The 60,269-nt window shown below is 40.7% G+C and overlaps 1 protein-coding gene across 2 annotated transcripts; it reads right to left on the bottom strand.

Moving 5' to 3' along the window:
• Positions 1–28,307: 28,307 nt before the first annotated feature.
• On the bottom strand, positions 28,308–59,051 carry RAB33B (RAB33B, member RAS oncogene family). 2 transcript variants are annotated; one of them, XM_004471952.5, is made up of 3 exons: positions 58,492–59,051; positions 57,989–58,256; positions 28,308–31,078 (listed from the first exon to the last, which is right to left on the bottom strand). In XM_004471952.5, the coding sequence occupies exons 2-3, from the start codon at positions 58,235–58,237 to the stop codon at positions 30,638–30,640; spliced, it is 690 nt and encodes a 229-aa protein (XP_004472009.2). In that variant the 5' UTR covers positions 58,238–58,256; positions 58,492–59,051; the 3' UTR covers positions 28,308–30,637. The 2 variants fall into 2 exon arrangements, with proteins under 2 accessions (XP_004472009.2, XP_012385896.2); XM_012530442.4 differs by lacking the exon at positions 58,492–59,051 and having other exon boundaries at positions 57,989–58,428.
• Between the last annotated feature and the right edge of the window lie 1,218 nt (positions 59,052–60,269).

Consider the following 60,269-nt stretch of genomic DNA (forward strand, 5'->3'; position numbering starts at 1 on the left):
CATCACTCTTTATGCTCTTACCCTGATTATTATTGTCTTCAAAGCACATGCTAACATGTTGCCACATTTATTCTCTCAGTATGTGTGCATGTATGTATATGTACATTTGTGTATGTTATGATTATTTTGCAGAAACTTTTTAAAGCAGTTTTCAGACATGCTAAATGATTTTCAAATGCTGAACCCTCTGAGGAAGAAGATGATTAGGTGGGAAACGAATGACATTCAAATATGAGATACTGACAACGAAGATGTGGAGATTGTTATGTGTAATCAAGGCTATTGTCAGCAGAATTAATGAGACTATTTGCTCCTCCTCTCTCCACGACATAGCTTTTATCATTTTGCAGAACATTTTGAAAGCAGGTGGTTGACATGACGATTCCACCCTTAGATACTTCCACATACATCTCCTAAGAATAAGGACATTCACCCATGTGACCCCAATAACCTTATCACACAAACAAAATGAACAAACATTTCCTAAAACTACCTAACACACAGTCTGTTCAAATTTCCAAGCACTCTTTATTTTAGAGGCCCCACTCCACATCATACATTAAAATGCATCCACAATACTGTAAAGTTATTTTTAAATGCTTTTTATAATTTTGCCTCTAAAATTATTTAGCTAAAGTAAGCCGTTTAATTTATAATCAGTGACAGTTTCTCAGCAAGCCTGATGCATGCTTGGGAATTCTTTTGAAGTGAAATGATCTAATCTGCTAATTGTATTCAAACATAATTGCTTTTTTATGAATTAGTGTTCTTAACCATTTTAACAATTAATGATGTCAACATAATTTTTAGCTTGTAGACATGTAATTAAATGCTTCTTAATTTTGATTTACCTGTTTTATTTTCATATATGGGGATCGATTCTTTTTTCCCCCCCAGGACTCAGAATTTTTCATAGATCCTGGGAGAGCTCATTGGTCCTCAGCAGAGTACAAAAGCTGCCTCGAGCAGAGAGAGACCTTGCAGGGGGCAGGAGGTAGGAGAGGGTGACTCAGTGCATAGCCTCCAAAATGGAAATGGCCTTCAGTCCAGAACCTCCTTCCGAGGCAGGTGCCATTGCCCAAGTTCAGACATTGGGCTGAAGTGAGAAGTCCCTGAGAAGTTATGAATCTGGGAAGGGGAAAAAGGGAGAGGTTACAGTTGCTCCCAGGAGACATCACTGTCCTGTCTGCCTGGTGTTAATTAATGGGTCGCCATTGAGGACAGCAGCCTCTGAGGAGGTGACAGCAGGTGATCTGAGCAAGCCTCTCTCCAGAATGAGGCACAGGATTTGGAAGAGTCTGGTCATTTTGGATTGTTTTGTTTTGTTTCTGCTAAGGAGTATATCTGAAATTGAGAGTATCTAATGTGAATTCATTTCATAAGGCCAAAAATGATTCCGGCTGTAGTAAGTCAGGGAATGATGGAAGACGCAACACAAAATATAATAGAAAGCAGAGAAGTTTCTATGAGAAACTACTTTGTCAACTGTAGAGGAATGAATTCCTGTTTATGTTCCTAAGAGGATTTAATTAACATTAATATGTCAATCTAATAATCCCTAAAATTTAAGGGGGTAGGTATTATTATTGTCCCCATTTTGCAGATGGGAAAACTGAGACTCAGGGAGTTGTGAAATGGCTTGTAAGGGTGTAGCCAAGATTCAGCAGACGAACCTTGCTTGTCATCGTGCTATGAGAGAAAAAGATGAGGGAATTCAGTATTGTAAATTCATTCTCTTCATAAAATGGAGAAATGTTTGTTTTGTTAAGCTTAGCAAAGAAATTCAAAGCAGAATAACTTCATTTTTGCTTTTAAGTAACAAAACTCCCAGAAGACTCATGTTCTCAGCAAAATTTTAATGCATTTTATTGCTATGACATCGTGTTGCACCTAAGTTGCCCATTTTCACAAAGCATGACTTAACCAGCTCGTCAGGATTTTTTTCCTCTTGTAAAGCCCTTGGAGCCAAATTGTTAATGAGTCAAGAGGAATCACTTGAGTATCTGAGTGATTTTCAAATGGTGAACACTTAGAGGAAGATGATTGTGGAGGAAGCAAATGACATTCAAATACAAGATACTGACCATGAAGATGCGGAGACTGTTATACATAGTCAAGGCTGCTGTCAGGAGAATTCATCAGACTTGATCTTCCTCCTTCCCATCATCATATCTTAGGGAGAAATGGAGCAAGGGGTCAATGCCAAGCCTTGGTTCCTACCTCTGCCTCTTCCCACATAGCGAGGAGGCATGTAGCCACAAAGCCACGAAGCTGAATAAGACGCACCTGTCATCTGCTAAGGCAGCACACAGTGCACTGACAAAATCGTTTACGTCAGTGGTTCAGACTCTTAGATCATACACCTTTATCAGTAAAAACTGTTGAGTAGGCACTCCCAATGAATGTTCATTGATTCATCTAAAATTATAATCACAAACTGTATTAAAAACATTAAGTAAATAAAAACATTCATTAGAAATTTAAAAGAATAAGATGAAACACTATTTTTAAACAATTATTTTTTCTTACTTTTCCTTTATCAGTCCTAAAAAACTATTTTATTCATACACACACATGCCTTGTTTGCTGATAATATTTTTCATTGAGAGTCATGGGATTAAAATAGGCTTCATTATTTTGAAAATCTCAGTTTAACATTACATGATAAAGCAAGGTAAAAGTATGTTTCTAACTCAGTTTATGCTGATACTTGTGTTTAGTGACTATTAAAGCTGAAAAGGCAAATGACCTCACAGAGATCCTTGGATCCGAACAGGAGAAATGTATCACTGACTGGGATTATTAAACTCCGATCCTGAGTTTTCAGTCCCACCAACCAGATATGCAAAGGTTTTCTTTAACTGCAATTCAATTACTAGACTTCCATTTATCCAAATGGTTCTTGCAACCTAATCAGGTGTTACATTTATTTTTTAAAAACAAATGGATCTGGTAGAATCAGCAAGATGGTAGTGGAGTAAGGAGCTCCTAGAGTCAGCTCCTGCTCAAGGGCAGTTAGCAAACAAGAGCTCTCTGGAGCTAGCTGAAGCACCTGTATGGGGGCTCCAGGAGACCAGAAGAGCATCCTGCAATGTCTCTGAAGGAGTGGAAGGAGGAGACTGCCCATCTGCAGAGAAGACTCGTAAGTAGAGGGCTCCAGGCTGAAGAGGCCAGTGCCCATCCTCCACTGGAGGCACAAGCCACCTCCGGAGCTGTTCTGTGACTGGAATTGAAAGCTCCACTTCCCCAAAATGCGGGAGGAAGAGGCAATTAGGGACCAATTTCAGCCACTGACGAGTAAATTCAGTGGGCTACAGTATAATCCTAGAACAGCTAAAGTTTGACCCTGTTCAAGTCAGAAAGAGTCTGGGAGCTGCCATCTTAACTCCGTGCCTGGCAGGAGGGGAAGCGGGGTGGACTGAGGATCCCAGTGCTGGTGGGGACCAGCTTCGTCCCATCCACATCATATTGCAGCTCCAGCCTAGGCCCCAGTGCCACCTCCAGCAGGGAGGAAGCAGCAGGACCCACGCCAGCCTCTCCAGGAAATTACCGGCCAAGTCATGGAGGCCGGTGATTATCCTACTCTGATGGCATGAGCCACCCCAGGAGCTATTCTGTGGCTGGAATTGGAAGCTCCATTTCCCAGAAACAGGGGAGGAGAAGACAGTTGGCTGCTAATTTCGACTACTGATTGGTAGACTGGGCTGGCTAAGAGATAACCCTGGGAACAGCGGCGTGTGAACCAGCCCAAGTCAAAAAGAGGCAGGTGGCCTCCACCTTGTCTCCACCCCCAGCCTGAGGGGAACTGAAACTCTGTGTCGGCAGGAACCAGTTTCTTTCACACGGACCAGCCTGCAGCCCTAACCTAGGCTTCAGCCCTGCTTCTGGCAGGGAGGAGGCTGAAGAGCCCTGCACCAGCCTATACAGGTAACTGCAGGGAACTTTGGCTGGCATAGACTGAAAATCAGAAGTCTACCAGGGCAACTGCGGTCATCTTGGACCCACACTGCATAGATTGCTCTCCATACCTGCAGCTCCATCCCTGCCCCAGGCAGGGGAGAAAGGGGCATGAAGCTTCATCAGTCTCAAAATGGATCAAAAACTAAAAATGAAAGCAAGAACCATAAAACTTCTAGAAGAAATTATTGGAAAATATCCTCAAAACCTGTGGTAGGTGGTGGATTCTTAAAGGAGAGAAGAGAAGGACTGAGTGGACTACTGATGTTTAATGTATGTAGAAGTTTTAATTATCTTTACTGTAAAACTGTGGAAATGTATAGAGTAGATGGTAACACACAGTGAGTAATAGATTATAAATGGGGACATGACTGAAAATGGTAGTCTAGTTATGTAAATGCCAATGGACAGAATGCTTAAGAATAATCTAGGAACTGGATAGCACAGTAAACCAAGAGGTGGATAAGAATTGTGGTTGATGGTACAGAGGCAAGAGTGTCCTTTGTGAGCTAGAACAAATGTATATCACTACTGCAGGGTGATGGGAATGTGGAGAAGCATGAGAAAAATACAGCTGGAGTGACCTATGGACTGTGGTTAGTAGTAATAATATAATATTCTTGCATCTATGCAAAAGATGTACTGTGTTGATACTGAGGCAGTATGGAAAATGTGAGCCAAATGTACACTATGGACATGGTAACAATCAGATGATATTATTTTATCTGTAGCAAATGACACACCACATTGTGGTGTGTGGATGGAGCGGTGTTGTTTGGGAATTCTGCACATGTGCATGACTGTTTTATAAGTTTACAACTTCTGTCATAAAAAAATATTTTAAAAATAATAATAGGGTGTGTTGGGGGAAAAACACACCAAATGTAACATAAGGACTATGATTAGTAGTAAGATTTTGACAATATTCTTTCATAATTTGTAACAAACGTCTCATGACAATGCAAAGTGTTGGTGGAGGTTGATGTATGGGACCCCTGTATGCTGTTATGCATGTTTGCTTTGTAAGTTCACAACTTTTACTATATAGTTAATTGTTTATGTATATGTTAATTGTTTATGTATATAAATGATATAAAGATAATAATAATAGGATTTGGTTGGGAGAAAAATACCTTGTTTAGTAGTAATATTTTTACAATCATCTTTTTTTTTTTTTTTTAAAGATTTATTTATTTATTTAATTTCCCCCCCTCCCCTGGTTGTCTGTTCTTGGTGTCCATTCACTGCGTCTTGTTTCTTTGTCCGCTTCTGTTGTCGTCAGCGGGATGGGAAGTGTGGGCGGCGCCATTCCTGGGCAGGCTGTTCTTTCTTTTCACGCTGGGCGGCTTTCCTCATGGGCGCACTCCTTGCGTGTGGGGCTCCCCCACGCGGGGGACACCCTTGTGTGGCACGGCACTCCTTGCGCGCATCAGCACTGCGCATGGCCAGCTCCACATGGGTCAAGGAGGCCCGGGGTTTGAACCGCGGACCTCCCATATGGTAGACGGACGCCCTAACCACTGGGCCAAAGTCCGTTTCCCTACAATCATCTTTAATCATTAGTTAAAATGGTTTAACAACCATGCAAGTTATTGGTGGTAGGGTGAGTTATGAGAGTCCTGTATGATGTTTATATGTTTTTGTAAGTTCACAACTATTATTATACTTACTTTTTAATATATGTTTATGTATTAGTGATACACTTTAATAAATGTTTTAAAAATTAAAAAAGCAAAACAAAACAAATGGATGCAGGGGAGCAGGTGTAGCTCAGAGGCTGAGTGACTGCTTCTCATGTCTGAGGTCCTGGCTTCAATCCCTGGTACCAGTTCACCTTAAAAAAGGAAAAAAGGAAAAAAATGAAAGGTGGATGCAAATCCCAGTGTAAATCTTAGTTTGGGAGATATTTTTTTTAAGTTTTGGGGGCTTTTTTTTAGATTTTTTTCCCCCTCCCCTCCCCCCCCATTGTCCGCTCTCTGTGTCCATGTGCTGTGTGTTCTTCTTTTTCCACTTCCATTCTTGTCAGCAGCACCAGGAATCTGTGTCTCTTTTTGTTGCATTATTTTGCTGCGTCAGGTCTCCATGTGTGCGGCACCAACTCCTGGGCAGGCTGCGCTTTTTTGTGTGTGGGGGGAGCAGCTCTCCTTGCGTGTGGGGCTCCCCTACACAGTGGACACCCCTGCGTGGCACGGCACTCCTTGCTTGCATCAGCACTGCACGTGGGCCAGCTCACCTCATGGGTCAGAAGGCCCTGGATTTGAACCCTGGACCTCCTATGTGGTAGGCAGATGCTCTATCCATTCAGCCAAATCTGCTTCCCTTTTAGTTTGGGAGATTTTTAAACAGGATGGAAATTTTTTAAAATGCCCAGATAGGAGACTTTCCATAGGTGACATAGACTTTAGAAACAAAAGCACATGAGATGGAAACATTTCCAAACATCTGCTAAGAAGATAGATGGTTTTCAAAAAGTAACTACTATGGTAGCATATTCCTGACAGACATGTATCATTATAGATACAGTCAACAATTTGAATGACATCTCTTTGTGAAAGAAAAATGTGTAGCACCTCTTTAAGTCTGATAAGTCTTTTAGAATGCCAAGATATTACCAGTGAACCATCCCAGTGTTACAAAACGTTTTCATGTTTATTCTTCGTAGTGGTTTTAAAATATGTGTTTTGACAGGCTTCCCATCCACAGGAGAGGCCTAGGTCTCTTCCTCTTAAACTCAGGCAGACCTTTGTAACTGCTGCTCTAGATGAAAAGAGGGCAACTTCTGAGCTGAATTAGAAGACACCCTAGGGCTTCTGCAGGTTTATCTTGGGCCACTTGCTGTGGAGTCTTTAGTCACCATATAAATGAAGTCTGGCTACCTTGAGGCTACCATATGGAGATGCCATAGAGAGGGAGGGAGAGAAAGGCACGATTCCAGCCCAGTTGCTTGAGTCTTCCCTGCCCAGACTTTAGTTGCCTACAGCCTTATGCAAGACCCCAAACCATGAGTGCCTAGCCAAACTGCTCCCAGATTCCCGGCCCATTAGAACAGAGAGAAATAATACATGATTGTTGTTTTAGCTACTAAGTTTTAGGGTAATTTGCTCTGCAACAATATATCAGTAATCCACATATATTAGTTTATTTAACCCTCACAGTAACCCTCTGAGTTACTGTGAGCGCCTCTTAAACATGAGGAAATCAAAGCATTGAGAGGCTATGTAGTTCAAATATCTGGGATTCAGCCCGGGTGGTCTAACTAAAGAACTTGTGTACCAGTACCCACCTGACTACTTACGTTGTTTCTCAAAAAGAAGAGGACAAATGCGAGGATCAAAGGCAGTAAAAGTGATAGATTCGGGTGGGAGACCAGACGTAGGAATTGAGGTGAAGGGAGGCTCCTAATATCTGGAGGTTTTGAGGAAACACAGGAAGCAAAATAAACGTAGGGAGGAAGATTATAAGTTCAGATTTGACATGGTTATTTGGGTGTTCCACTGGTACCTCAAAAGAAAGATGACCCACATACAGCTAAAATTGTAGGAATTCAGAGCAGATGTGGCTCAGGTGGTTGAGCTCCTGCCTCCCCCATGGAAGGTCCCAGATTTGATTCCAGGTGCCTCCTGAAAAAACAAAAACAAACAACAAGGGAAGCGGATTTGGCCCAGTGGTTAGGGCGGCCGTCTACCCTATGGGAGGTCCGCGGTTCAAACCCCGGGCCTCCTTGACCCGTGTGGAGCTGGCCCATGCGCAGTACTGATGCGCGCAAGGAGTGCTGTGCCGCGCAGGGGTGTCCCCCGCGTAGAGGAGCCCCACATGCAAGGAGTGCACCCCGTAAGGAGAGCCGCCCAGCACGAAAGAAAGTACAGCCTGCCAGGAATGGTGCCACACACACGGAGAGCAGACACAAGATGACACAACTAAAAGAAACACAGATTCCCTTGCCGCTGACAACAACAGAAGCGGACAAAGAAGAAGACACAGCAAATAGAAACAGAGAACAGACAACCGGGGTGGGGGGGGTGGGGAGGGAAGGGGAAATAAATAAATAAATCTTTAAAAACAAACAAACAAACAACAAGCAAAACAAATGATAAAACCAACTCAGGAAGCCAATGGGGCTAAGTGGTTGAGCGCTGGCTTCCCACATACCAGGGTGCAGCTACCATCCTGACACGTACCTGAAGAAGGAAAAAAAGAGGAGGAATTCAGGAGAAAAGTCAAAGTTCTACAAATGGGTTTGGGTATCAAGTACCTTCTGAAGATGAGATTATACAGAGTGTATTATTCAGAATCCTCCAGAGGAACAGAACCAACAAGATATCAATAAATATATCTCATATAGAGATCTTATAATTATAAATACACATGTAAATACTAAGTAATTTATTATAGGACTTGGCTCATGCAACTGTGAGGATTGGGAAGTCAGAATTCTGTACACCGCTGATCAGAAACTTCCAGGAAAAGCCGACTGACTGAAGGAAGAGGCAGGAATTCTTCCTTCTGACTTCTGAAATCCTCAGTTCTGGATTTAAAACCTCCAACTGATTGGATGAAGAGACTCCTCCCATTGTGGAGTGCAATCTTCTTTGTGGATTTAGATGTAATAAGCCAGAGATGCAAACCACTGGCTATAGGCCCAACAATCTATGAAATATACTCACAGTAACAATTAGGCCAGAGCTTGCTTGACCAGAGAGCTGGACATCATAATCTAGCCAAGTTGACAAATGAAGTTAACCATCACACAGAGAAAGGCTGTTCAGCCAGAAGAGAAGAGAATGGAGGAGGGCAACGCTGCAGGGAGTGCCTCGTCATTTATGACAACACATTAATCAAGACAATTAAGTTTTCCAATGTTTCCAGGATTTAAAAACGCATTCTATAAAGTGTTCAAATCTTTGGATGTAATGGAATAATAGACTCCATGAAGGAGGCAACGTTTACTAATTTTAATTTGCAAAAGAAGTTTATGAAAATATAACAAATTACCAAATTAGTAAGGATTTCTGTCCTCCACACTTCAGAAGTGCTTCAAAAATGCCTGAAAACAAGCACTAGGCTGGATTTGCAAGTTAAAAGCTTTCACAGGCTTAAACTCTCTGTGGCAGGTGCAATGATAGGCGCATTCAATGCCTCTCATGCTCTTCCACTATGCTTTCCTATTGCAGAGCCTGGAATGTTAAAAACTGTATTTCCTAGACTTCTTTGCAGCTTGAGTTTGGAATGTGGTTGAGGTTCTGCCCAGCAGGCATGGCATTGGTGAAGGGAAGAAACAAGCAACAAGAGGGAGGAGGGAGAATGGCTCTTCTTGCCAGCGTGATGCTGGAAGCCTTGGTACTTCTGGAACTGCTCGGAAAAACGTGGGTGTCAGGTCCAAGTGCTGAGGAGGGGTAAGAGTGGCAGCAGACATTCTGCTGAGCGTACTTCCTGGCTGCTATGCTTATTTTTGTAGCATCCAAATCTTGTCCCCAGATCCTCCTAGAGATTCTATAGCTCCTAAATCTCTCTCATAAGTCCTTTTCTTCTCATACTAGCTGGAAGAGATCTCTCATCTATCCCTTTTCCATATCAGAATTTAAACAAATACTGTTTTACATTCAGGGGTAATATATACTAACAGTTTTATCAAGGACTGATAAATCAATGAAAAGCTAGCTATACTTTCCTGGGATAATGTAGATGAGTATTAGTTAGACCCCAAATAACTTTGATTTAAACAGTATGCAAATCCTCTACTTCACTCTCAGTAGTGTGGGCATAAGCATTCCAGGGCTAGGATTGTCCAGCATCTGGGACCCAAGTTTGTTCTATTTTGTTGCTCTGCCATTCCTAGGATTTTGCATAGGAATCATATCTGCAAGGCTCACACATTTTTCATTAAATTCTGACCAGGGTATCTTCCCCTGGGACAGGTGTGGAGGATTGTGGAATGGAAAGTTCCTCCCCATCAAGGGTTAGTGCACCAGGTTAGCACACAGATGCCAAGTGGGTCTCTGCCTGCTCAGGCTCAGTCCCTAGACTGGGTTAACACAAACTGTCAAGTCTTAATCCCAGGGAGCGGATGTAGCTCAAGTGGTTGAGCACCTGCTTTAAGCCCAGTACCTCCTAAAAACAAACAAAAAAACAGCTTTTGCTGGGGAGTGGATGTTCAAGCCCCAGAACCTCATAAAAAAAAAAAAAAGTCCTAATCCCAATGTCCACAGATCTCCTTCACTGTTGCTGCCCTCTGTGCACTAGAAAGTTAACTCAGTGACATCAGAATTGTGAGAAGAGAAAAAGTTAATTCAGCAAAGGCTAGCCTCGCAAAGAGAGGAGGGCAGTCCTCAAATCTGTCTCCCAGAGTGGAAAGTACTTAGGGTGTTTATGGGATTGAACATAGGAAGGTGGGGTTGTGCTGTCTGAGGGGAAGATAACAGTGAGGAACATGGTAGATGGGCATCATGCTGACTCATATGGTGCATGACTAGAAAGGGACACTTTGAGATGACGGGATTAGAGATAGTCTAATCTCTGAGTATGCACAGATTGATGACATGCTTAGTCCACTTGATGTTTAAGATTTAGGCTCTTGCGCATGTCAGGCTGGCTGATTCTGATTAGAACTGGTTTGGTCAGTTCTAGGCTGACTCATGTTACTTTATTAATAAACCATGAGGGCTATTTACAGGACTATCAGACTTCAGGGTTGCAAAATAAGATAAGGGGACACAAGGGGGCTAGGATTAAGTAGTTTGTTACTGTCCAGTTACAAGCTAAATTTCATGCAGTTATAAAACATGGCATCAGCATTAAAGAAACAAGGCATCTGGGTTACAGTATAGTGAGTCACAAGTATTGGCTTCTAGCTATTTTTAAAGTTTAACATACATTAAGGTTATATTGCAATGTATCAGAGGGATAGTAAGTGTCTAAAATGCACTTAAGTGGGCTAAAATATATTTGCTAATTTTTAGGTAGTTACATTCACTATTTCACCTAAACTGTTCCAGTTAGGATTGAGTTCAGCTGCATGTAACAGAATCCCCCCACAAATAGGAATTGTTTTTCTCACCAGAAGTCATGAGACAAGCAGCCCAGGGCTGCTGTACCAGCTTTAAGGTGCCATTCTCCAGATTATCTTGTACTGACAAGACACTCCTACAACTCTAGACTCCCTCCCACATGCCAGGCAGGGACAAAAAGGAAGGAAGCAACCAGAAGGAAGGGTCAGTCCTTCAGGAAAGCAACATTTCCTGGAAATCCCCAGCAGACATCTGCTTAGATCTATTAGACTAGAACTGTGACGTATGGCCATACCTAGCTGAAGAGGCTAAGAAATGGTTATTTAGTGGGGTATGTGGTCATGCAAACAAAATTAGGGTTCTGTTAGTAAGAAAAGAGGAAGAGAGGGAAAATGGAAATTTAGTACATGCGTTAGCTGCCATAACAAATTACCATAAACCGGGTCGTTTAAAACAGCCCAGGGCGCAGATGTAGCTCAAGCAGTACAATGCCTGCTTCCCACATGAAAGGAAGCCGGTTCGATTCCCAGTGCCTCCCAAGAAAAACAAAAATCAAAGAACAAGCAAAACAAATGAAAAAACCAACTCAGAGGAACCCATGAGGCCCAGTGATTGAGCGCTGCCTTCCCACTTACAAGGTCCTGGGTTCAATTCCCAGCCTCTGGTACCTCAAAAACAAAAAACAAAACAAACAAACAAACAAAAAACACCAGAAATTTATTCTCCCTCAGTTCAGGAGACTAGAAGTCTGAAATGAGGGTAGACCATACTCCCTCTGAAGGCTCTAGGGAAGGATCCTTCCTCGCCTCTTCCCAGCTTCAGGTGGCATTTCTTGACTTGCAGCTGCACTCTGATCTCTGCCTGTTTCCCAATGCCTTCTCTGTGTGTCTCTCTTCTGTGTCTGTGTGTCCTTTCCTCTCTTATAAAGACACCAGCCACTGGATTTAGGGCCCATCCTGATTCAGTATGAGTTCATCTTAATTACATTTGCAAAGACCCTGTTTCCAAATAAGGTCTCATTCTGAGGTTCTGGGTAGACATGAATTTTGGGGTCACACTGTTCAGCCCACTACAATTGGAACCTGCTCTTTCTGATATGTGGTCTTTACTTCTTGAGGACTTACTGTGAGCAAAACACTGTGGAATGTTTTGCTCCAGAAAACATTTAGATGGCCCCATACCTTCAAGAAGTTCCTGTTCTTTGGAGATATGAGGCAGATAAACAGTATAATAAAAAATGGAAAGATAAAAACAACAACAGCAGCAATAACAAAAATACCCCAGTATAATCAAGCATAGTATAAGGAAGTAGTTGTTAATGACAGAGTATAAAATAAGGCATTTCATCTACTCCCAAGCCTTTAAATATCATCTATAGGTTGATGATTCCCAAATTTATATCTTCAGCCCCAATATCACTCCTGACTTCTTTGTTTATCTAATTTCTACTTGGTCTTGGGCGCCTCTCAAAAGCAAAAAGCCCTGAAAAAACTGAGTTCTCAGGCCCACCTTTCACTTCCTGGGCTTTCTCATTTTAGTAATTTGCACAGCCATTGTCTTAGTTGCTCAGGCCCCAAACCCAAGACCCATCCCTGATTCCCTGCCGTCCATATCCAATCCGTGAGCAAATACATCCATTCATTTATTTCCCACTGCTACCATTATCATGTCACATATGTTCACTGGCTCTCTCCTTCCACTCTTGCTTCTCTACAATTCATTCTCCACACAGAAGCCTGAGGGATGGAACATATCGATCAGTACTGCTTTGATTAAAACCAACACCTGTGAATAAAACCCAAACTCCTTACCAAAGCTGGTGGTACCCTACATGTTCTAACTCCTGCCCCTACCCCCACTCACTTTCTACTTTCCCCTTTGCCCCTCATTTCCTCCAACCATCCTGGTCTTTTTTTATTTCTGTTCTTCAAAGAGACAAGGCTACGCTATGCCCCAGAAACTCTATCTTTGTTGCTCCTTCTCCTGGGACATTCTTCCCAGATCTTTTCAAAGCCAAACCCTTCCATCATTTTGTTTTCTGCTCAAATGTCACTTCCGCCTACCACCCTGTTATGTTTCCTCCAGTAACCTCTAGCACGGGGTTCTGCTTTACTTTCCTTGTGGGATTGTCCATCCCCATCTGGGGTTATATTCTGCCTCTCTCCTCAATCCAATGCTCTGCCTTGTTTACCATTATTAGTAAAGGCCCAATACATAATGGTTGAATGAGTGAATGAATGAAAGAACTAACCAGCTTCAAATTTCCAAAGTGAAATTATGGTTTTATTGGCTTAAGCCTGGCCCCAGATGTGATGTGTTCAGTATTAAAGGAAGTACATCTTGAGTTGGCACATTTTGTGGTGTCCTGGTTCTTTTCTCAGTGGAATAGATGACACTTGAAATTCTGTTTTTATTTTAGATTATGTTTTTCCAGAGGTCAGTTGAAGTCAATTCAACATAAGCATGCTTGGAAGCTGTAGGTCTAGTGAAAATGAAAACATAATAATGCATAAATTAATCTCAATTATTCACACCTCATTATAATCTTAAATGTATGTATTATATACATATACATCATCTGTCAAAAAACAACATACTGGTCAAAGTGTAATCTTTAATAAAGAAAATCAAAGCATATTTGAACTAAGATAGTTTGTAAGAGGTGCAGATTTGTAGCCATGTCCAAAAGTGAGTAACAATACTGTAACAAATACTGTAAGTTTATGCCTGTTAGAGTCAGACAACAATCTGAGACAACCAATTCTTATATTTTTCTCTCCTTTCTGTAATGACTCTGCATAAAATCCATCACTTTAATAATCAGTATTTTAAGTAAGCGTGTGCTCTCATTCTAACAATTCAGCAGCCTTCTAGTTCTAACAGTGTAAGTTTAATTCTTGTTGACCCAAGTGAAACTTTAAGGGCAAGTGATAAAGAACTCGTCCTCACTCCTTTTTCCAGAAACATACTCCCCATTCATTTAGGATCTCCTTTCTCTTGCCCACACTCTTGGGAGGGCACTTATTTAAACTTAAAATTTTATTACAGGCAACAAAACAAGGAGGGCATATTCTTTGCAAGATATTTAAAATTAGGCAGGGATGGAAACAAGTCACATCAAAGTAGCCTCTTATTTCCAAGGTATTGCAATACTTTAGGAGGAGAAAAAAATTCTTAATTTGGGACATCAGATGGAAATTTTTTTTTTTTAGTGCTGCAGTTGTTTTTTTTTCTTTATTTTTTTAATGATACATTCAAACAGATGGAAAATTAGTTGTCAGAATCTTGATGCCAGTTTGGGACTGAATTTGTTTATTTTTTATGAATGCTTAGATATATGTAAAGTTTCCCCTATACTGGAAAACAAAAACAAAAACAAAAAATCATGCTTCTTCCAGCTACTACTCTGTACTTTACATTGCAAAACTTCCTCAACTAGTGATCTATTTCTGTACATATCCTCCCAAAATTCAATTGAATACTTTGCTGACATTTCTTTCTCTAAGGTCACCAATGACCTTTACAAATACAGTGACATTTTTCTGTCCTCTTTGAACTTGATGCAGTATGTTAAAAATCAGCATCTCTTCTTGAAACTTACCACCCTGGTAAGCTCTTTACCGTGCATTTTCTTCAATGACAATGGATAAAAGCAGCACAGGACTTGTGCTCCCAGAGAAGCCAAGGACTTGGAGCTCTTTCCTTTCCACTACTCTGCCTCACAAACCATAGCCCCTGGCTTCCCTGAGCTCCTGTCTCTGTCTCCTCAACTCTGAGACTAACAGGGTTCTGTTTGGCTTCCGCCTCCTTGCACTGCAACCTCCAGGTGATAGGCTTGTGCAATCACAGGGGTCACCCTTCTTTTTATTCCTTTTCTCTGGGAACGCAAGTCCTGAGCTGTCTTTGTCCATTGTCTAAAAACTGACGTTTCATATATTTTGTCCAATTTTCCAATTGTTTAAGGTAGGTTGTCTGATCCAATTTCTCTGTCCATTTAGAATAGTTTTGCGAGGCAGCCTGAAAACATTTAATAATATAAAGAAAATCCTTGCATTTAAAGGGATACACACAAAAAAGATAAAAATATCAATTATAAATCTCATGAGAAATGTAATTTTTTTTTTATCTCTAAAATGTTCCCGTGTTGTAGACTAGCAATATTGACCAGTCTCAGACTCTGAATAAAGTTCCAATTGAGAGCTTTATTAGCCGCGCAGCGACTGCCTTGTCCTACGCAGAGGGGAGAGCAGCCCCGAGTCACGGGGGGTGGGGGGGAGTGTGCTTATATAGGCCTTTAGGTTCAGGGCGGGGTCAATAGCTCAGCAAGCAAGCACGTACAGAAGCAGGTGTTTGCAGGTAATCAAGCGCTGGGAATTCTATCAGGGAGACAAGTGGTCAGGGAGCTCTTATTATTTATAAGGGTCTGGGTCAGGGTGGTCTTTGGTAGGGGCTGACGACACTTTCTACAGGAGGAGGCCTTGAGATAAGGTTTTACAGTCGAGCAAGCTTGTTACAGAAGCGAGATATAGGCGGTTAGGGGGCTGTGGAATTTTCCTCTCAGGAGCGGGTGGTCACAGGCTCCTACTTCTCCACACCTGAGGGAAGCAAAGGAATACTGGAACAAATGGGAAAGCCTAACAGGATCTGGAAGAGAAGTCTCAATAACATAAAGATTCACTCTAAATTTATCTCTAAATTAAACAATAAAAATACAAGCAGGATATTTTGGTACTAGATTTTAGATTCTAAAATCAATGGCAAAGTAACCAAGAACTATGAAAATCTGAGAAAAGAGGAGTAAAAAATGGAAACTAAACCTACCAAATATTTTTTTTTTTTTAAAGATTTATTTATTTAATTTCCCCCCTCCCCTGGTTGTCTGTTCTTGGTGTCTATTTGCTGCGTCTTGTTTCTTTGTCTGCTTTTGTTTCTTTGTCCGCTTCTGTTGTCGTCAGCGGCACGGGAAGTGTGGGTGGCGCCATTCCTGGGCAGGCTGCTCTTTCTTTTCACGCTGGGCGGCTTTCCTCACGGGCGCACTCCTTGCGCATGGGGCTCCCCTACGCAGGGGACACCCTTGCGTGGCACGGCACTCCTTGCGCGCATCAGCACTGCGCATGGCCAGCTCCACACGGGTCAAGGAGGCCCGGGGCTTGAACCGCGGGCCTCCCATATGGTAGACGGACGCCCTAACCACTGGGCCAAAGTCCGTTTCCCCCAAATATTTTTTTTTAAACCCAAAACTATCATTATTAAAACACTGTGGCAAAAAGCTAGGAAGATTCTTGGAACAAGATAAAATCCAGAAATAAACTCAAAATCACAAAGAATTTAGTAAATGATCAAATTGGCATCTCAAATTCAAGGAGAAAAGACAGATTATTCAAAATATGTTAGGCTAAGTAAGTGTCTTTGAAAAGAAAAAAGTTGGATCCATATCCCACATCTTATTTGAAAATAAGTTCTAGATGGATCAAAGATTTACATGTGGGTAAAAAAAGAAAGATAAAAGTACTACTACAAGATAGAACCAGCAAGATGGTGGCAGAGTAAGATCCTAGAGTCAGCTCCTGCTATACGGCATCTAGTAAACACGCAGAGCTCTCTGCAGCTAGCTGAAGCACCTGTTTGGGGCTCCAGGAGGCCAGAAGAACATCCTGCCACATCCTTGAAGGAATGGAAGGAGGAGATTGCCCATCTGCAGAGTAGAGCACTCCGTGCCACGGAGGCCGGTGCCCATCCTCCACCGGAGGAACAAGCAGCCTCAGGAGCTGTTCTGTGGCTGAAACTGAAAGCTCCACTTCCCAAAAACAGGGGAAGAAAAGACAGTTGGACACCAATTTCAGCTATTATGAGTAAATTCAGCAGGCTAAAGTATAATCCTGAGAACAGCTAAAGTTTGAGCCTGTCCAAATGAGAAAGAGGCCGGGAGCCACCATCTTAACTCCACGCCTGGCACGAGTGGAAGCGGGGTGGACTGAGAATCCCAGTGCTGGTGGGGACCGACTTCTTTCCATTCAGATCAGATTGCAGCTCTAGCCTAGGCCCCAGTGCCACCTTCAACAGGGAAGAACCTGTGGGAACCTGTGCCATCCTCTCTGGGAAATTACCGGCCAAGCTGCGGAGACCAGTGACTATCTTACTCTGGCAACACGAGCCACCCCAGGAGCTATTCTGTGACTGGAATAAGAAGCTCCATTTCCAAAAAACAGGGGAGGAGGAGACGGTTGACTGTCAATTTCAGCTACTGATTGGTAGAATAGGCTGGCCAAGCTATAACCCTAGGAATAGCTGGGGTCTGAATTAGCCCACGTCAGAAAGAGGCCAGTGGCCGCCATTTTGACTCCACCCCCAGCCTGAGTTGGAACCAGGCTGACCAAAAATCAGCCTGGTAGGAACCGGTTTCTTTCTCCCAGATTGGCCTGCAGCCCTAGCCTAGGCTTCAGCCCCACCTCTGGCAGGGAAAAGGTTGGCAGGTCCTGCACTAGCTTATCCAGGTAACTTCAGGTAACTTTGCTGGCACAGATTGAAAATTGAAAGTCTACTGGGGCAAATGTAGTCATCTTGGACCCGCACTGCATAGATTGCTGCCCACACATGAAGCTCCATCCCCACCCCAAGCAGGGCAGAAAGGGTCGTGAATCTTCATCAGTCTCTCTGGGCAACTACAGTCTAGGCCTGCATGACTTGGATTATTCCACACAGCTGTGACTCTGTCCCTACACCTGGCAAAGGAGAAAGTTGGTAGAAGCTTCATTGGTCTCTGGCACAATGAGGGCAGCTTGAGCCTCCACAGCTTACAGCAACAACTACATGCTTGGCTCCTACTGCACAACCAGCAAGAGAGAAAGGATAGGAAGCCCTAAACTAAACAGAAAAATTGCACCCAGAATAAATACTCTAGTAAGCCAGATGCCAAGACACCAACAAAAAATTACAACCCACAACAAGAAACAGGAAGCTATGCCCAGTTAAAGGAATAAGATAAGCCTCCAGATGACATAAAGGAGTTGAGAAAACTAATTATAGATGTTCAAACAAATCTCCTTAATAAATTCAATGAGATGGACAGAGATTAAGGATATTAAGAAGACACTGGATGAGCACAAAGAAGAATTTGAAAGAATGTGTAGAAAAATAGCAGATATTATGGAAATGAAAGGTAGAATAAATGAAATTAAAAAAACATTGGAATCATATAATAGCAGATTTGAGGAGGCAGAAAGAAAGGATTGGTGAGCTTGAAGAAATTGGAGGCAGAAGAAAGGATTGGTGAGCTTGTATGGTCACTCTGAAAGTGACCATACAAAAAAAGAGATGAATAAAAGAATGGAAAAAATTGAACAAGTTCTCAGGGAACTAAATGACAGTAAAAGGCATGCAAACATATGTATCATGTGTGTCCCAGAAGGAGAAGAGAAGGGAAAAGGGGCAGAAGAAAGTATGGTAGAAAATTTCCCAACCCTATTGAAGGACATAGATATCCATGTTCAAGAAGCACAACATACTCCCATCTGAAAAAATCCAAATGGACCAACTCTGAGACACATATGTATCAGAATGTCAAATGCCAAAGACAAAGAGAGAATTCTGAGAACAGCAAGAGAAAAGCAATGCATAACATATAAGGGATACCCAATAAGATTAAGTGCTGATTTCTCACCAGAAACCACAGAGTCAAGAGGACAGTGGTGTGATATATTTAAGAAACTACAAGAGTAAAACTTGCAGCCAAGAATCTTATATCCAGCAAGACTGTCTTTCAAAAATGAGGGCGAGATTAGAATATTCACAGATAAACAGAAACTGAGAGAATTCCTAAGCAAGAGACCAGAATTTCAGGAAATACTAAAAGGTGTGCTAGAGCCTGAAGAGAAAAGACAGGAGGGAGCGGCCTGGAAGAGAGTCTAGAAATGAAGATTATATCAATAAAAGTAACTAAAGTGTCAAAAGAGTGGTGAAAATAAAATATGACAGATAAAACTCACATAGTGAGGAATAAACTTAACCAATGATTGAAAGCACTTGTATTCAGAAAACTGCAACTCAGTGTTAAAAGAAATTTAATAAGGCCTAAATAACTGGAAGAACATTTCATGCTCATGGACTGGAAGATTAAATATCATTAAGATGTCAATTATACTCAAATTGATACATAGATTCAATGCAGTCCCAATAAAAATCCCACCAGAATTAAGAAAAAAATTGAAAACATGATCATCAAATTTATTTGGAAGGGTAAGGAGTCCTAAATAGCCAGAAACATCATACAAAGAAAAAGCAAACCCTCATCTCCAGACTTTAAATCATATTACCTAGCTATAGTGGTAAAAACAACATGGTACCAGCATAAAGACAGACACATAGACCAATGGAACCAAACTGATGATTCAGAAACAGACCCTCATATGTATGGTCAAGTGATTTTTGACTAGCCTGTCAAACTCACACAGCTCAGGCAGAACAATCCATTCAACAAATGGTGCTGAAAGAATTGGATATCCATAGCTGAAAGAAAGAGGACCTCTATCTCACACCTTATCCAAAAATTAATTCAAAATGGATCAAAAACCTTAAAATAAATGCAAGAACCATAAAACTTCTAGAAGAAATTGTAGGAAAATATCTTCAAGACCTGGTGGTAGGTAGTGGATTCTTGAAGGAGATGAGAGGAGGACTGAGATGGACTATGGGTGTTTAATGCATGTAGAAGTTTTAATTAGCTTTACTCTAAAATTGTGGAAATGTAGAGTGGATGGTAATGCATAGTAACAGTTAGTTTACAAATGGGGATGTGATTGAAAATGGTAGTCTAGGTATTTAATGCCAATTGACAGAATGCTTGAGAATAATCTAGGAACTGAATAGCACAGTAAACCAAGAGGTGGGTGAGAATTGTAGTTGATGGCACAGATGTTAAGAGTGTCTTTTGTGAGCTAGAACAAATGTACATCACTACTGCAGGGTGGTGGGAATGTGGAGAAGCATGGGAAAAATGCAGCTGGAGTGACCTATGGGCTGTGGTTAGTAGTAATAATATAATATTCTTGCATCTATGTGAAAGATGTACTGTGTTGATAATGAGGCAGTATGGAAAATGTGAGCCAAATGTATACTATGGACAGGGTAACAGTCAGATGATATTATCTTACCTGTAGCAAATGTTCCACCACAGTGTGGTGTGTTGATGGAAGGGTGTTGTTTGACAATTCTGCACATGTGCATGATTGTTTTGTAAGTTTACAACTTCTGTCATAAAAAATATATTTAAAAAATAATAATAGGGTAGGTTGGGGGAAAAACACACCAAATATAAGGTAAGGACTATGATTAGTAGTAAGATTTTGACAATATTCTTTCATAATTTGTAATAAATGTCTCATGACAATGCAAAGTGTTGGTGGAGGGTTGATGTATGGGACCCCTGTATGATGTTATGCATGTTTGCTTTGTAAGTTCACAACTTTTACTACATACTTGTCTATGTATGTTCATATATAAATGACATAAAGATAATAACAATAGGGTTGTTTGGGGGAAAATACTTTGGTTAGTAGTTAATATTTTGACAGTGCTCCTGGTGCAACGGCAAGAACCAGGAAGGAAGGAGGGCCCAACAGTGGGCTCTTGATACTAATGGCTACACTTTTGAGCCTATACACCTGCAATAAGAACAAGGCCTAGAGTAGCATTGTGCCTGGGGGTTTCCTCCTGACAGCCTTCATGTTACTCAAATGTGGCCACTCTCACAGCCAAACTCAGCGTGTAGATGCGATGCATTCCCCCCAGCGTGGGACATGACACCCGGGGATGAGCCTCCCTGGCACCGAGGGATCACTACCACATACCAGCTGAAGAAGCAACTAGAAAATGACCTTGAATTAAAGATTCAATGCGGAACAGCAGAATATACCTGTCTACATATAATAACATGACTTCGGGAAGCGGTTTGACCTAATGTAAGGGGGAAATGGAAAGGAGAAATGAGATTATAAGGCTGTGAGTCTCTAAAAAAGAGTCTGGAGGTTGTCAGAAGGAATACCCCTATGTACAACTGAACAGAGTCTAAGAGACAGATAAGGTAGATACAACCCCAGGTATTGGTTCTTTTGAGGGATAAAGAGACCCACGGGTTCTATGGTCATGGCAGAAGGGGTTCACTGCCATGACAGATGGCCCTTCTTTGGAGCTGGTGTTTCTGCGTGATGGAATTGGACTCAGAGGGGATCTCTTTTCACAAGACTTGCATGCTACTTTATTGGAATTGTAGTTGGTGCTGGGTTTAAGATATATGTAGGGGATTTGAATCTCTGGACTGATAATATGACACCCAGGCCCAGAGCCTCAACAGACTTCAGCTCCTACACTTTGATTTATTGGACTTACTCCACTCAGCTAACATGGAGTTGAAGAAGGTCAACCACCACAACATGGAGCCTAGAGTGTCTACAACTGGAAGCGGGAGGAGTGCATCCAGTACCCATGTGGAATCTAAGCCCTCACTTGACATAGGTGTGCAATGGACACAACCAATCCAATGTCCACAGAGAAAATGTGGAATGGGTGTGGGAAGGGTAGCCATGGTGGCTGCTGGGTGTGGGGAACGGGAGGAAGAGATGAGATGTGGAGGCGTTTTCGGGACGTGGAGTTGTCCTGGATAGTGCTTCACGGACAATTACAGGACATTGTAGATCCCCCCAGGGTCCACTGGATGGAACGTGAGAGAGTCTGGGCTATGATGTGGACCATTGACTATGGGGTGCAATGATGCTCAGAGATGACTTACCAGGTGCAATGGATGTGTCATGATGATGGGAGAGAGTGTTGCTGTGGGGGGAGTGGGGGGTGGGGGCGGTGGGGTTGAATGGGACCTCATATTTTTTTTAATGTAATTTTTAAAAAAATAATAAATAATTAAAAAAAAAAAAAGGGTTTAACAACAATGCAAGTTATTTGTGGTAGGCTGAGTTATGAGTCCAGTATGATGTTATAGATGTTTGTTTTGTAAGTTCACAACATTTATTATAAACTTATTCTTTATGTATTTTTATGTATAACATACTTCAGTAAATTAATTTTTTTAAAAAAGACAGCTATTACCACTCCCTCTCCCCCATTCTTCTTGTCTTGAACATGGATATGGTGCTTGGTGTTGCTGCAGCCATTTTGTAACTACAATGGAAAACTAAGAATGCTGGAGCAGAAAAAAATATAGAAATGAACAATGTTGAACAGCTGGACTAATTACATCAACCATCTACCTCAGGACTTCTTATGTGAGAAAACTCAATCTCATGCGTTTAAGCCACTGTTGTCAGGTTATGTATTACTTACAACTGAAAACAGTCTCAGCTAATCTGCTAGCTATTCTAGAGACACCATCATTGCATGGACATCTTTGGAATTCCTCTTTTAGAAACACCGTGTGTATCCTTGATGGATTGTTGACATCTCTCGAACATCTGTATATTAGCAATCTTTGCCTTTTTTGGCTGGATTGGAAGGAAATGAAGTTTTTTTTTTAAAAAAGATTAATTTTATTTATTTCGTCCGCCCCCTCATTGTTTGCACTTGCTGTGTGCTGTGTCTTTAGAAGGCACATGGACCTGAACCCAGGACCTCCAATGTGGGAAGGAAGTGCTTAATCGTTTGAGCCACCCATCATTCCCTGCTTTGTTGTGTCTCTCATTATCTTTTTCCTCCTGTCTTCTTGTTGCATCATCTTATTTATTGGCTTGCTGCGCCTGCCTGTTGTGCCAGCTTGCAGCCTTCTTTAGGAGGTATCAGGAACCAAACCAGGGACCGCCCACGTGGTAGGCCGGAGCCCAGTTGCTTGAGCCACATCCGCTTCTGGAAACGTTTAGGAAAGAGAAGACTAAGTGAGGACATGAGAGCTATATTCACTATCTACCCAGGCCTTTACAGTATACACAAATATCTCCTATACTACACATAATGTATATTGCCACAGAGTTGGGACAAATCTAAGAACCTTATTATACAGAAAAACTGCCTAATCATTAGATTAGTTCACACAAAGAAACATGTTGCCCCGTGAAACAGAGAATTTGCTTTCCTTGATAGCACTGAGCAGAGAAAGGAAGTAGATTAGGGTCCACTTGACTCTTTAAGATTCAGACCCAAGTTTGGGCAGTAAGGCTGGCTAATTATTTCTTAGCCCAGTTAAGTAGGGTTTTAGAGGAGGAACAAGAGATCAGTAAGATAAATGGGAGTAGCAGAGTGATTACAAGTGGAGGGAACAGCTTGAACACAGGTGTGGTGGGAATGCACAAAATGAGTTTGGAGATTCTCAATGGGCCATTTGGACTGGAGTGGATAATTTGGGCCCTTGGTGATTTGTGATTTGGGGCAAGTCACATTTTACTCTTCTCCATGGTAAAATGAAGGAGCAAACTGAAGCCAGTGGGTCTGAACCTTTTCCTGTGGTAACTTAGATTGCATTCCCAAAAGGCTTTGCAACCACAAGTCCTAAAGGAAATAAAAGTAGCACCCATTATGGGGAAAGGCAGGAAGAGATGAGAGGTGGAGGCGTCTTTGGGACATGGAGCTGCCCTGGATGGTGCTTCAGAGGCAATCACCGGACATTGTAAATCCTCACAGGGCCCACTGGATGGAATGGAGGAGAGTATGGGCCATGATGTGGACCATTGACTATGAGGTGCAGAGGTGCCCAAAGATGTACTTACCAAATCCAATGGATGTGTCATGATGATGGGAATGAGTGTTGCTGGGGGGGGGAGAGGTGGGGTGGGGGGGTGGGGTTGAATGGGACCTCACATATATATTTTTAATGTAATATTATTACAAAGTCAATAAAAAAATTAAAAAAAATAAAAAAAGTAGCACCCATAGTTTTTTTTTAAAGACAATTAGATTATTGTATGATAATTACCACAGTAGAGAAATAGAACTTTAACTTTTTTGTTTTTTACCAATTTACCTTTTTTTGAGGTGAAATTCATATGATATAAAATTAACCATTTTACTGTGTACAAATCAGTAAGAGTCATTTACAATGTGGTGAAACTACCACCTGTCTAGTTCCAAGACATTCATCACTTTAAAATAAAAACCCATACCATATTATTGTATTTATAAAGTTATTTTAAGAGCTCTAAACTACTTGCTATTAAAAGCGTATACAATATAAAAACAAACAAAAACCCATACCATAAACAGTCAGACCCCATTCCTTCCTCCCTCAGCATATACAGCCACCCATTTGCATTCTGTCTCTATGGACTTACCTAGTCTAGATATTTCATATAAATTGAACTATACAATACATATAGCTTCTTTCACTTAGAATGGGTTCATCTACTTTCTCAAGATTTCATCCACTTTGTAGAGTGTATTGGTGCTTTGTTCCTTTTTATGACTGAATAATATTTCATTGTATGGATATACCACATTGTATTTTTTTCATTCATCTGTTGATGAGCATCTGGGTTGTTTCCATACTTTGGCTATTTGTGAACTGTGCTACTATGAACAATTGTGTACAAATATTTGTTTGAGTACTGGTTTCCAGTTATTTTGGGTATAGGAGTAGAATTTCAGGAGCATATGGTAATTCTATGTTTAGCTTTTTGAGGAACCACCAAACTATTTTCCACAGCTGTTGCACATTACATCCCTACAAACAGTGCATGTGGGTTCCAATTCCTCCATATCCTTGCCAACACTTGTTATTTTCCATTTATTTTATTATAGCTATAGACCTTTAACTTCTAGGCATACCTGGAAACCATTCAAACATTCAGAAAAGTACAAATACAAACACCAAGATAAAAGTGATATTTAATATTTTGCTGTATTTACTTCTAATCTTGTTTTTAAAGAAATAAAATGTTACAAACATTTAAAAAAAGTACTACAAGAATCAAGTGAGAATTCTCTATCTCAAGACAAAGAAGGCCTTTCTTGGGAAAAAAAGACTTAAAACTAATACCATAAAAAAAAACTAACTTCCCCAATATATAAAATATTCCTACACGTGAAGAAAAGGCAAGATACAGGCAAAGGATATGAAAAGATAATAAAACTGAAGGAAACAGAACTAACCATTAATTATCAAAATGCTCAACCATATTCATAAAAGAAATGCAAAATAAAACAACACTGAGCCACAATTTTTTCACCTGATCAAAAACTTTAGTAATAGACTGTGTCAGTGAGGATATGAGGAAACAAGAACTCTTTCAATTGCTAGTGGAAATCTTAACAGGGGATTAGAAATCCAAATGGCAAATGCACATCTCTTTTCCTTAGCAATATCACTTCCAAAGTTTTACCCTTCAGATATGTTCACACATTTGAGATATGATTTATATAAAAGTTTATTCATTTCACTATTGCTTTGTAATAACAAAAAATTATAAACAGCCTAATTGTTCATAAACAGGGAGCTGGCTAATAAATTATGGGCACTTAATGGAATTCCCTATTACCTAAAAAGAATAAGGAAGCTCACACAGTTTAATATAAAATTATCTCCAGGATGTAAAGAAACACAAGTTTGTGACACCAGTTCCATGTGGTAAGAAAAACTGGAAAACTGGGGGAAAGAATGGGAAAGTGACTTCCAAATTTTGAACAAGATGAATGCATTTCCTATAAAAAATTCAATTCATTAAAAAAAAAAGAAATCCTATTATTCAAGTCAAATTTTACTGATAATTAGAACTCTCAATTTCTAGCAACAAAGGATTAATAAAGAAAAGCCAAGAAGTAAAGAAATGCCTTTTTTTACTCTATTAATTCTGTGGACTGAATGACCAAAGCCAAAAGTGAATCACTTTAGTAACTTAATGTTACAGGACGCCAAGAAAAATATGCAAAGCCTTTTTTAAAGGAATAGGAAAAAATACTATCTAAAAAGCATTGGGATGTCAAAGTTAAATAATTTTAAATAAGAAATTTCATCTGACAAAAACTTTGTAAAAACAAATGTGGAATCAACAAATAAACTTTTTTTTTTTCAACTCTATAGATTTTATTGTCATATCACAGTTCTCACTTAATCAAACAGTATCATTCAAATCCCACCCAGAAGCAAGGACAAAGGCAAAAGGGCAAAAGGTGGAAACAATTCACATGAGATTATACTTGGATAAACTCTCTGGGTCTAAGATGTGTCTCTTGTAGACAGCATATGGATGGGTCGTATTTCCTTATCCAATGTCCCAGTCTGAATCTTTTGATAGGTGAGTTTAATCAACAAATAAACTTTTGATAAAGTCAAATTAAAGCAATCCAGTAATCTTTAAAAAAAGAATAAAAAACACGCATTTTAAAAACATCTGGCCACATACTTGACGGCAGTATTTGGTCCTAGGAAAGAATGGTGCTGATTGTTGGAATTAAATTCCTGACCTTGGCCTTATTAACCTACATTTAATCATTCCTCAACTTCTAGGGATTTTAACTCTGAAATGTCAATGTCTCAGTTAAAGCTTTCTTTAGGTTATTATATTAAACTCACTAACCACAACTCCTCCCCATATATCCTTCCCACTGCCACTGGAATTTTCAGCATAAAACTGATGGACTCACTCATTACCTGGCTTAAATGATCTCCCTAGTTACCCACTGCACCAATAGTAAAGTCCAAATTTCTTCATGTGGCTGTAGTAGCCATCTCTTTTTTGCCTCCGTTCCCCAAATTCCTTCTCTCCCAAATCTAGAAATTGTCTTATTTTATCTTTTTTGGTCATTGGTCTTGGGCTGGGCACCTGACTCTGAGCAAGCCAGTAACATTCCTTCCTAGAAATTTTAACTTGGAACTGTCAATCAGTTCATTTCTCTTTGGATGACTGCAGCATCTAAAACTTTGAAAGCACTGAAATGGCCACATTTTCTGCCAAGTAAACCAGAAAAGTGGAGGAATGCAGTCGAAAGAGAGAATGAAGATGTGCAGAAAGGCTGAGCCTTTGCTGTGCGTTCACCTGGAATGCCTTCAGCCCTCTCTGCGGCATGGAGAGTGCCTGTACGTCCACCTCAAGACACAGCATAAATATCCCCTCCATTGTGAGCCTTTTTTTTTCAAGGTTTAATTTCCATTTTATTTATTTTCCAGAGACTTTTTTTTTTTCCCCCCAGCTCCTTACGTGGGCTTTGGCAAAGGTCGTGGGGTGGCACCCACAGGTCTAAATTGGGGTGGCGGTGTTTGGTCCTTCTGGGCTTCACGAGAATGGTTTCTGACTACCTTGCTGTGGACTGCTCAACTCACGCGGTAATGCAGATTCACGCACAGCTCAGGAAGCACGCAGGCTTTGAAGACACTTGCTTCAGAAATGTTCCTGATGGCTGCAGTCTCTACCCTGTTTCAAACGACGAACTTCTTAACCTTCTTAACGGCCATATCCTTGGGCACATGGCGGGCTGCAGACTGTGCTGGGAATAGGCCGCACGTGGCCTCCGTCCTTTTTGGAACAACCTTTGTTCCTTCTTTTGTCATTTTGGAAGCAGACACCGGAGAGCCATGAGACCTTTCTGCTATCTACCTCTCCCCTACATCCAAGTAAAAAGATAGCTCCATTCTCTGTGCTGTCCTTTGATATGCCTCAATTATATTTACCACATTACATTGTAGAATTCCTGTCAGTATTTATTGTATTTTGTAAATTCTTCAAGGACAGAGTCTTTTTTCATCTATGTAGCTTCACTGCCTAACACAACTGGAGAACACATGGCAGATACCTGATGAACATTTCCTAAATCAAGGTATTCCAACAAAGGAAATTAACCCTAGCCTCACAGGTTCTAGCATGTTTGCCCTAAAAAAAGACTTGGACAACTTATTGCCTTAATATCCGAATTAGGAAGCATTATTTTATGAATAATATAATTTTATATTTGAACAGAAGTTACTTGTATGTAAAATATACTGAGGAGGGGAAGCAGTATCAATCTCAGAGGACCCAAAAGTCCCAATCCACACTCCTGGACCTGAATCAGTAGTAGCAACATAGAAAATACAGTCTTTAACTAAAGATGTACTCCTTTCCCTTCACTCATTCATTTTATAGTAATTCCCTTTACCTCTAGAGATGTCAACCACTCTTGTAGTATGTACCATCTGCACAAAAGTATTCTTTAAAAAGTTGGATTATTCCAGCACTCGCACAAAAGCTGTCCTAGTAGCTCATACGTAGATTTTGGGGTTTTTGTTTTTCACCTGAAATGTTCTTACACCCAAATGTATAATAGAGAAAACATTTCCAACAGGTTTGATTTTTTAAAATGTATTATATATTACACTTTTAAAAAAGAAATTATTTGTTATATTTTATACTAAACCCAGTAACCAGAGAAAATATAAAACCATTTCTTTGTGGTGAAGCTAGTTTATTGAACATAGGAGGAATGTTACAGTGACATTATCACACAACAGAATTATTTGGCTTTCGTTCAGATTCCATGTGGAACTCCCAATTTCTTTCAATAAAGCACTGCCATTAATAGTTAGCTACATTAGATCCAGGTTAGCTTTCTTTGGTGCTCTCAAATTAAGACTTTTTCTAAACATATCTGATGCTCTCAATTACAGATCCTAGATAAAATAAATTCTCACTGGTATATAAAATGTGTGATTTGTGCTTTAAAAAATTAATAATTAGTTCTTAGGTAGCCACCATTTTGGAATTAATTTCTCAACAGTCAGTGAAGTATTTTATAAATAGTTTGGAAAAATATCTAAAATCTTTATCCCTAATCCAACTAAAAATGTTTCTTTTTTAAATAAAAACATACATACAAAAATTAAAACAAATTACAAATTAGATACAAATCTTTCAAAATTAATAAATATGAAAGTGAAAAAATAAGTCCTTTCATAGAACTGCGAAGTGTACTTACTACTAACTTCTTATAAAAAGAACTAAAGTAAAATTACATTTTTAAAAAACAATAGCAGTTATACTGAAAAACATAAATATGTGCTTGGAAAGTTTGTAAACTTTTTCCTCATTTTAGAAAATGTTTTTGGAAAGGAATAAACAGATTCCCTTCTTTTTAAAACTGTTACGTCCATCACAATTACTACAGTTGTCACTGTTTTACTATAAAAATAGTTACAAATCAATGTTAATTTAGAAAGCCAAACAATTTTTAATTCTACCTTCAGAAAAATGGATTAATCTCCCTAAACACAAAGTCAATTTGTTTTTCCTTAAGCTCAAATATTTAAAACTAATCATTTCCTATAATTATTACATTTGGTTAGTTAATAGAATTGTTTTTATAATCAAATTATCACCATGATAATAAACAAAAATCACAAACTAAATTAAATATTTAATTGGTTTTCCACATTCTAAAAACATTGTAAGTACAATCATCTTTTTACTTAATTTTCTCTAAAGTTATCTAGGATAGCAATTTATTAGAATTAATGAATGTGCACATTTCGATTAAAGTTCGTGGCTTACATTCCATTTATGTAATAGCTGCATATGCAAGCTTGATATTTTCTATGTGCAAAGTCTTAAATTCAAATTAAAAGCATTTAGGGTAAAAAATACTTAAGAAATATTCTTTCAACCACTTGGAAATAGACAAGATACTTAACTAATTTTTCATACTGAGGAATAGCTTGCTGTAACCATACAAAATACAAATAAAGAATTTTTTACTTGATGTACTATAGCATAGTACCATTGCAGAAATACAGAGACTCACAGTAATTGAGTAAGCTATGCCCTCAGAGCTATAATCCAAATGGAAGATGATGGTTTGTTCATTCAGCCTTTGGTTATTAAATTATTTGGGGGAGAAGGAGCAAGGGATAATACAGCAGATACACAGCCTGAAATTACTAAGAGCTAAAAATAGGTCTCATTGCAGTAGCCAGGAATTATGCGTACCCATATTTCCCCAAGTTACATCTGCTCATATGCTTTCAATTAGTTTTTTACTATTTAAATATGCCAAAATAAAATACAAAACACCTAATTACATCATTTGTCTTAAAATTTGACTTGTTTTTACATATTTTCATAGAATTTAGTAAGAACACAATTCAAATTACTTTTAAAAATAATTGGTTTTTATAGAACTGATTGATATTGATTAGAAATATCAAGAATGTAGAATATTGGACAAGTCATTCATTCTTTATGGACTGGAAACGAGAAAACATCCTCTTCTTTCTCCTCCCACTGGTAGTAAAGTCTAGGCTCGAAAATGTGCCAATAATAATGAATAAGAAAATAAATTAATAATACAAATGAGAAGACTCTGTGAGGAGAGACAAATATCAGTTTTTACCCTACTGAGAACACTTCCCATTCAGAGGAGGTACCAGTAGATATGTACTAAACTTTTAACACATTTTTTCAATCCCAGGAACACAGTACTGAACAGTTGCTGATTCTTAAAATTCCACTGCACGCTGTGTAAAGCCTCCTTTATTAGGTTTTCAATGGAAAAACATTCTGATTCTCATACTTTTGCTTCATTTCAGCCTCACCTGAAAACCAACCTGTCACAGTGACAAACTTGATAACGTAGTCGCAAAGTACAAAAGCATGACAATGACAAATAGTAGAGTGTCAGGATGATCTGTTATATTTGAGATTAAATCTTATGACTCATCACTGTCATACTTCAAAAGTATTTCTTTAGTCAAAATTATATAGTATAATGAAGACTGTTATTTAGCACCAGCATGTCATTGCAGGCTTTGGTTCAGACTTCAGGAAAATTCTGTTATCAGGGGGTTGACTTAGCATTAATGGTTTATGGCTCTTGAGCTTATGAGCCAAGGTCATAAATATAGCTTCCACATGGTCATTATCATTGGGGTTTTTAGCAGAGGTTTCAAACAAAGGCATACTGTGAGTGTCAGCAAATTTTTGTGCCAAGTCTGTGGGTACCTGAATGGCACTTCTTAAGTCACATTTATTTCCAACGAGAATCCGTGGTATGTCATTGGCTAGCAAATGTTGTTTGCATTCTTCTATCCAAGATGGCAGGCTATGAAAACTAGCCATGTTGGTCATATCATATACAAAGACAACTGCGTGTACATTTCGGTAATAGTGTTGTACCATGCTCTTTCTGAATCGTTCTTGTCCTGCGGTGTCCCATAACTGGATCTGAAAAAGGGGGGAGGAGAAAAAAGGAGGAAAATAGAAAACATCATTCCAATTACACAGACTTAGAAATAAAATATCTGGGCATGGTCTTTGGCACTTCATTTACAACACACTGATTATTCCTTTCCATCATGCCTTTTCAGTGTTATCTGTGGGATCCAGACTTCAGTATCTTAGTCTAGTTATCTTATAATTAAATCATGATGCAGCTGCCAGCACAAACATTTCAACTGAGCATTTACTAAATTTCAGTAAATGAAATTTGATTAAAACTATACTTCCAAAATCAATTTTAAAATATTAAGAGGAGGACAACCAGCAAGGTGACAGCAGAGTAAGGAGCTCCTAGAGTCAGCTCCTGCTACAGGGCAGTTAGCAAATACCCAGAGCTCTCTGGAGCTAGCTGAAGCACCTGACTGGGGGCTCCAGACCAGAAGAGCATCCTGCAATGTCTTTGAAGGAGTGGAAGGAAAAGACTGCCCATCTGCAGAGAAGACTCGTAAATAGAGTGCTCCAAGCTGCGGTGGATGGTGCCCATCCTCCATTGGAGGCACAAGCCACCTCGGGAACTGTTCCATGGCTGGAATAGAAAGTTCCACTTCCCCAAAATGTGGGAGGAAGAGACGGTTGGGCACCAGTTTCAGCTATTGATGAGGATACTCAGTGGGCTACAGTATAATCCTGAGAACAGCTAAAGCTTGAGCCTCTCCAAGTCAGAAAGAGTCTGGGAGCTGCCATCTTAACTCCGTGCCTGGCATGAGGGGAAGCAGGGTGGACTGAGGATCCCAGTGCTGGTGAGACCAGCTTCTTCCCATCCAGATCAGACTGCAGCTCCAGCCTAGGCCCCAGTGCCACCTCCAGCAGGCAGGGAGCTGTGGGACCTGTGGCAGCCTCTCCGGGAAATTACCGGCCAAGTTGCGGAGGCCAGTGACTATCCTAATCTGGTGGCATGAGCTGCCCCAGGAGCTGTTCTGTGACAGGAATTGGAAGCTCCATTTCCCAGAAACAGGGGAGAAGGAGACAGTTGGCTGCCAGTTTCGGCTACTGATTGGCAGACTTAGCTGGCTAAGAAATAACCTTGGGAACAGGGGCATGTGAACCAGCCCAAGTCAGAAAGAGGCCAGTAGCCGCCATTTTGACTTCGCCCCAGCCTGTGGGGAAGCTGGGCTGACTGAAATGCTCAGTGTTGGCAGGAACCAGTTCCTTTCATGCAGATCAGCCTACAGCCTGCCTAGGCTTCAGCCCAGCCTCTGGCAGGGAGAAGGCTGAGGAGCCCTGCACCAGCCTACGCAGGTAACTGCAGGGAACTTTGGCTGGCACAGACTGAAAATCAGAAGTCTACGAGGGCAACTGTGATATTCTTGGACCCACACTGCACAGATTGCTGCCCACACCTGCAGCTCTATCCACACCCCAGGCACAGGAGAAAGGGATGTGAAACATCATAAGTCTCCCTGGGCAACTACAGTCTAGGCCTGCATGTGGATTATTCCACATAGCTGTGACTCTGTCCCTACCCCTGGCAAAGGAGAAAGTTGGAAGAAGCTTCATTGGTCCCTGGTGCAATGAGGGCAGATTGATCCTTCACAGCTTACAGCAACAACTACATGCTTGGCTCCTACTGCACAACCAGCAAGGGAGAAATGATAGGAAGCCATAAACTAAAGATAAAACTGCACCCAGAAAAAATACTCTAGGAAGCCAGATACAAAGACACCAACAAAAAAATTACAATCCACAACAAGAAACAGGAAGCTGTGGCCCAATTAAAAGAACAAGATAAGGCTCCAGATGACATAAAGGAATTGAGACAACTAATTACAGATATTCAAACAAATCTCCTTAATAAATTCAATGGGATGGCTAAGGAGATTAAGGATATTAGAAAAACATTGGAAGAGCACAAAGAAGAATTTGAAAGCATACATAGAAAAATAGCAGATCTTATGGGAATGAAAGGTGCAATCAATGAAATTTAAAAAAATTAGAATCATATAACAGCAGATTTGAGGAGGCACAGAAAGGATTGGTGAGCTTGAAGAAATGGCCTCTGAAAGAGAACATACAAAAGAACAGATGAAAAATGAAAAAAATTGAACAAGGTCTCAGGGAACTAAATGAGAGCAAAAGATGTGCAAACATATGTGTTATGGGTGTCCCAGGAGGAGAAGAGAAGGGAAAAGAGGCAGAAGGAATATTTAAAGAAATAATGGTAGGAAATTTCCCAACCCTATTGAAGGATATAGATATCCTTGTCCAAGAAGCACAATGTACTCCCATCCGAAAAAACCCAAACAGACCAACTCCAAGACACATTCTCATCAGAATGTCAAAGGCCAAAGACAAAGAGAGAATTCTGAGAACAGCAAGAGAAAAGCAATGCATAACATATAGGGATATCCAATAAGATTAAATGCTGATTTCTCACCAGAAACCATGGAGGCAAGAAGACAGTGGTCTGATATATTTTAGATACTACAAGAGAAAAACTTCCAACCAAGAATCTTATATCCAGCAAGACTGTCTTTCAAAAATGAAGGCGAGATTAGAATAGTCACAGATAAACAGAAACCGAGAGATTTTCTAAGCAAGAGACCAGATTTTCAGGAAATACTGAAGGGTCTGCTAGAGCCTGAAAAGAAAAGACAGGAGAGAGAGGCCTGGAAGAGAGTCTAGAAATGAAGATTATATCAATAAAAGTAAATGTTTCAAAAGAGTGGTGAAAATAAAATATGACAGATAAAACTCACATAGTGAGGAATAAACTTAACCAATGATTGAAAGCACTTGTATTCAGAAAACTGCAACTCAATGTTAAAACAAATCAAAAAAGCCCTAAATAACTGGAAGAACATTTTATGCTCATGGATTGGAAGACTAAATATCATTAAGATGCCAATTCTACTCAAATTGATTTACAGATTTAATGCAATCCTGATAAAAATAACACCAGCATTAAAGAAAAAATTGAAAACACATCATTAAATTTATTTGGAAGTGTAAGGAGTCCTGAATAGCCAGAAACATCTTAAAAAGGAAAAGTGAACCCTCATCTCCAGACTTTAAATCATAATACCTACCTATAGTGGTAAAAACAACATGGTACTGGCCTAAAGACAGACACAATAGACCAATGGAACCAAATTTATGGTTCAGAAACAGACCCTCACAGGTATGGTCAAGTGATTTTTGACTAGCCTGTCAAACTCACATGGCTCAGGCAAAACAATCCAGTTAACAAATGGTGCTGAAAAAATTGGACATTCATAGCTGAAAGAAGGAAAGAGGACCCCTATCTCATACCTTTCCCAAAAATTAACTCAAAATGGATCAAAAACTAAAAATGAAAGCAAGAACCATAAAACTTCTATGAGAAATGATTGGAAAATATCCTCAAGACCTGGTGGTAGGTGGTGGATTCTTAAAGGAGATAAGAGAAGGACTGAGTGGACTACTGATGATTAATGTATGTGGAAGTTTTAATTAGCTTTACTGTAAAATTGAGGAACTGTATGGGGTGGATGGTAACACACAGTGAGTAACAGCTAGTTTATAAAATGGGATGTGACTGAAAATGGTAGTCTAGTTATGTAAATGCCAATTGACAGAATGCTTGAGAATAATCTAGGAACTGGATAGCACAGTAAACCAAAAGGTGGGTGAGAATTGTGGTTGATGCTACAGATGCAAGAGGGTCCTTTGATAGCTAGAACAAATGTTTATCACTACTGCAGGGTGGTGGGAATGTGGAGAAGCATGGAAAAATACAGCTGTAGTGACCTATGAACTGTGGTTAGTACTAATAATATAATATTCTTGCATCTATGTAAAAGATGTACTGTGTTGATACTGAGGCAGTATGGAAAATGTGAACCAAATGTACACTATGGACATGGTAACAACCAGATGATGATATTTTATCTGTAGCAAATGACACACCACATTGCGTGTGTTGATGGAGGGGTGTTGTTTGGTAATTCTGCACATGTTTTATAAGTTTACAACTTCTGTCATAAAAAAATGTATTTAAAAAATAATAATAGGGTGGGTTGGGGGGAAAACACACCAAATGTAAGATAAGGACTATGATTAGTAGTAAGATTTTGACAGTGTTCTTTCATAGTTTGTAACAAACGTCTCATGACAATGCAAGGTATTGGTTAAGGGCTGATGCTTGGGACCCCTGTATGATGTTATGCATGTTTGCTTTGTAAGTTCACAAGTTTTACTATACACTTAACTGTTTATGTATGTCCATACATAAATGATATAAAGATAATAACAATGGATTGGTTAGGGGAAAACTACTTTGTACAGTAGTAATATTTTGACAATGCTCTTTAATCATTAGTTAAAAAAGTTTAAAAACAATGCAAGTTATTGGTGGTAGGGTGAGATGTTATATGTATTTGTTTGATATTTAAGTTTGGTTAATAAGTTCACACTTATTGTTTATGTATGTTTATGTATGAGTGATATATCTCAATAAATTTTAAAAAAAGTTAAGAGGAAAAAAATCCAGATTTTAATCAATCTACTAAGTGCTTAATGCTTAAATTCTGTAAATTTGGTATTAGATGCCCTTCTTTTCCTTTCACTAGCTTAAAATATTAGACCAAGGATGGATGTCAAAAGTCATGAGGATTAATCCCCAAGCCAACATAAACATACATTCCATAAAATCTAGGCTGCTTGAAATTTCTAAAAGGCTAGAAAACAACTTATCTATCTTAAATATCTCCACCAACAAAACTATTTCAATATCTGCTAGTGGAAATATGAGGCACTTGGGGAAAATGATGTTTAAAACTAAATACAGGGCAGCGGACTTGGCCCAGTGGTTAGGGGGTCCGCTTACCACATGGGAGGTCTGCAGGCCAAACCCTGGGCCTCTTTAACCCGTGTGGAGCTGGCCCATGTGCAGTGCTGATGCATGCAAGGAGTGCCCTGCCATGCAGGGGTGTCCCCCATGTAGGGGAGCCCCACGCGCAAGGAGTGCGCCCTGTAAGGAGAGCTGCCCAACCCAAAAGAAAGTTCAGTCTGCCCAGGAATGGCGCCGCATACACGGAGAACTGACGCAGCAAGATGACACAACAAAAAGAAACACAGATTCCCGTGCCGCTGACAAGAACAGAAGCGGACAAAAGAAGAACACACAGCACATGAATATAGAGAGCAGACAACTGGGGGGGGGGGGGAGGGGGGCAAGGGGAGAGAAATAAATAAATAAATCTTTAAAAAAAAAAACTAAATATAACTTATGTATTATGATTCTCTTAAAACATTGAATTATTCTACTTTTGTTTAATTCCTAAAAAACATTTAAATGATGAGAGCATTGGTCACAGTGGAAAGATTTGCTTAGAGAACTTTAAACTGAAAATCTTCTATTATAGATATACAGATAATGAATTAGAAGTTTAAAGTGATTATTTCTCATAAAGCAATATGGAAGTAGATGGAAATTGAAGAGATACTGTCAAATACAAGTAGGATATAGTATAGTATATGAAGCTATCCCAAGTACTCAAAACATAACACTACATAGTAAGTATTCAGATGTGTTTAATGAATAAATTTTTTTAAATGTAATTAAAGATGGAAATATTAAGCATCATTCTCTCCTATGCTGCCTTAATAATTATTAGTTCTAATTTTTCATTTTTCTTTGTTTTAGGGGGGTAGCTCTTTTTCACACAGATTTCTCCATTTTCTTAATATATGCCCTTCCTTTCTAATTAAGACAAGCCTAATTTTGCTCCAAATAGAAATATAAAATAATATAAAATCTTAATTTCTCAGGCTTCCTTGCAACCATGGGAGGCCAAGTGACAATAGTTCTGGCCCTCAAGGAATTCAGACTGGATACAAAGAAGAAATAGACAGCTTAGGGACTAAATCCCAGTGTTAATACTTTAAACTACTGAAATATACATATTGTGCAACAAAAGATTACAAGACAAACAAAGAAACAGGAAATGATGGCACATCCTGGCGAACAATACATAAATCCAAAAACCATCAACAAAGAGGATCTGACTTTGGACATTTAAAGACTTTTAAAAAAAAGATCCACAATATGCTCAAGGAGATAAAGGAAATACACAGAGAAAGAACTAAAGGATATCAGGAAAACAATAAATGAATAATCTGAGAATCTCAAGAGAATTTTTTCTTTTTAAAGAACCATACAGAAGTACTGGAGTTGAAGAACACAATAAATGAACTGAAAAATTCCCTAGAGATTTTCAACAACAGATTGGAGCTGGCAGAAGAATCGGTGAACTCAATGACAAGACAACTGAAATGACTCAGGCTGAAGAGTAGGAAGAAAAAAGAACTTTAAAAAGTGAACACAACCTAAGAGACCTGTGGGACACCATCAAACGGACCACTATCTGCATTATGGGAATCCCAAGAGGAGAAGAAAGAGAAAAGGGAGCAGAAGGAATATTTGAAGAAATGTTGGCAGAAAATTCCCCAAATTTAATGAAAGATATGAATATACATATTCCAGAAGCCAAATGAGTTCCATACAGGATATACTCAAAGAGAATCACACATAGATACACAGCAAACAGTTCTTTGAAAAGATCAATAAATATAACAAACCTTTAGCTAGACAGACAAAAAAAAAAAAAAAAAAAGAGAGAGAGAGAATGCAAATAACTAAAACCAGAAATGAAAGGAGGAGGGCATTATTATCATTTCACTGAAATAAAAAGGATTAGAAGAGGGTACTCTAAAGAAAATGCCAAAAATTGGATGACCTAGATAAAATGGACAAAATCCTAAAAACAGATAAACTATCTACATGGACTCAAGAAGAAATAGACAATCTCAATAGACTAATAACAAGTAAAGGGTTTAGGGACTGATCAGTAATCAAAACCTCCCAATAAAGTAAGTCTAGGACCAAAAGCCTCACTGAAGAATTTTACCAAACATTCCAAAAAGAATCAGTACCATTTTTCAACATCACCTTAAAAAAAGCAAAGGTAGATAAAGACATTATTTTAGAAAAAGAAAATTATAGGCCAGTATCCCTTTTGAACATAGATGCCAAAACCTTCAACAAAATATTAGCAAAACAAATCCAACAAAACTCCAATTTTTCTTTAAAGCTATAACTAACTGTATTAATTAATATGTAAATTTAAAAAGTTAAACAGAGCTACTACATGACTCAGCAATTCCATTCCTAGGTATAAACCCAAGAGGGTTTGAAAACAAATGTTCATATCAGCATTATTCATAATAGCTGAAAAACAGAAACAACCCAAATATCCATCAACAGATGAATGCATAACAGAAATGTGGTATGTCCATACAATGGAACACCACTAAGCCAAATGAAGGAATGAAATACTGATTCATGCTATAATATGGATGAACTTGGAAAACATTAGGCTAAGTGAAAGCAGTCAGGCCAGATGGAGTTAAGAAGGCAGTGTAGGATGCCCTGGTAAATATCCTCCCTTAAAAAGAGCAAAAAGAAAAAGAGAGAGAAAAAAAAGGGAAAAATCAACTTTTTCCAAACTTTGGAAGGTGATAGAGATCAACTCAACTAATGCTGAATCAGAAAATAAAAACAAACAAAAAATTAAAAATTGTAGGAGAGTGACAGAGCAAATTTACCTCCCCGATGCTTGGATCCATACAGCAGCGCAACTCACCATGGTAGCTTGGCGGCCTGTGCACATTCAAGTGCTGCCCCTGGGACTCGATCTACCCACAGTGGCAGCTGGGTGGCCTGTACGCACTCAATTCTGGGTCCCTTCATCCTGTCCCACCCATGTAGTTTTTTAGTAGCTGGTGCACATTTCCAGTGCTGGTCCCTGGGGCCTGATCAGTGCTGCACCTAAATGAAAATATGACGTACAACATCTTCATGCATCGACCCCAACTGGCTCTGTAGAAGACAGATGCAGGGCATGGGTCTGGGTCCCCTAACCTGTAAATTAGCAGGGGTAGAAAAGCAGCATGGAATTGGGAGCAGAGCCCAGAGGCACTAAGCAGGATCAAGTGCTGAAAGCTAGACTGAAAAGGCAGACCAGAGTGTTGGGAGGGAGCTGGGCCATCTGCAAGTGCCAGGGTGGAAAAACTGTAAAAACTCAAAGAGCATAGCTCAGGGGAAGCTGGGCAGATGAACTCATCCTGGAAAGGAAACAGGTACACACACTCAGGGTGATTCTTGAAAGTTCCTACCCCAAGTAAAAAAGTGCATACCCCAAGTAAAATGAGCAAGACACAGGCTCAGAGACCGGAGAAGAACTGAACTGTTGGCCATGGGCTAGTCTGTAGGTTCAGTATATACTGAGCTAAGCACTGAGGAAAAGCCACAACACACGATCTACACTAAGTCCTTAGGTAAGAGGGAGAGACTGACTTCTGGAGTTAGCACATCAAAATAATCAAATGCCCAGACTTCAACAAACAATCGCACAACATAGAAATGGGAAGAGCTGGCCCAGTCAAAGGAACAAATTAAAATAACAGAGGAAGCACAGACATTGGAACGACTAGTAAAGATGTTACATCAGCTCTCCTAAATAAGTTCAATGAGTTAAAGGAAAACAGACACAGAACTAAAGGAAATCGAGATGATGCATGAACAAAAGAAGATACTAGAAAAATTTAAAAAGAACCCTGTGTGAGAGATATACCATGGGGCCTCTCAAGGTTTCCAAGGATAAGAGGGCCCTCCAGTTCATCCAGAAAAGGGCAGGGACACACATCTGTGCCAAGAAGAAGAGAGAGTAGCTAAGCAACACCCAGGCCACCATGAGAAAAGGGGCTGCCAAGAAAGACTGAGTCCCCCTCCCTGTGTATAATAAAATCTATGCAGAAAAAAAGAGTGAGAGATTAACACATGGCCAGATTTTTTCAAAAAGCTGAGGTTTCATCACCATGAGACCTGCCCAACAAGAAATGCTAAATGGATGAGAAACGGACTTTGGCCCAGTGGTTAGGTTGTCCGTCTACCACATGGGAGGCCCGCGGTTCAAGCCCCGGGCCTCCTTGACCCATGTGGAGCTGGCCCATGCGCAGTGCTGATGCGCGCAAGGAGTGCCGTGCCCCACAGGGGTGTCCCCCGCGTGGGGCTCCCCCACGCGCAAGGAGTGCACCCATGAGGAGAGCCGCGCAGCGCGAAGGAGGGAGCAGCCTGCGGAGGAATGGCACCGCCCACACTTCCTGTGCCGCTGACAACAACAGACGTGGACAAAGAAAGACGCAGCAAAAAGACACAGAAAACAGACAACCGGGGGAGGGGAGGGGAATTAAATAAATAAATAATAAATCTTTAAAAAAAAAAAAAAAGAAATGCTAAATGGAATTGTTTTGGTTGAAAATAAAGGACAGTAGACAGTAGCTTGAAACCTGGAATGGTTTGATATTATTAATGAATTCCAAAAAAAATGTTGGATTATGTTTGTAAACTGATCTTTTCCTCTGGGCATATTAGATTATACTGGATTCACAGGTTTCCTTGATTAAGTAATCATGTAAACCTCTTGTGCCAGTAGGGTGTTGAGTCCCCACCCCTTGGTGAGTAGGGACTCACAGATAAACAGACATAGCAAAGGACAGAGTTGGGGGTTCTTAATGTTGGAGTTTTGATGTTGGAGTTTGATGCTGAAGCTGGAGCCCTGGGAAGAGAGGAACCCTGTGCCTGGAAAGAAGCAAGCCCTGGGAAGGGAGGAACCCTAAGCCCAGAGAGAAGATGACCTGGGAAGAGAGGAACCCAGAAAGCCTGAATTCTCACAGACATTGGCAGCCATCTTGCTCCAATATGTGAAAATAGACTTTGGTGAGGGAAGTAACTTATGCTTTATGGCCTGGTATCTGTAAGCTCCTACCCCAAATAAATACCAACTAGGGAAGTGGATTTGGCTCAACTGATAGGGCATCTGCCTACCACATGGGAGGTCCAGGGTTCAAACCCTGGGCCTCCTGACCCGTGTGAGAAGCTGGCCTACGTGCAATGCTGATGCGCACAAGGAGTGCCATGCCACGCAGGGGTGTCCCTTGCGTAGGGGAGCCCCACGTGCAAGGAGTGTGCCCTGTAAGGAGAGCTGCCCCACATGAAAAGAGTGCAGCCTGCCCAGGAGTGGCACCGCACACATGGAGAGCTGATGCAGCAAGATGACGCAACAAAAAGAGACACAGATTCCCAGTGCTGCTGACAAGAATACAAGTGGACACAGAAGAACACACAGCGAATGGACAGAGAGAGCAGACAACTGGGGGAGGGGGTAAGGGAAGAAAAATAAATAAAAAATAAAAATCTGAAAAAAAAACACAATTTCTGGTATTTTCCATCAGGACCCCTTTAGATGACTAATACAGAGCAATACGAAGAAATTAAGATCTCTGGTAAAGATACCACCACAGTTCAGGAATGGGTATGTGTCCCTACACTCCACAGTCACTAAATTCCAAGTTAGGACTGTTGTCAGTACCAGCAGAAAGAGAATTACCCCTAGGTTTTCCAGTTATGTGAAATAAGAAGTTACTATTTTGGTTAAGCTAATTTGATCAAGAGTGTCCTAATACAGACTCCAAAGCAAGAGGTCTTGACAAGTGTATAAAGATTCCAGGGAAGTAAAGAATTCCATCTCTTCTTGCCACCTCTGAGTGCACAGGATGCTGCCATCCTCATAAGAAGTGGCACAAGAATCACCAGCTTCTGAAATCAGGCTGAAGGAGGAGAGATCTGACCTAGGTCCTGGGATCCTTCATTTAGTGGGAGGGCTTGGATCTGTGAGGTCCCAGGACTGAACCACTGCAATTCAGAATCTCTGCCAGTCCCAAATCCCCCCAAAGGTGTCCCAGTTCAGTGGTCACAAGTTAAGATTCTCAAGCATTCTTTTTAAGGCCCCCCAACTGCTAAAACTCTTATTCACTGAAAGCCAATCCAAACAAAAGGGATAAAATTTGTACATCTCTAACCACCACCACCACATTAAGAAAGATAAATTTCAATTTAAGTCTTAATATTGTAGGTTAAGGTATTAGATGACTTCATACAAAAATACTGATTTATAAACATTAATTTACCTATTAAGATCAAGACAGAGCAATGGCTAAGGATAATTCATCTAAAATAATTTACATTTGGCCTTACCATTCATTGGATATCATTTTATCATACTATAAAACATACCACCTCTATTCTTCTCTCTGCATATTAACCACATGAAACATCTGGTCTCATCTGTAATTCCAAACCGCATCTTCATATGGATTATTTCTCGTGCTCCGAACCCATATTCCCCGCTGCCAATCAAACATTTCCATTTGAATATACCACAGTCTCAACAAACCTATGACTAAAACAAAGCCTTTTACAGAAGCCCTGTGAACAGTGCTACCTACCTTCAGTCACCCAGACTCACACCCTCCATCATTTGAGTTCTCCTCATCACCAAAAGCCAGTTACTTAAGCCTTTTGGCTGTATCCCCAAAATGCTTCTTTTATCACTTCTTTCTTTCCATGAGCTTCCCTGATCACCTCAATTTTGGATCTCTAGAGCATCCTACAAACTGATCTCCTTGCCACGGTGCATTCAACACTGATTTCCTAAGAACCTGCAACGTGGGTTTAAGAACTAAATGAGATACCAGGAGAAGTCTATGGAATTATCAGACATGGAAACTGCGCTCAGTAAGAATGAATAAGCCCTCAATAAGGGAGGTAACACATGGACATAATACAATGAGGAAAGAGACAGAGGGGCTTTATAGGCTCAGGTAAGGTGCTAAAAGGACTTCACAGAAGGAAGAAACAGAGTGAAGGAGAGAGGGAGAGAAGCAGAAATTCTAGATAGAGACAAGGCAAAGAGTGAGCAAAATAGGTGTGGAGGGAGCTCCATGGTTGAGCAGCTGCCTCCCACACCCAAAGTCCTGGGTTCAATCTCTGGTACTTTCTAAAAAAAAAAATTTTTAAAGTGAGCAAAACAAAGGGAAAATATATGGAGCAGCAAATAGGTGGAACAAGGGAGCCTGAAGGAAGTTAAAGCAGTTCAGAGCCAAATGAAGGAAGGGCTATGTTAATTTTAAAATTTGGAACTTTATAATATAATGGAGAACGACCACAGGCATCTTAAACCAGGGCAGAATAATCTCCCTGAAATGCAACACTAATCTGGCATCTGGGCAACAATGTACAAGACATTAAACGAGGAGGATGGAGGTCGGAGACCAACCAAGCTGCTTCAATAGTTCTGGAGAGAGGTAAACATACAAACAAACAAACAAACCCCGAACTAGGATTTTGAGGAGAGGCTGAGTGGAAGAAATCACGCACACGGAAATCAGATAGGACTTAGGGAGCAAAGGAGAGTGAGGCGGGCACAAGGATGAGGAGGATGGCATCAGGGCCACCCAGGTGATGCAGAGGAGGCATAGATTTCTCGGGAAGATGAACTCACTTCAGATATTTAAAGCAAAGGAGGGATTATCCTAATAGTCGCATATAGAAGGCAGCAGGAAATGCAGAATGTCACATGAGGGGAGAGGTCTGGCCCAAAGCGACGTTATCTTCATAGACATGATAAATGAAGCAAGAGACTGCCAAAGGAGAGAACACAAGTAGAAAAAAACAGGCCCAGGGGTAGACTGGGTCTCACTCTCAAATCATCCTCAATTCTGTCATATTTATCTTTCATAAAATACTCCATACTTTGTAACATGTTTACGTGTTAGATGTTTTTCAAGCCCTTCACAAATATTGCTACCAGCAAGCCACATTCTATTCACCTGCCACTCTTCCACAGGAATCTTTGACCCTGCTGATGTTCATAAGAAAAGCTCTCTCAGTTCAGCCTTCCTCTGAAACCTCACCCAGCACTCAAAGCGAGAATGGTTTTTCTACCAGCTTCTACACAGTTTGGCACTCATTCACTGCCTCGTTTTGTTGGTCATCTTTTTAGGAGTATAAATCATATTACACCTAGCTAGGAAGGCAAGTTTACCAGGTACTATATCTGGATCAGCAAACTTTTACTGTGAAGGCCCAGAGAGTAAATGTTTTAGGCTTTGTGGGCTATTTAAGTCTGCCATTGTAGCACAAAAGCAGCCGGACAACATGTAAACAAATGAGAGTGGTTGTGTTCCAATATAACTTTATTTATAGACACTGAAATTTGAATTTCATATAATTTTCATATGTCATGAAATTCTTTTCTTCTGATTTTTTTCCAACCACTTAAAAATGTAAAAACAAACAAGAGACTCGCAGGATAATGGCATCGATATATGTAGGCACTGCTCAGCTCTCTCACAAAAAACAGCGAAGAAAGGCCAAAAACCTACACAAGGGAGCTGCTTTGGGGATCTACAGAACAGGAGGCTGCTGAGCATTGTTCAGGAAGGAACGAGACAAAGCAGCCAAGGAAAAAACTGAGGGAGCAGGCTGGCAGTTAAACTGTGTCCCCTAGGCAGGAGGAAGAGCCAACCAATAGGGTAAGAGATTTTCAAGCTCTTGTCCTAATTAATAATCAGCCAATCTGACACCTCCCAGCTAGCATACCCTTTTAACATAAAATGCTAATCTAACTTTGATAATCACTCAATCCTACACCTCCCAGTTAGCATACCCTATTAATGGAAAATGTTAATTTAGCTTCCAAACCCTAGCCAGTGCTCCTGCACAAAACCCAGTGACAAACAAGAGAGGAAAGCAAATGTGGCTCAAGTGACTGAGCTTCCGTCTACCAAATGGGAGGACCCAGGTTCGATCCCTGGGGCATGCTGGTAAAAGGAGGCCCACGTGGCAAGTATCGCAGCAAGATGATGCAACAAAATAAGAGAGACGAAGGGGAGAGCCAAGGCAAGGTGCAACAGAAACCAGGAAATGAGGTGGCGCAAGTGAAAGGGAACCTCTCTCCACATCAGAGGTCCCCATGACCAAGTCCCAGTAATCCCAGAGGAAGAAAACGAGAAGACAAAAAGAGAAAAAGATACAGAAGATCACAAGGAATGGACACAGACAGCAAACAAAGCAGGGGGGAGGGGAGAGAAAAAACAATTAGAGCATTGCAACTTTAGGCTCCATCCCTGGGGTGGTTGCACAGTGAGCCAATATCTAGCGCAGCCCCAAAGCCCCGGGTGCGCCCCCATCTTCGTCCTGGTCACCCAAGCTGTGACAATGAGCTGTGGGGTGCACTTCACCCTTGCCCCAGCCAGGCTAACACTCAAGCTGTAATACTGGGAACTCAAGTTGTAACACTGAGCTGTAATTAAATAATCATCTGATTGCTGCATTGAGGTTGCATTTCTTCATTTTGAAGTCCGTCTGAACCAAGGAATAAAAGCAGTGATAAAATGTGGCAATAACAAAAACCGTGAGTTGCTGGCCCCGGTAGCTTGAAATAGCAGGTGCATAAGCCCCATGCTCAAGGCAAAGAGCCTCCTGTGGAACCCCTGGTTCACAGTAGCCAGCTGAGTGGGGGGAGTGTTCCCTGGGAGGCAGAGGGGTCTGGCGAGGGGTGGTAAATGTGGTTTCTTTTCAGTGGGTTTGGCCACCTGAGCCCCATTTGAATCTCGGGGAGGACCCCAGCCAGCACTGAGGTGGCCCTGGGGGAGGGGAGGGGGAATCTGCTCAGACAGGCTGTCACACCCAGCCACCTGGGGGAGAGGACCTAGGCCAGGGAGGGGGCAGAGGCAGTTGCCTAACTAGCCTGGCCCCTGAAAACTGTTAAAAGTCCAACTCACCTAAGCTTTCAGAAGTCTATTTAACTTATTGGGCAGGTGCTGCTCAATGGAGGAATTCCTGCCTTGCATATAGAAGGTCCCTGGTTTGAGTCCAGAAACCTCCTAAGAAAAGGAATCCAGAAAGTGAACCACCGAGTTATCAGGCACACAGCTAGCACCTTATAATAGACAGCATACACACTGAGATTCTGCTGTTTTATTTTAGGGTTTTTTGGATCTGTTTATCAGTTCTTTTTTTTCTTTTTTTCATTTATTTGCTAAAACTGGGTAGATAACTGTGGAGGGCAGGCTGCAGAGTGGTTAATTGATGAGCACCATGTGCCTGAGAAGGTCCCTAGGAGCCTAAGAGGGAAGGTTGTTTTTCCTGGGTTGTTTTTTGTTGTTGTTTTGTTTCTTGTTTGTTGTCTTTTCCCTTTCTTTGTTTTCTTTTACTTATTTTTTCAACCTACTTTATTTCTTCACTTCATTTTTCTATCTTCTGACTTCTGTTGATTTTCTTTCATTCCACCTCCTCTTGTTTGGTCTTCATTTATTCTTTCTCTCTCTTTTCCTTTTTTTTTTTTTTTTTTTCAATTTATTCTCTTCTCATCAGTACAGCCCTTTACTCTATTTTTTTCTCTGTTTTGTTTCGTTTCATTTTTTTCTATTTCACTTTTTAAAATTCTTATTCCTTTGTAATTTTTGTGATTTTTTTACTTGTGATACTTATTTAGTTTCCTAGCTCTTGTATGGTTTCGCTTCTACATTTTAATTATTATTGTTATTATTATGATGATGATTGTTCTTTTTCTCTTATCTCTTTCCTTTTCTTTGGTCTTAATTTTTTTTTTTTTGGAATTCCAAGGGAACACAGACAATTGCAAGGATACAGAATAAGATGAAACAAGTACCAAAAACTAACTTTACCACACACAAAGAAACAATAAAATAAAACCTTAGAGTAGAAAGAGAAGGTAACCAACCAAATAAGTCCATCAAGATAAGCAGATGCCCAGACACCAACAAAAAATTACAAGCCATACTAAGAAACAGGAAGACATAGTCCAGTTAATGAACAAATTTGAAAACAGGAGGAGAGGCAGAACATGGAACAATTAATCAAGGATGTCCAAACAAATACTAATCAACTTAATGAAATGAAGAAATAGATAAAACATATCAAGAAGACACTGGGAGAGCATACTGAAGAAACTGTAAGCATACTTTAAAAAGATAACGGGGGAAACGGACTTGGCCCAGTGGTTAGGGCATCCGTCTACCACATGGGAGGTCCGTGGTTCAAACCCCGGGCCTCCTTGACCCGTGTGGAGCTGGCCCGTGCGCAGTGCTGATGCGCGCAAGGAGTGCCCTGCCACACAGGGGTGTCCCCTGCGTAGGGGAGCCCTACGCGCAAGGAGTGCACCTGTAAGGAGAGCCACCCAGCACGAAAGAGTGCAGCCTGCCCAGGAATGGCGCCGCCCACATTTTCCACACCGCTGTCGACAACAGAAGCGGACAAAGAAACAAGACGCAGCAAATAGACACAGAGAAGAGACAACCGGGGGAGAGGGGGGAATTAAATAAATAAATAAAAATCTTTTTAAAATAAATAAATTAAAAGATAACGGATCTGATGGTAATGAATTGCACAATGTAAAAAATAAAAATACACTGAAAGCACATAAGAGCAGATTTGAACAGCCAGAGAAAAGAATCAGTGATGTTGAAGACGGTGCATTTGAAATCAGACAGATAGTGGAAAAGATAGATTAAAATATAGAAGACATTCAGCAGGGACTTAGGTATTTGCATGACAACACAAAATGTGAAAACATACACATTATAGGCATCCCAGAAAGAGAAGAGAATGGAAAGGGGGCAGAAGGAGTGTTAAGAGGAAATAAAGGCTGAAAATTTCCCAAATCTTTTGAGGGACATGGACATACATGTCCAAAAAGTGCAAAATACCAACAGTATAAATCCTAACAGGCCTACCCCAAGACATATACTTATCAAATGGTCCAATGCTCAAGAGAAAGAGAGAATACTGACAGCAGCAAGAGAAAAGAGATCCACCACATACAAGGGAAGATAGACAACATTAAGTGCTTATTTCTTATCTGAACACCATGAAGGGAAGAAAGTAGTGGTATAACATAGTTAAGGTGCTAAAAGAAAAAAACTCTCAGCCAAGAATTCTGTATCCAGCAAAGACAGCATTCAGAAATGAGGGAGAGTTCAAAATATTCACAGAAAAACAGAAATTAAGAGCATTTTCAACAAGAAATGCTAAAAGAAGTTCTGCAGGTTGAAGGGAAAAACAGGAGAGGGTCAGAGGAGAGTGTAGGAAGGAAGAATATTCGTAAGAATAACTAAAAAGATAAAAATAGAAATAAAAACAACATATAACATACATAAACCTAAAGAAAATACGGCTCTTGTAAGTAATACCTTGACAGTAATCACATTAAACATTAATGGATTAAATTTGCCAATCAAGAGACACAGATTGGCAGAATGGATAAGGAAATATGACCTATTTATATGCTGCCTACAAGAAACACACCTTAGACCCAGGGATGCAGGAAGGCTGAAAGTGAATGGTTGAAAAACAATTTTACATGTAAACAATAAAGAAAAAAGAATGGGAGTAGCTATACTAATATTGGATAAAACAGACTTTAAAGGCAAAATTATTGTAAGAGACAAAGAAGGACACTAGCAGTTTGATATGGTTATGAATTCCAAAAACAGATACTGGATTATGTTTGTAATCTGGTCAGTACCTGGGCATAATTAAGTTATGATTAGGGCTTTAAGTGGGCCATGTCATTAGGGCTTTGAGTCCCTACCCCTTGGTGGATGAGGACTCACAGATAAAAAGCAAGGCAAAGGACAGAGTTGGGGGTTTTTGATGTTGGAGTTTAATGCTGAAGTGTTAAGCTGGAGCCCCAGGAAGTAAGCACACAGAGGAAGGAGAAGCAAGCCCTAGGAAGAGAGGATCTATGCCAGGAGAAGACACAGAGGAATAGAGACAGCTCCTTAGACAGGCAGAAACCCCAGGGAGAGAGACAGAGTCATTCACCTGATAATCTACAGCTGACCTTGTGGAGAAAGGCAAAGTCTAGAGAGGCTCATAGTCTACAGCTGACCTTGTGAGGAAAACAGAGAAGCTGAGCCCAGAGGAACCCAGGAAGCCTGAACACTCACAGACATCGACAGCTATCTTGCTCCAAAACGTGAAAATATACTTTGGTGAGAGAAGTAACTTATGCTTATGGCCTGGTAACTGTAAGCTCCTACCCCAAATAAATACCCTTTATAAAAACCAACCAGTTTCTGGTATTTTGCATCAGCACCCCTTTGGCTGACTAATACAGATGCCAAATATTAATGGAAGAGATTATCTATCAAGAAGAAAGAACAATCATAAACATTTATGCACCTAACAAGGGTGCCTCAAAATACATGAGGCAAACACTGGAAAAACTGGGTGGAGAAATAGATGCCTCTCCAATTATAATGGGGACTTTAATACACCATTATCACCATTAGACAGAACATCTCAGCAGAGGGTCAATAAAGACACAGAGACCTTGAATAATATGTTAGAGGACCAAGACCTAATAGACATATATAGAACATTACACCCAAAAACTGCAGGATATATATTCTTTGTTAATGCACATGGATCATTCTCTAGGACAGACTACATGCTAGGCCACAGAACAACTATCAATGAATTCAGAAAGATTGAAATTATATGAAGTAATTTCTCTGACCACAATGTAATGAAGCTGGAAATCAGTAAGGGGCAGAGAACCAGATTAGGCACAAAGATATGGAAGCTAAACAACACACTCTTAGACAATCAGTGGGTCAAAGCGGAAATTGCAAAAGAAATAAGTAACTACCTTGAAATGAATGAAAATGACAACACAACCTATCAGAACCTATGGAATACAGTAAAGGCTGTATGGAGAGGGAAATTCATAGCCATAAAGGCCTATATTAAAAAAAGAACTAAAATCAAAGACCTAACTGCACACCTGGGAGCAATTAGAAAAGAACAAAACAAACTAACCCCAAAGCAAGTAGAAAGGAAGAAATAACAAAGTTAGAGCAGAGCTAAATGAATTTGAAAATAAGAAAGCACTAGAAAAAATAAACAAAACCAAAAACTGGTTCTTTGGGAAGATTAATTGACAAACCCTTAGTTAGATTAATAAAGAAAAAAAGAGAGAAGATGCAAATACATAAAATAAGAAACAAGGAAGGGGCTATCACCACTGATCTCACAGAAATAAAGGATATCATATAAGGACACTTTGAAAAATTGTATGCCAATGAGATTGATAACTTAATGAAATGGACAAATTCCTAGAAACACACAATCAGCCTACATTGATGAAAGAAGAAACTGATGAACTCAACAGACCAATCAAAAGCAACAAGATTGAATTAGTCCTCAGAAACCTCCTAACTAAGAAAAGCCCAGGAACAGATGACTTTACAGGTGAATTCTACCAAATATTCTGGAAGAGCTTACAGTTACCAGGCCATAAAGCATAAGTTACTTTCCTCATCAAAGTCTGTTGCTATGTGCTGGAGCAAGATGGCTGCCAACATCTGCCAAAAGTTCAGGCTTCCTGGATTCCTCTCTTCCTGGGGCTTGTTTCTCTCTGGGATCAGCTGCATGTTTACTCCACAAGGCCAACTATAGACTATCAGGCAACTGATTCTGTCTCTCTCCCTGGGGATCGATTCTCTCTATGCTCAGCTGCTCTGCTCCTCTGTGTGCTTACTTCCTGAGCTCCAGCTCAAAACTCCAACCTCCCTTCTCCATGGTGCTGCTTCTCTGTGAGTTCCCATGAGGACAGGAACTCAATGTCCTACTGATGTGGCCCAATCAAAGCCTTAATCATTACTTAATCAAGTAAAAATAAAACCTCTGAATGCAATACACTCTAATATGCCCAGAGGAAAAGATCAATTTACAAACCTAATCCAATATTTCTCTTTGGAATTCATCAATAATATCAAACTGCTACACTGACCAATGGAACTGAATCGAGAGTTCTGATATAGATCCTCACATATACAATCAACGGATATTTGACAGGGCCACCAAGCCAACTCAACTGTGAGAGAATAGCCTCTTCAACAAATGGTGCTTGGAGAACTGGATATCCATATCCAAAAGAATGAGAGAGGAACACACCATCTTACGCTCTATACAAAAATTAACTCAAGATGGATCAAAGATCTAAATATAAGAGCCAAGTCCATAAAGCTCCTAGAAGATAATGTAGGGAAGCACATATGAGATCTTGTAGTAGGAATGGTTTCAAAAACTTTATATCAAAAGCACAAACAATGAAAGAAAAAAATAGGTAAATTAAAAACTTCTGTGCTTCAAAGGAGTTTGTCAAGAAAGTGAAAATGCAGCCTACTCAATGGGAGAACATATTTGGTAACCAACTCTGATAGGGGCCTAATATCTAGCATATATAAAGAAATCCTACATCTCAAAAACAAAAAGACAAACAACCCATTTAAAAAATGGGTAAGAGATTTGAATAGACATTCTCCAAAGAAATACAAATGCCTAAAAAGCACATGAAAAGATGCTCAATATCACTAGCTTTTAGGGAAATGCAAATCAAACTACAATGAGATATCATCTTACACCCATTAGACTGGCAGTTATTAAAAAAACAAAGCACTACAAGTGTTGGAGAGGATGTGGAGGAAAGGGAACACCTATCCACCTTATGGGAATGTTGAATGGTGCATCCATTGTGGAGGACAGTTTGATGGTGCCTCAGGAAGCTAACTATAGGACTATCATATAATCCAGCAATCCCACTTCTGGGTATATACCCAGAAGAATTGAAAGTAGGGACACGAACAGATATACGCACACCAAAAGTCATGACTATTTGGTGGCATTATTCACTATTGCCAAAAGTTGAAAGCAACCCAAATGACCATCAACAGATGAATGTATAAGCAAACTGTGATATATACATACAAGGAAATATTACCCAGCTGCAAGATGGTATACAGTATTAACACACAGGATAACACGGATGAATCTTGAAGACCTAATGTTGAGTGAAGTAAGTCAGGCACTGAAGGACAAATATTACATGACCTCACTGATATGAATTAAGCAAACTGAGCAGACCTGCAGAACAAGTCCAGAAGATAGGTTTATAGTAGACAGAAAGGGAGTTGAGGGTAGTGAGCCAATGCCCATAAGGGCAAAACCTATGATTAGGTGGAAGGGTATGGTTGGGCAATTGATGGGTGTGACAGTGGTGCAGTGACATGATTGGATTTGGCAGGACTGGTCTGTAATGGGGGAGTAGGCTGGAGGAGTTAGGTTGGACTATCCATGGGACTGGGTGGAGGGTCAGGGGAAGGAGCAGATAAATTCTGGGATTTGCAGGTCTGTGGTTAAACCTATAATAGTGGAAATGTTCTTCTGGCAAATATGGCAGGGGAGGGTAACTGGTGTAGGGTGTCAGGTGTGTGGGGTATATGGGATAGGGAACACCTGGGGCAGACTTCTATGGAATATCTAAGAGTTCGTTTTGTCATAGTGTGTTATATCAGTTAGTGGAGACCCACACAATAAAAAAGAAAATATTAAACTTCCATCCTGGGAGGTTCTGCTATGTTCTCAATTAGAGGGACAAGAATCCCTCAAGAACACAGGCAATACATAATAAAAGAAAACAGACCAATATGTCAAGCCCTCCATGTTACTACAAGTAACTATGAACCTTATTCTTCAAAAAATGAAACTAAGTGGTTACCACATGTTCTGAGGGGAGGTGGAGGGAAGAATAGAACAGATGGAATGTAGGGTGTTTTTAGGGCATTAGAAATGTTTAGCATGATCTTGTAATAATGGATACAAGCCACTTCAACTTTGTCAAAAGCTATAAAAGTGTACAATCCAAAATGTAAACCATAATGTAAACCATTAACCATGGTTAGTAGTAATCCTTCAATATTTGTACATCAATTGTAACAAATGTACCATTTGCATATAAAATGTTATTAATAAGGGAGAGAAGAAAAGGGGAAGGGCATTGAGTATATGGAAATCACCTGTATTCTCTATGTGACTTTTCTATATCCTAAAGCTTCTTTGAAGATAAAATGAAAAAAATAAGACCCTGGAGGGAATATATGGAAGAAAATATCATTGTACATAGAAGACAACAGGTCTTACAGTGACATAAGACACAATGTCTAAAATTTTTTTATTTTTTCAAATTGCTTAAAATTTCTTTATTTTATTGGTTATTTTTTAAATTATTTCATTTTCTTATTAATTTTATTCAGTTACTTTGTTGGCTTCATTTTTGGAGAGGTTTTGGATCATAGAAGGGTCACAGCAGTGGTGGGGGAGGATCACTGGTGCAGGGTGTCAGTGATGTGAGGATGCATGGGAAGAGGTTCACCTGGGGCATGCCCAGAAGACATACGAATATGTTCAAGTGTTCATGGGACATTGTCTCAGTGGGTGGAGATCCACACAAGAATCAAAAAAATATTGAATTCCCATCCTGGAAAGTTCGCTACATTCTCTAATAGGACACAACCCCCCCCCCCCCCAATTGATTAGCAAAGGAAGACAATTATACCAGGCCCTTGGCATTGCTGACTGTACTTATGAAACTTTCCTTGTGAAACTGAAACTTACCCTAGTTATATACAGTCCCTAAGAGTTACCTCCTGAAAGCCTCCTTGTTGCTCAAATGCATCCTCTCTCTAACCCAAACTCAGCATATATACATGCTACCATCCCTCCTAGCATGGGTCATGACTCCTGGGGATAAGCCTCCCTGGCATGAAGGGATTATTACCAAGCACCAACTAACAATGCATCTGGAAAAAGACCTTGACTAAAAGGAGGAAATGGTAAATAAAAATGAGTTTTCATGGCTAAGAGATATCAAAGTGAGTGGGGAGTCATTCCAGATGTTACGCTTATGCAAGTCTCAGCAGGATCTCATTGACTGCCACAGTAAATGGTGCCTCAACTAGCAGGGCCCCTGAGGGCTCTAGAGATATCCAGATACTATAAGTAGGGCAGACTGCTCAGGAATTTGGCTCCGCAGTGTGACAGAGTAAGGCTCACTTATAGGTTCTCTACATATGGGCTCTTCTACCCCTTTTACTTGAACCCATAATTAGTACTATACTTGATAGATATGTGTCCCAGAGACTTAAATCTTTGGCCCATCCATGTGCCATCTGAGCCCTGAATTTCAACAGAGTTGCAACACCTACTCTTCAGTTCACCCAGGATAACTAACAAGGACACGATGATGGACAGTGCTCATCCCAAGGAACAGAGAGTGTCTGCAACTGCAAGCAAGATCAATACATCCATCTGCCCCATGGGATCTAACCCCACCTCTCAATTAGAAGCAGTGTGGGCATCAACATCCAAAATTCTCAGATTAGGGAATGGACAATGGACAAGTAGATGTATTATTATTCGACTACAGACTGATTTTATTGGTCCTGCATGACACTGCAGTGATAGATACAGGCCATTGTATATTTTGTCATAACTTAAAAAATTGTATGGGACAAAGTGTAAACTATAATGTAAACTGTAATCCATGGTTAGTAGCAGTGCTTCAATGAGGGTTCATCAATTGTAACCAATGTACCTCACTAATAAGGATGTTGTTAATGTGGGAAACAGTGGGAGGGGAAGAGAGGGGGGCATATGAGAAACCCTCATATTTTCTAATGTAACATTTATGTAATCTAAAGCTTCTTTAAAAATAAAAATTAAAAAATTATTTAAAAAACAAACAGTCTCAGTTCAAAAATAGTCAGCAGGCCATATCTGGCCCTGAAGCATAATTTGCTGACTTCTGCACTGTATCATAGCTCTTTGTACTTAACAAAATGTCTTCTATCCAGCAATTACTCATTACATATTTGATTCACTAATAGGAGAGATGACCCTGGTTACTTTCCTTTAGTTAATATTAACATCTTGTATCTAACAGGGCAAAAATTCAATTCTACCACTATAAATGATAAGGAAGCTACGGCAATTGTCAAGTAGGAACTACTGACCCCTAATGGGAGAAGAGACTAAATTCAACACTTAGTTTTAAATATTCTATTGGTGTGGGTACCTTCGTAAAATGCTTGTATGAACGTAATCTAGCTGGACATGAAGGGGGTATACACACAAGGAAAGAGCATATGGATGTGAATTGGACATCACAGTTTAAAAAATCAAATGCATTTTGTTTGTTTTCTTGCTTTTTTCTAGGACGCTCCAGGAAATGAACAAGTGGCATCCCATGTAGAAAGCAGGTGGCTCAACTGCTTGAGCCACATCTGCTCGCCTGCATTTTTATTTAAGGATTTCATAATTTCATTCAAGTTCTAAAATTCTACAAACAATGTCTCCCTCTTTCAATTATATGCATATAGGAACTGATTAGAACAATTAGGAGCACAGTAACAAATATAGTCTTTGTTACACACTTCACAAAACATTTGAACTGATTCTGACAGGGCACTGCTATAAGACAGGCTCTCTGAACATTTTCCAGCCCACAATTATAAAAATATTTTAATACAATGTTTCATTTTTATCATCAAATAAAAACAAAATCCAGAATGCCATTTCATTATAAAGTAACATACAGCTTTCCAGCTTTCACTTCAAAATGAAAAATTAGAAGAAATGTCATTTCAGATCAGACTCACAATTTTCCAGATGATCTAACCATTTCAGCAACTCTTAAGTTGTACTGTATTACAAGTTAATAGCAAGAACAAAAGAAGAAGAAACACCTGGAATAAAACCCTTCTATAACACTTTTCAGTCTCAAAGAAAAGGACACTAAAAATTTTAAAGTTCTTATTTTAATTTCCAATATAACTACATCTTTTACTACTACAGAAATCTCAGAACTTTTCCATAATTTCTTGAACCACAATAAAAATCTCTCTCAAGTCATGAAGTTGGAAGCATAGGTCAATGACTAAGGCCTTCGAAAGAAGAAAAAGAATCTCAGTGCCCAGGTCCTCATCAACATAACAAGTGAGGCTAAAGCTCAGGAGGAATAATCCCAGAAATATATTCTTCCTTGCTCCTCTCACCCAGAAGGATGAAGGCTGCGCTCCCAGATTCATCCCACCTGTGGGCTTGCTGTACTTATCACCACTGGACTCAGTTCAGTAGTGAATATCCGACTTTTTAACACTGGACATGTCTATTTTTTTAAGTATTAGTGTCTCTTAAATTTGCACCTGAAACACCTGTCAGTTTTAGGTATAAATGTCAACCGGAGAACAGCTCACATATCTGTAGCTGCCCCAATTCCATCTGCCTTTTTTTTTTTTAATTTCTCTCCCCTTCTGCGGCCTGCTTCTGCCCTCCTCCATCTCTGCTTCGGTCTTTTGTTGCATATTGGTGGACCTGATGGTACCAAAGAGGAGGAATAATATTAAGCCACTAGGAATGACAAAATCTTTTTAAGGTTACCTACTGTGAACCGTATGCTTCATAAATGTTCTCATCTAATCTTCACGCCAGCCTAAAAAGGTATAATTATCACAGCTTCTCAGAAGAGAAAAGAGACTCTGAAAGATTGAGGAACTTGCCTAAGGACTAGGGTGTCCAACCATCCCAGTTTTCCAGAGGCTCAGGAGACTGCTGCTGAGATGTGGGGCATCCAGATTTAACAGGGACAGTCCCTAGCAAAGCTGGTCATCCTACTAAGGACACACGGCTGTCCTTACTTTTCCGTTGGTTCAGATTTAAACCTAGGTGGGTTGGGTTCCAAAGCCCCTGCACTTTCTCCCAGAGTTCCCCCTCCTTCCAATCTAAACTCCCTCTCAAACCTCAGAAGCCCTATTATTTTCTTTCCCCACAGGTTCTCTGGCCTAAACTAATGCTGGTGATAAAATGTTCAACCTCTTCTTCTATTTTTTTTCTCTGCAATGTTTACAACCTTTCTTAACTCCCTAATACAGTGTACCCAAAGGACACTTTGTATGGGAAAGCTTTTGAAAAATTTTAAAGTAAAAGTGCCTAAGAAGGTCTGATTTCTTTCGACCTAGTCTATTTCTCCTTTAGCAGTAAAATCCCTTTGGGGATGGGGAGAGTTAGAACACTGAAAATAAAATGTTCTTGCCTCAAAGATATGAGGGTAGGAATGAAGTAGAAAGCCTGCTACCCGAACTTCCCCAGGGAACTGAAGTAAGGTTGAACACCCTAATTTGAAACAAAAGGCAAGATGAGTAAAAGAAGGCAGCGTATTCCTAGGGCCCACATGTTTTAAGGGGTGGTGTTAAGCAGGTGGCTGACAGGTTAGTCCTAGTTTGGAATGAAGAAGTATGTCTAAGGTTTATACCATCTAGAGGCCTCAGCTCTGTCACTAATTCTCACTCTCCAATGCCTGCATTCAAACCCTTCACAACTCCAGCCCTGAACTCTGGGCAAACTACCCTCTCTACTATTATTGGTGTTCCCAATCTGAGGGGTCACCCATCATGACTTAAAGGGAAGGAAGAATTGGGAAAGGCATCTGAGGTGAAGCCAAACGTACTCTTGGCAACCGAAGTAGGAACAATCATGTATAGAATGTTTCTACAGGAAAATAGATGTTTTTCTAAACTATGCCATATAGAAACGACTGTACCAGAACTGTATGCATGGGAATACCTAAGTACTTACTCAAAGGCAAGGGGCCTTACTTCCACAATACCTAAGGCTCAATCAAATAAATGCTTAAAAAATAATGTTATTTTTAAAATGACTTTTCCATGCTTGAGAAATTTCACTGTTTTTCCTTCCACCTCACTTCCTTGACTCCCAGCACATAAGACATGGTCAATGAATCACTGGATAACCCTCCACTCTTGTCCCTGGACTCCGATGTGGTCCACGGATCAGCTGCACCTGCACCACCTGGGAGCTTTAAATCAGAATGTGCATTTTAACAAGATCCCCAGGTAAATCACATGCACATTAAAGTTTCACAAGCACCGCCTTAGAAGTCGGCTATATACAAATCCTTTGCTATATACAATCCCCAACTTCAACCTCCACATCGGTTTGCGAACAGGGTGCACGATTAACCCACGGTGGGAATGGGACACACTTGTCATCCCAGGGCGTCCTTTCCCCCTGACAGTTCCCCATCCGCTTACCTTGATACGTTCCCCGTCTATCTCCACCGCTCGTTCTCGGAAATCAACCCCGATAGTGGCCTCCGTGCGGTCCGGAAAGCGGCCAGCGCAGAAGCGGTATGTCAGGCACGTCTTGCCCACATTGGAGTCGCCGATCACGATGATCTTGAAGATGCGGGAGCGGGCCGGAGGCAGAGACCCTGAGGTCCCCAGCACTGCACCGCTGGACGAAAAGCTTGCCTCAAGCGACGACTCCATCTCAGAAGGCATTCTTCCGACCCGCCCCAAACTGAGGCGGAGGAAAGCAGACGCGGAAAGGCGAGGAGATTACGCCACCCGGAGGGAGCGAGCCCAGCCCGCTAGCTGGGCTGCGCAACGCCGCGAGAGCCACCGCCCTCCACCCGGGCAGCGCGCGTGCGCGCCTTCCCGCCCCCGCGCAGGGGCGGCGCCCTGGGGACCCAGCCGCCCGGGTCGTTGCGGCCCGCGGCTCCGCCCCCAAGCCACTTGGGCCGGCGCCCGCCTACCTGGGAAGGCGCGGCGCCTGTTCCGGGCTTGAGAGCTGCGCGGAAGGCCCGCCTGCGGGGCAATGAGCTGAGGGCCCCGGGCCCGCAGCCTAGCGGTCCCGGCCCCGCCACGTCCAAGGTTCCCGCCCTCTGGAGGAAGCGGCGCAATCACTGAGGGCGGAGAGAGAAAGGCAGCTGAAGGGAGTCTCTCGCGAGAAGGCCGAAGAGCCGTCCTTGGCTGGAGCGTGGGCCCGGGGCGTGGCCGGGGGGGAATGTTAGGGTAAGGAAGTCGCGAGGCGCGGGCGTCGGGCTCGGCTCAAGTCCTGGAAGTGCTAACGCGAGGCTGCTGCAGGCCCGTAGGTGGAGGCCTCCCCTTGGCCGCAGCGGGGAGCTACGAGCACGGCTGCGCGCCCCGGCGGTTCCCAACTGCTTGGAGCGCCGAGGTTGGAACAGCGACGAAAGCAGCATGAGCTGGGGTGCGAAGGGAGCCCGCCCGAGAGGGCCCGCGCTGGTCTTTGCGGCCTTCATTCTCGGCAAACGCTTTAAGGGTACGGGCGAGAGTTTGACGCCACCCACCATCCGCATAGAGATTTTCGTTGGGCGCCCCCTAGGCCTTATGAGATATCCGCGGGCTCCTCGTGCCCAAGGCTCCTTCGGCTAATGCCCCTCTGGCTCAAGAAGTAGAAGCAGGTCACATATGGGCCACTTTGGGACCGTTGAACCCAGGAGATGTTACTTAGACGGCAGGTCTGGCAAGAATAAAGCCCATTGTGGCCTAGTTATGGCCCAGTGCCTGGGTGACGATGCTGTAGCTATTCAGTATTACTGAATGCACCCAGAGGTTGTCTTAGGAAGTATTAATTGTCCTAAATTACCTACGGAAAATGTTAATAGATAAGACCACCCAAACTTAAAGAATCTTCCATGGATTATCTTGACTTCAGAGGAAACCGACCATACACCAAATCACACAGAAGTTCCAGTGAGCATACTGCTTTTCTTTAAAAGTTTTGTTTTGTGATGACAAGGCTGTATTATTTTTCTATTTGAGCAGATGGTTATGCCATTTATAAAGTCAAGGACTATAGAGAGGTAAAAATAGAGAACAATAGAGCATTAGAAGTTCTAGGAAAGGAGATAAAAGGCTTGTTCCATAAGACAAAATTAGTAGTAGAACCTGAACCTTCCCAGAGTTGCCAGGAATTTGCAAAAACTTTAAAATAGAGTACTTTCTGTTGGGGTGCAAAGGCTTTATACAGTCACTAACATACCAAACTATAAATGTAAGCCCCAGGGGGTGGGGGGAGGCTACCTGATAAAATCTATATGCCATTACACTTACTCAGTTAACTGTTACAGAAAGTAGAATGTGGGCTGGAAAATCTCATTTGTTTTTCTGTGAGATTGTTGCCCCAGAAGCTATTAGAAGTCCTTGAAATGTACTCCTCTAATCTTTAGCTATCCCATCCAAATGAGAGAATCTGAAGATTTAAGGAAAGGGCAGTTGAATCAATTTCAAAGGAAGATGAAAGAAAGCTTCAAAGATTATAGCACCCTCCAAGACCCTGGCTCTTTTTTGTATTCTGACTTTTTCAGTTTAGCTCTTTTTTTTTCTTTTCTTTTTTTTTAAGATTTATTTCTTTAAACCATGTGGGCCCGCTTGCCTTTACTAGGAGGCCTCAGGTATCAAACCCTGGACCCCCTATATGGTAGACAGGAGCCCAATCCCTTGAGCCACATCTGCTTCTCTCAATTTAGCTCTTGTTATTCTTCCATCTCAGAGATCCTTTATCCAGTTT

The sequence above is a fragment of the Dasypus novemcinctus genome, chromosome 1, assembly GCF_030445035.2.
Source record: "Dasypus novemcinctus isolate mDasNov1 chromosome 1, mDasNov1.1.hap2, whole genome shotgun sequence".
NCBI lineage: Eukaryota > Metazoa > Chordata > Mammalia > Cingulata > Dasypodidae > Dasypus > Dasypus novemcinctus.

Bases quoted from the DNA above. Each gene is read 5' to 3' on its own strand.
- RAB33B (XM_004471952.5), bottom strand. From the start codon at position 58,237: ATGCCTTCTGAGATGGAGTCGTCGCTTGAGGCAAGCTTTTCGTCCAGC. The intron at 31,079-57,988 runs GTAAGCGGATGG...CCCCTTTTTCAG, and splicing joins TAGACGGGGAACGTATCAAG to ATCCAGTTATGGGACACCGC.